The 71,702-nt window shown below is 41.4% G+C and overlaps 4 protein-coding genes across 10 annotated transcripts; all 4 read right to left on the bottom strand.

Annotated features, from left to right (window-relative positions):
- Positions 1–28,927: 28,927 nt before the first annotated feature.
- LOC133403517 (ependymin-like) lies at positions 28,928–31,392 on the bottom strand. The gene is made up of 6 exons (XM_061678414.1): positions 31,317–31,392; positions 30,684–30,718; positions 30,434–30,568; positions 29,830–30,013; positions 29,412–29,499; positions 28,928–29,078 (listed from the first exon to the last, which is right to left on the bottom strand). The coding sequence occupies exons 1-6, from the start codon at positions 31,390–31,392 to the stop codon at positions 28,928–28,930; spliced, it is 669 nt and encodes a 222-aa protein (XP_061534398.1).
- Positions 31,393–32,506: 1,114 nt separating this feature from the next.
- pnpla6 (patatin-like phospholipase domain containing 6) lies at positions 32,507–58,643 on the bottom strand. 7 transcript variants are annotated; one of them, XM_061679282.1, is made up of 36 exons: positions 58,556–58,643; positions 55,760–55,845; positions 54,320–54,370; positions 54,033–54,120; positions 53,842–53,924; positions 53,670–53,761; positions 53,459–53,599; positions 53,220–53,379; positions 52,889–52,969; positions 52,500–52,628; positions 52,232–52,312; positions 51,954–52,089; positions 51,723–51,785; positions 50,390–50,490; positions 50,015–50,194; positions 49,327–49,404; positions 48,979–49,184; positions 48,617–48,748; positions 48,370–48,493; positions 47,274–47,387; positions 47,123–47,198; positions 46,844–46,993; positions 46,693–46,756; positions 46,353–46,521; positions 44,602–44,784; positions 44,373–44,491; positions 44,136–44,292; positions 43,401–43,517; positions 43,241–43,310; positions 37,128–37,244; positions 35,354–35,502; positions 35,062–35,214; positions 34,691–34,807; positions 34,358–34,445; positions 33,965–34,101; positions 32,507–33,886 (listed from the first exon to the last, which is right to left on the bottom strand). In XM_061679282.1, the coding sequence occupies exons 2-36, from the start codon at positions 55,805–55,807 to the stop codon at positions 33,818–33,820; spliced, it is 4,023 nt and encodes a 1,340-aa protein (XP_061535266.1). In that variant the 5' UTR covers positions 55,808–55,845; positions 58,556–58,643; the 3' UTR covers positions 32,507–33,817. The 7 variants fall into 7 exon arrangements, with proteins under 7 accessions (XP_061535266.1, XP_061535265.1, XP_061535264.1 ...); XM_061679281.1 differs by having other exon boundaries at positions 55,760–55,848; positions 58,556–58,636; XM_061679280.1 differs by lacking the exons at positions 37,128–37,244; positions 58,556–58,643 and adding exons at positions 41,260–41,376; positions 58,420–58,530.
- Positions 58,644–61,238: 2,595 nt separating this feature from the next.
- On the bottom strand, positions 61,239–64,517 carry atp5pd (ATP synthase peripheral stalk subunit d). Its single transcript, XM_061679540.1, has 6 exons — positions 64,484–64,517; positions 63,526–63,656; positions 61,883–61,979; positions 61,707–61,778; positions 61,516–61,578; positions 61,239–61,424 (listed from the first exon to the last, which is right to left on the bottom strand). Exons 2-6 carry the CDS (start codon positions 63,645–63,647, stop codon positions 61,293–61,295), a joined length of 486 nt encoding a protein of 161 aa, XP_061535524.1. The 5' UTR covers positions 63,648–63,656; positions 64,484–64,517; the 3' UTR covers positions 61,239–61,292.
- A 1,619-nt stretch (positions 64,518–66,136) lies between these two features.
- On the bottom strand, positions 66,137–68,038 carry LOC133404185 (homeobox protein MSX-2-like). Its single transcript, XM_061679859.1, has 2 exons — positions 67,697–68,038; positions 66,137–67,100 (listed from the first exon to the last, which is right to left on the bottom strand). The coding sequence occupies exons 1-2, from the start codon at positions 67,974–67,976 to the stop codon at positions 66,682–66,684; spliced, it is 699 nt and encodes a 232-aa protein (XP_061535843.1). The 5' UTR covers positions 67,977–68,038; the 3' UTR covers positions 66,137–66,681.
- Between the last annotated feature and the right edge of the window lie 3,664 nt (positions 68,039–71,702).

The raw sequence follows: 71,702 nt of genomic DNA, 5'->3' as shown, positions 1-71,702 counted from the left end.
TCTTACTTGTAAAAAAAAAAAAAATAATAATAATAATAATAATAATTCACCACAAGCCTCTGATGTCATTACTGCAGTCTGGATTATTCATGGTTGATTATTGCCAGGGGTCCGTGTGTCTCACTGGTAATGTTGTGCCACTAAATGGATGCAATCACTCAAAGCACAGAAGTTGCTTGTCATGCAGAAGAAGAATTCTGGATACAGCCGCTCTGTGACGCCGCTGCCTTTTCCCCTGATGCTGTGGAAGTAGTTTTATGCACATTTAAAGAGTTTTACATCGTGAAGCCGCATGTTGTTGATAGTGGTCAATAAAATCAAGAAAATGTCCATAGGTTTGTCTACAGATGGCAAATAAAATAGTGGTGATTAGTATAAGCAGAACTGAACCGTTTCATTAAAAAAATATAATAAAACACCCTTTAAACACTCTTAATGAGGAGAAATAAATCTTGTGTCACTGATATATCTCACACCTCATTCTGTAACTCGCTGCACTATTTGCATATCTGTTGTTGATCAATGCTGGCCACTCATGCCAGAGTAGCATCTGCCCCACTTGCACACTGACTGAGGAGTAACTGCAACATTTGCACAATCGACATTGTCCCAGATTATCGCACTACTGGTCACTTTAAACTGCATACATTTCTTGAAGTCTCGGCGCCCTTTGCACAATGGTCATTGCACCGGACTATTGCAATATTAGTCATTCGAACTGCTCTAAGTGCTAAAGACAGCAGCGTGTCGGCAGGAAATGCTCCCAGTCAGTCTAGCGGAGCGCTGATCACACAACAACATTTATAGATTTTGGAACTCGGCGCACACATAAGGCGCGCCGCATTATAAGGCGCCCGGTCCATTTTGGAGAAAATCTACGACTTTTAAGTGCGCCTTATGGTTGTGAAAATACGGTACATCTCTGAGTAGCAGATGAGGAGGTACGCTATTGCACTGTGTAACAGTCGCATGATTTGTACACACGCATTTACACACAAAAACATTTTTAGCAAATTGTGTCAACGATTATGATTCTTGCTAAAAATTGTACCAAAACTTTCAAATTGTCATATGTACTGTAAAAAATGTTGAGCTGTCGCAAAAGCATTTTCTGTTACGAAACCCAATTTTACAATAACTTGAAAAATAGCTGAACAAACTATTATTCTTGACTTCTGCTTTCAAAACAAGCTATCCGTCAACTTGTTGTGTATGTATAGGTAATATGGTGAGCCAATTAAACATTTAAAAATGAACGCCCCCGCATGTAAATGTATGTGTACAAGAATGAAAACAGAATAAAATGGTAATGTATTGTATTCATTCATTTTTGTTGATGGGATGGGTATGAGGGAATTTTTTAAAATACTTATTTAAATGGCTTTTATACGTGGACATAAAAAAGAATAGATGCAATATTTGTCACAATGGAAAGACAATTTCACAAACACAAAAGCTAATCACCATAATGTCTTGCTTTACAGGGGAGAGTTGACAGACTGAGTTTAGAGTAATCACATAGGGTGATCAAGAAATTTCTGCGACGTGACCCCGACTCCATGTTTTGACGTCTGCCACGAGACATCTTGGGAAGCTCCTCCGACTCTTCAACTCCCCTGTTTAACGGATTGATGTCTGCCATAACTGCAGACACATGACAAACCTCATGGACACCATCGTGAACGAGGAAATGTTACACACAGCCAGATGGATGTGGAATGACATCCGGACAGCTGATGACTTTCGTGACCCTGGAGAGAACAACAGACAATTCCGCCAAGGCCGCCTATCGCCAATATGTCATGTGGAAAATCCCCAAGCACATTAGATAGGATTCAGACAAAGCAGACAACGAGGAACCACATTTCATAATTTCAAAGCATTGCTCCAGTAGAAATGTGCATGTTATATTACTTTATAAATATTTGTAGCTACATTTGCACTTTATTTTTTAAATTGACTTCTAGGAATGTCTGCACATTTACCTCCACCATTTTAAAATTGTTCATTTGTTATAAATAAAGAACTGAAAGTAAATGGAAGTCAAAGTTCCCCATTTTGTATCTACTTCCAGTTCATAAACATCAGTGCCCTGTATAACGCTTGTTCATGGATTCAATATTTAAAACAAGAAATATAAAACGAATTCAAAGTATTTAAACACCTTTGTATTATTGTTATATTAAGGTTCTTATTTATCTATTTGCAAGATATGTGCGTGGTTCAATTATGATACGTCATTCTAAGAGGTTTGTCTGGTATTCCAGCCTTGGCTCGTGTCACTCTAATCTTGATCAAGATTTGAAATTGAGAGTTGCAGAGGCAGCATGGGTTGTACTGTACCTTTTGCTGACAATGGTATTCTACATTTGTGAGATATACGGTAAGGATTCCAGCTCTGCAGTGGACCTAAAAAAAACAATGGAGACAAAGTGGTAAGTAGTGTGGTCATACCGATCAACAACAGTTATTCAAATAACGTAGAAGAAGAACCGCGCTTTTATCAACAAAATCATCTTCAAGGATGACAATGCACCACCTCGCTCCCCCGCCCCAAGAGAACAAGCAGAAACTCTCCAAAAAGTCACAAGTTTAATGGATGTTTTCAATGGATGTTGAAAAGCTGTTGCTCTGTGCTCAGAATTCCAATGTTGTTTCAATCAATACTAAACAATGTGCACAATAATGTAGAATCAACATCAGAGTTTAACGTTGACGTTAATTTCAATAACTATCTGGGGTGCTACACAGGAACGTGTACTGTATGTAAAACACTCATGCTATCGGTTTGAAGGTTTTTGGGGAATGCACAATCAATTAAAAATAAAAAGTAGGTGATTGACTTCACCGTCGAGCAGAAATGAAGCCAGGCCGCTCCTGGGTCCATCAAGTTCCTCAGGGAGTGTGAGTTGACGCCACCTCTCCAAAAGAAGTTCCAATGTGCGTCCTAGTTTTGTTTCTTTCTCTATCAGATTCCCTCTGTTTAGCCTTTCTGGTTTCTTCGCTCTGATTCTGTTTCTTTGTATTAGAAGACCCAGTTGTTGGCAAACGAGGAACAGCCGCTGAAAGCCTCCGCGTCCGCCATTTTCCCCAGAGCTTCCTTCTGGCGAAATGCGGGTCCACGAAAAAATTATTGACAGACACCCGGGCCACGCCTCCAGTCTGTACAATGTCTGATTGGACAATTCTCTCCGTCACAGACGTTATTTAAACTAATAATGAAAATTAAATAAGCCGTATTAGACGAGGCCGGAGAAGGATGAGTTTTCAAAAGATCATTTAAATAAAATATTGACTGTCATGACATGCAGAGATATCACACATATGATAAAAAAGTGTCCCCCCCTAACTACTTTCATCACCTTTAAGTATAAAATAAATCAACCACTAATATAATTAAAACATAACACAGTGTCTTTTGTTCACAATTGACAAATGTATGGGAGCTAACCAGTCGGCGCTCTCTCGGGACTCAAAACATATCTAAATTAAAAAGCTTACCAACATTCCGACAACAAAAAAAGAAAAAAACACATCTTCGTTGCTTTAACAAAAGTCAGCAGTGTTACATTATCACATCTTGCATGATTTTAGCTTGTGGAAAAGTTCTTGCTATCATTTTTGAGCAGTAACTTTAGCGCCAATGCAGCAAAGTTTGCGCAAACTATACATCGTTTTCTTGCTCTCATGCCAACACGCCCTGAGAGGTGTACCGGCTGGTCCGCAAGCCTTCTTGACCACTAAAACGTGTGTTTTAGGTGTGTGACAGAGGGTAGTGACGACGCAGGGGGCAGTTTGCATTGAAGGCCCAGCCGTCCGCTTTCTATAGCACTTGTCTTCATCGGAGTTGTGGGTGACGTGGCGTCTATCCCAGCCATCGTGCTGCCACACCATATGCCATTTAACCTTCAAGGCGAAGTCGACCCAACATTTTTTATACATTGTATGTGCTGGTACTAGTCAAAACACTGTACTCTGATTAATATTATGTTTCGGGAGTAAGAATTCAACAGAAAAATTAATCAATCTAAGGGGGCCGCAGATCTGCAGGGACAACAAAGCGCCACTAGAGGGTTACCGACTGCCACAGCGCTCAATTGAACTCTCTCAGCAGTGTCCCGTGATTTAAAGTGTGGATTTTGAAGCCTGTTTTTAAAAAAATGGATCGGTAGGAACTGCAACTCTGTCAAGCTGTAAGCATCAAAGTTAAGTGTGCAGATTGATTTTTGTTTATAAAACTACATTTGAAAAGTCGGCACCAGCTGTGGGTCAGTGGCAGCCCAGCAAGGAGCTAGCCGCTAGCCACTAGCCGTGAACGCCAGGGAGCTAGCGCCGTATATATAATTATATAAGGTATAATATAAGGTACTCTAGGATACCAACTCGAACGACGCAAGAACAGCCGAATTGCGAGTCAACCAAGATTCCGCCCGACACCGACTATGTGTTGCTTGTCGTTGCTGAATATTTAATAACTGTATGGTTTTCTTTGTAAATAAAGTAGGCAGGAAATGGCTGACACACGTCATATTCTCGCAACTTGGCACTATGGCGAGTGTGAAAAGACGTAAACATGTCGGCCTCCGTAACGAGTAAATCTATTTTGTAGAATAAATACTAAGTGGCTTTAAGCATTAAGTAAACAGCAGCAGATAAAGAAGATGTGCACATTTAAAATATCACAACGTTTTGACACCTTTGATTTAATTCCCCTTTAATATGATAGTTTACTGTCAAACAATCCAGTAGTACGACCTTTTAGTATGCCAACTTTTCACTTAACGTTGTCAAAGGGCTAAGGGCATCAGAATACTACTACGACTACAGTATTTTGACTGATAATAATATGTGATGCACTGTCTCCATTAGGGTACCATCAGTAGGGTACCGACAGTATAAGATGACACCCCACACACTGCTGTCTGTTGATTGGTGTATTGAGTATTTCCCCCCAAAAAATGTCTTCCGTACAAGCAAATCAACCGAGTTGACCAATGCTCAGGTCGTTGGGTGCGACTGGTGCGATTGAGACGCGGTCTGACTGTTCTGATCCAAGTTTGGATCAGTTCTTCTCGTCAGGCCTTCAAATGACAGTCCTCGCTCCGGCGTACTTTAAAGTCTAATCCTCATGCAAGTTCAAGACTGAACCTGTCGAACGGGACAGGGGTCAAGGGTTAATGAGCGTAAATGTGGCAGATGACGAAGCCTTCACGAATCTAATACTTGCATGCAGCACATCAGATGAGGCCTGCATGATATCATGTCCAACTGTTTTGTGGCGTTGTTAACCTTTGAAAGGCAAGGTCAAAACACAACCGTTTATAAGCTCTTTCTCAATGCCTTTTTAAGCCATGAGAAGCTCATGGTTTTTTTGTTTTTTGGGGTTCTTTTTATTTTTTGATCCAATTGATATTTCTTGATTCAAATTTGATCAACAAATATTCTGTGTTGGCTGGGCTTCTCACTGATTTAATATAGCCGCGGCAGTCTGTCAGGCGGCGGGAGCATTTCCATACCTTTTGGCTACAATTATGTGAGATGGTTTCCATAACAATGACACCCTTGTGAGGGAGCTTGAATACCAACTCTCCTCCACCTCCTGTCAACAAACCCATCTTGATCGCTTTCACGCCACATGAAGACTTATATTTTATGCATTCTTACAGGATTACAGGCACATTTGAAGAGAAGATTGATATTCGGCTTCCTGTTCTTTTGGATTTAATTATTTATTGCTCTTTTTCACAGGCTTATTTGAAATGAGCAGCAGAGTGTACGGTTTTCCCTTGAAATAACAGGAACAATAGAGACAATTAAACAGCATTTGCCTCATGAGATGTACAGTATTTCAGCAACACACTGTTCATGAAGAGGAGATAAAATCAATTACAATTTTTAATCAGGCTAATTGCCTAGTTGGCCATGATTAATTCATGGATTTAACTTCAAATTATACTTCGAAGGCGTTCTTTACTGTTTTAACACTGAATGCAAATTTAATAACAATAAAGTTATGTTTGCATTTACAAACGGAGTAACCAGAGGCATATTTTGCTGCAGATGGAATCTGGAAGGCACATTTTATGTGATGCTCCCTCCATGCAGACACTTAACTGGTCACATCTGGCAGACAGGATTTTACACAGCTAAGCTTGTAACTCACATATCAAGCATATACAGTAAAACGTACTTATCATGTTTATGAAGCAGCTGTTCGACCGCTCTTGTCTACCTTCGAACAAGGCACTCCCTCCATGCTCATGCTGGTCCAGTGATTTCAAATGACATAATGTAAGTCCAAATTGAATTTATTTAAAAACAAAATAAAAAAACAGTAGTATTGCAGTTTTTTTTTTTTTTTACACCATCTGTTAGGAAGTTTAAGGATGCTTCCAGCGTTTGTGGGAGCAGATGGATTGGTGTGCTTTGCCCGTTAATTCAGCGGCTCTTAGTGCTTCATATTCACATGTGCACACTGCTTTCATTAGGCTCATCAAAATAGAACGTGCCTTCATCTGTGTGAAGAAAATTGTGGCCTTTAAAGTTATCACCACATTTACTCCACGGCCCTGTGACTCATACATTTAGTGCTGGTGTGTGTGCGTGAGCTAAACACTTATTACTAAACATTAAATCGGCAACAAACAGTCAGACAAAATTTGAAGACCTAAAGTAGAAATTAAATGCAAGATACGAGTGACCCGACTTACACGCTTTTTGAGATATGAGCTGTCAGTCATTCAGCTGATTTTTTTTCGCTTTGACTTACAAGCACAAATTTGAGATACAACCAAAAGCTGTATGGTGGAAGTGAACTTTACTTCACACAACTTACTTCACAATAAGCAGCGTTTAGGAACTCGTGAACAATTCGTCAAAATAGAGGCTTCCAGCTGCCATACCCAGTTGAAGTTTACTGACAAACTAAACGTACGGTAAATATAGGAAATGGTGCAGCAATACATTACGAAATTCAATATAACAGTATTCAGAGTCATATATTCCTTATCCTCTGTGAGGAGCTGAGACGTCGGAACTGTTCAGACATCTGTCTGTCTTATATTGCCCCCAGGTGTGACAAAAACTGTTCAATTCTTTTCAGAATCAGAATCAGAATCATCTTTATTTGCCAAGTATGTCCAAAACACACAAGGAATTTGTCTCCGGTAGTTGGAGCCGCTCTAGTACAACAAACAGTCAATTTACAGAACACTTTGGGGACATAAAGACATTGACAAAAAACAATTGTGCAAAAAGATGCAGAGTCCTCTAGCACTTAGAGCAGTTCGAACGACTAATATTGCAATAGTCCGGTGCAATGACCATTGTGCAAAGGGCGCTGAGACTTCAAGGAGTGTATGCGGTTTAAAGTGACAAGTAGTGCGATCATCTGGGACAATGTCGGTTGTGCAAATGTTACAGATACTCCTCAACCAGTGTGCAAATGGAGCAGATGCTACTCTGGCATGAGTGGCCAGTATATGCAAATAGTGCAGCATGGCGAGACAACTACAGTGAGTGCACAAGTAATAAATAATTGGCCCCACAGAAATGTGACAACGCACTCAAGTCAAAAAATTGCCAGCTTGTTGTAATGGAATTATAGGTTAGGTGTTTAAGAAGTTGATCGCAAGAGGGAAGAAGCTGTTGGAATGTCTACTAGTTCTAGTTAGCGTTGATCGGTAGCGCCTACCTGAGGGAAGGAGCTGGAAGAGCTGGTGACCGGGGTGCAGACGGTCCGAGAGGATTTTTGCACGCCCTTGTCTTAGTTCTGGCAGCGTGCAAGTCCTCAATGGTGGGTAGGGGGTTACCGACAATCCTACATTCGCGAGGTGGATCGACGGGAACGCCAATCTGTGTCCTCTCTTGCGGAGTTTCACCTGAATTCCGGCTCGTTTTCCTCTGTGGCGCCGCTTCCGCATCCATGCGCCGAAAACCGCGGACGCCGCTCCGGTGAGTAACTCGGGGAAAAAACTGAGCGGATTTTCGAAAGTTGGTGACAGAAAGTCCGGAGTAGCCTCCTTGATGGTTAGCAGGTCTCCCCTTGTGTAAGTGAGTTGTGTAAGGTCTCCAAAGACGGACGAAAAACACAAAAACAAAGACAATACTAGAGAGCGCGTTACCGAGGCGGCCACACTGGTAGGCGCCATCTCTAAAGACTCTAAGTTGCTCTCTAAGTTGTTTTAATTATATTCAATTATGCCATTAAACTTGCCAACAAATTTGTGCAAACGCAGCCAACATCTTACTAAATCTTCTTTTTGCCACTGTTTTCTGCTCCTGCATCCACGATTCTTTTTGTCACGCGTCTGTTTTCTTGAACACTTGTGACGTTCTTCACCTTTTGATGACATACTCCATACTCCACTCGCATCGGACACATATCCGATTTATATCCACATATGTAAGAGGACTTGATCGGATATGAAAAAAATCAGAATTACACGGTTCCCATTGACATGAGAAAAAAAATCATATACTACGTCACATAGGGAAAAATAAAGAAAATAAAAATAAAGATAGAATTGACCACTTGTAGTCAGAAAGGGATAAAGCCAGAGGCAGCCTGCAAGATGAGAAAATGACCCCCAAAATATCAGTTTTTAACAATAAGGTTGTGGAGCAGGGGGGGGGGAGTGTGACACATCTTTACTGTGCCACCAGCTGTAATTTCTGTCATTTGCTGAAAGTGTCAAGAGAGTGAGAGGGCCACAGGGAAAATTAATAGCTTGAGCCTGTGTGAGAGAAGAAAGGAACGTGTTGAGAAAAGTGTCTACTTGTATGTCAGAGAAGCTGCAGGGTGGAAGAAAAAGCCTGATTACAAAGTGGAAAAGAGCAGACATACGCACTCACACACACGCACACGCGCACGCACCCGCGCGCACGCACACACACACACACACACACACACACACACACACACACACACTGGAATGTACTGGAAGAGAAATGCAGACTAATAGCACATCAACCAGCCACCATCCTTGCTGGCAAGCTTCCATGGGAACTGTGTTAAAGCTTCTCAACAGCTGAGTGCTGTTAAGCAAAGTAAACACAATAAGATAAATGGTGCAATGAAGCACACGCAGCCAGTCACAGTGTGGCTGTGACATTGGCCACTGTGTGAATGAAGAGCTTATCGAAGTTTGTCGAGATGGACACTGTGTCACTGAACCACGCCTGCACTGTGTTCACGATACGTGGGTCGTACTCCTGCTCCGTTAGGATCACACAGTACATTACAAACAGAGAACACGTTCAAGTATCCACACAGACTGGCAGCTTTATGAGCTGTACGAGAACAATGTAGCCATCCATTTTTCAACGTTGCGGGTAATTGATTTTGACTTCCAGCCGACTTGGGGCAAGAGGCGCAGGGCACCTCGGACTGGTCGCCAGGCACAACCATTCACACTCACATTCACATCAGAGGGCAATTTAGAGTCTTCACTCAATGCATGTGGAGTTCTACACCACAATAATAAACATTTGAATGCTATTAATTTATACATCCTCAATTTAAAAAAAAAAAAATACAGTTCTTGCATGAGCTCGTGTTAATCAAAACGGATTAATATGATTTGTGTGGCATTTCCTTTTAAAAACTGTATTACCTTAAACTTCGAATGCCTCATAAGTTGTATAATTACAACCAGGAACTACTTAAAATGTCTTTAAAGGATTTGGAAGGGGTAAAAAATAAAATAAAAATAGTCTCTAAAGAATGGGTTTACACCTACAGGTATTGTGGGTGAGTCTGGAACATATCCCCGTGATAAGCAGGGATTCACTGTACAACAAGTGACTCCCTACCAAAAGCACACAGTCCAGCACGCCCCACTCACTGCTGCCACCGAAGCACATCGACTGAATCAAGCAGCCACAACTCCTTGAATGTAATTGCCAAGATGTCCACCTCCAACACATTTATGAACCGAGATGATAGTGATAAAACTGCTGTGAGGAGTGAGCGTGCATGTTATATACCCAATATCTTTCCATTGTTTTGTCACTATCTACTGAAGCAACAAATCAGCGTTAACGATAATGTTGACAATTCATAATTGCATCTGTTTCTGTATTTTTACAGTATTCAAATGGAGCTTTAAAAAGCTTCTATTCCCTACAAATCAATGAATCAATGCTTTATAGTATATTTTAATGATCTGCAAGGGTCTGTTTACAGAAATAAAATCCATCAGCTGTGTTTCCTGAACCACATTGAAGGACAAGGAGGCTTCTCCATGGTTACGTACATCTGTGTAAGTGGGAAGCGTCACTGCACAGCGTAGCAAGGAAGGCCGGCTGGATTATTGGGATATCACCTAATGAGGCAGAACGGGGCTAATTCTATTTGAACTTTTCCTCTTGAGTCAACTTTACAGGCACGATTAGCTCGCTGACACGAGAGACGGGAACAGACGGGTTGTGAGAAAGTGACAATGGCAGGAAAAATCAATTTCCTCTCTGGGCAGTTCAAAACAAATGTTATGAAATTAATATCCTGTCTTTTACTGCACTTGACCCACGATTCCTCTGTGTATCATAAGGAAAACATATTGACCTTAAGTTTTAGCTACTTCATATATTTTGTTAGGTTGCGTGATTATAAAAAATTCAAGCTATTTGAACCAATAATAATAACATTAATTGTACACGTCCATCCATCCAATTTCCATTCAGCTAATTCTCACTAGGGTTGCGAGCGCGCTGGAGCCTATCCCAGCCAACTTTGAGTGAGAGGTGGTGTGCGCCCTTTTTTTTTTTTTAGCTCAAGCAGAAAGGAAGATCTGGATCCCTTTTATGCCGGAACGGTAGACTATTTATTCTGTCACAGTAGACTATTTAAGATGGCACTGCGGTTTCTTTGCATTCTGATGGCTATTTATTGAGAATTACAGTCGTTCAGTCGAAGAGAACAACGTTTTTAAAGGGGAGTGACAGAAAAAACAAAGGAGAGCGAATGAAAAGGTAACTAAATAATACCACCCGACGGCGGCCCGGCGGAAGGGACACCTCCTGGCCCAGAAACTGCCAACCCGAAGGAGACCGCGGGGACCCGACGCCACGCCGCCATACATCCTACAACCTCCCCACCCACAGGAAAGCCCCCCCATTAACCCGCTTGGCCCACAATGTAGCCAGTCCCCGTCCAGCTCGAAGGTGAGACGGTGGCCCCTGTTTCATATTGTCATATATATATCGATAACGACTGATAGGAAAAAAAATTGTGATGGGATTTTTTGTGAGGTTAGTACACAGTCATAGGCATAAATGCAATTTTACTCATAATTAGCATAATAATTTCTTTCAGTGTTGCTATTTTTGACCTAAAACCTATTCTTGAAAGAAAACCTACTGATTGGTTTAATAAATGCAATGTATTCCACAAAGGGTTTTCCTCTTTTTCATCATCCATCCATCCATCCATTTTCCATACCGCTTATCCTCACTAGAGTCGCGGGCGTGCTGGAGCCTATCCCAGCTGATTCTGGGCAAGAGGCGGGATACACCCTGAACTGGTCGCCAGCCAATCGCAGGGCACATATAAACAAACGAACCGTTCACACTCACATTCACCCCTACAGGCAATTTAGAGTTTTCAGTTACCTAGCATGCATGTTTTGGGGATCTGGGCGGAAACCAGAGTACCCGGGGAAAACCCAGGCAGGCACAGGGAGAACATGCCAACTCCACACAGGCGAGTTCGGATTTGAACCCCAGCCCTCAGCCCTCAGAACTGTGAGGCAGATGTGCTAACCAGACATCCACCGTGCTGCCCTGTTTCATCATATCAATCATAAATGGCCTGAGTGGCCTCGGGTCCATTCTGAGGAAGAGTTTTACTGTTTAGAAAATACAAGCTATGAATCAAGGCAGTGTTCTAAAAACCATCATATCCAAAGCGAGCTGCCTTTCCCGGCAAGGGCATCAATCTGAAAATTCATAATCTGCTTGCAAAAATGGCCAGTAATAAAGTTAAATGTGCAATTTTCTCTCTCCACAGTGGGCAAGATAACGTAGAAAACAGCAATCATGGAGTGAATTTGCATCACAATTTAGTCCGTGTCATCGAATAGAAAGTCAATTTTGCTGGAATAGTAGACAAGATACAGTGTCAATGCACCAACCAACACAGTGTGCTACTGCAGTAGGTCAAAGGTGAAAACCACTGAGCCACAATCACCCATTAGTTCATATGACATTTGCTGTCATATGTCCGTGGAGCAGAGGTGCTGTTTGTGAGAACTACGGTGCACCTCTCACTTTGATAGTATTTACATGCACAAGGCTGCTTTCAGAGGCAGCAAATGACACATAATTGTATTTACTGTCATTCTCTCACAATGCTGACCACATCCCATGTTTGACCCTGGCCTATCTGAACAAAATATTGCCTTCAATAGTTTCTCTCGTACATGTGACAGACACCTCAACGCTTGGTTACTCGAAACAGATAGCGGAGAGTGGAGGGAATTTTGAACCATTATTTTGGGTGCGTCATTGCTTTCAGACAGTCACATTACAGCTGAACGAGTGTTGTTGTCTTCTTGATGCATTATTTCCAACAAATAAGCCCTTATAGCAGCATGATTTCCATTGGTACTCAGAGAAAACTTGCTTTTGTGCAAGCCCAGGTAGAATTTTGTTTTTCATCACAGACCGCAGCACACGTCACTGACAGACTTTGCGTGTCTTTGAAAAAATCAAATTAGACTTTCAATCCAGCGGAGGGAGTTTGAATGCATTTATTTCACACACACTTGTGTAAAGAAAAAAAGAGCACAAAGACTTCTCGCACGATCAGTAACCTTCATGCTTTGAGTGGAAGTGACGCCGATGAAAAGTTCATTACATAAACCGAAACGATTTCAACTCCTAAATTTGCCGGTCAAGTCTTAAGTTCTTCTTTTGCAATGTCATGAAACAACAAGTCTATCAAATGGATTGACTCAAGTGGCTAAGCATTATTGCTCCATTTATCAACACCAATCAAACGTTTCAGGGAGCAATGAAGTTGGGGCTTTGACCTTGACAACCAGTGATTACAAGCCCTGAAGTTGGACATGTTTGCAGTACAGAAAACGGATTCTCCCAGGAGTTACATCATTGTTCCTTGAGGCTCTCGCTACTTGCTTGTCACTCTGGTGGTACGCACCAACATTTGGTATTTGGTACTCCTGTGGAACCATCTCCCTGCAGTCCGGAGGGTACACACCCTCTTTGTATTCAAGAGCAAACCTAAAACTCACCTCTGTGATAAAACCTATCGCCAGGAATGACCAAGGCTTCTGCTGGCTCATCTCTTTGTGATGCTGCCATAGGCCCGGACTGCAGGGGCATCTATTTCCCCTGAAGCACTACGCCTCCTTTCCTCTTCTTTCTCTCCATCCTTCTCACCTCATCACCATTCATATAGTATGCCAAGGCAAATGGTCGCCCCACTCAACCTGGGTTCTGTTCGAGGTTTCTTCCTTAGGCCTAGTGTGCACACATGAGGATTTTTCACATTTTAAAAGTTTGGGTTTTATTTTGGGACAGACGCGATACATTAAGACAAAAAAATAAGGCATTTAACAGTGTACCCGCCTCTCGCCTGAAGATAGCTGGGATAGGCTCCAGCGCGCCCGCGACCCTCGTGAGGAGAAGCGGTACGGGAAATGAATGAATGAATGGATGTCACAAAATGAGCGCATTGAGGTAAATGGTTATTCACTTTTAATTTAAATATATTTCAATTATTTTCTACTACAATTGATTTAATAGTCAAATCAAATACAGAAATGTGTTAGTTTCAAAACACAATTGCCCCATTCAGGAGAGTACACCTAACTAGCCAACACAATCCATTGCTGCGTGACATCACAATGTGTTACGGACAAGCACATTCACCTCAAAGATTTGAATTTCGATACCTTTAAAATGATGTCAAGAACATTACCGCAGGACAGTTATTGCAGTATATTATGTAATTGGATTTTAAAAAATCCTGCATACTGTTCAATTTCACAACATAATCATGACTCTATAATCGTAATCCAAAACATTTCGGCGGCTAAAATTTTGGTACATCGTTGATTCCAAATACAGATAAAGATATGAAAAACTACCATTGCAATTGCACGTTGAGGAACATTGACCTTAAGCTGTTTGACTATTTTCTCACACACTTGTTGACAAAGAGGTGAACCTCGCCCCATCTTTGCTTGTGAATGACTGAGCAATTCAGGGAAGCTCTTTTTATACCCAATCATGGCACCCACCTGTTCCCAATTAGCCTGTTCACCTGTGGGATGTTCCAAACGGGTGTTTGACTTTCTTTTTTGCCACCTGTCCCAGCTTTTTTGTGTTGCAGCCATGAAATTCTACGTTAATGATTATTTGCTAAAAACAATAAAGTTGATCAGTTTGAACATTAAATATCTTGTCTTTGTAGTGTATTCAATTAAATATAGGTTGAACATGATTTGCAAATCATTGCATTCTGTTTTTAGTTATTTTTAACACAACGTTCCAACTTCATTGGAATTGGGGTTGTAGAAAGAGAATAATGTTCCACCAGTGTCATGCAGCCTGCTGTCACACTGACAGTTAATAATGTAGACGTACTGTACTTGACCTTGGCAGACATCCAGCCTGAATAGGGTCATGTGTTTCTACCTTGAAACCACTTTGGCAGCAATGAGAGCAAATTGGCTGGTGAATGTCGCAATCCATCACCTGATCAACCTCAGTGGTATAAAAGTGTTTGACTGAGAAAAAAGCTCAGATCCTGAGACTCCTTCTTTATTTAGATTGTAGACATTTAGCTTTGAGATGCAATGGAGCTCATTATCTGTTCTTGTTTTCCCAAGGTGATCAGCGTAAGGCCATGGTGGCATCATTTCCAACGCCTTGACAGCAAACAATTCAAAAAGACTGTGGCGGCCCTGACAAGAAGGCACTTCCCAATAGGCCTAATTGTCAGCATCAGTCAATGTTAACCGCTTACTTCTTTCTCTGTCTTTCCTCATGTCAGCTAACACATGGTTGCTGACTAGATGGGCGGTCGCATCCTCGCTACTCTTTCAAAGAAAAACAGCACCATCTGTGCCTGGATGGAGAGTCAGCCTAAATGCTTTTCACTGAGCTGCCAAATTTCAGCATTAAGCATCTGTAACCAGCATGTTGGATACTTCTAAGAGTGGACTCCATCTGAGTCACAGTGGCAGTTCAGACTGAGTGCACACAGAGGGTTTAACTTTCTACGTGATACACATTGTCAAGCACTAGCCAATTACATTTAGTCAGGAAAACTACAATACTCTCTCTTACTGTCGAATGCAGTCCAAGACAGTAATTGGCATGAGCGAAGGGGGATAGATTTCACCTTATCACATATTTGTGTGACCACTTGTTGCTCGGCAAGGATATTTGTCGCGCAATCGTCTCTGTTTCGAAGACCACTTAAAAAAATGCTTTCTCGTTGGTAACTTAGATCGTCAGCCATCCCCCCATCCATTTTCTATACTGCTTGGCCTCACTAGGGTCACGGGTGAGCTATATCTCAGCTGACTTCGGGTGAGAGGCAAGGCACACTCCGGACTGGTTGCCAGTCAACCACAGGCGCGTATAGACAAGCATTCACACTCACGTTCACACTTAGGGACAATTTTGAGTCTTCAATAAACCGAACATGCATGCATTGTTTTTAGAATGTGGGAGGAAGCTGGAGTACCTGGAGAAAACCAGTGCAAGCGGGCAAAAAAGCGTCTGCACTGTGCGAGAACGAGAGAAGGTTTTAGTGGATATTTATTTATGGACCCTGGATACGCTGGAGAGACTACGTCCTTCGGCTGGCCTGGGAACGCCTCGGGATCCCCCCGGAAGAACTGGATGAAGTGGCTGGGGAGAAGGAAGTCTGGGTGTCCCTGCTAATGCCCCCGCGAACAGACCTCGGATAAGCGGTAGAAAATGGATGGATGGATAAAAATAATTAGAATATCTTGTCTTAGTTGTGTATTGAATTTAATTGAATTGGAAATCATTGTATTCTGTTTTCATTTACATTTTACACAAGTCCCCAATTTCATTGGAAGAGGTATTTTCAAAATATAGATCTGTGAAAACCAGCACACATTTCTCTTTTTCCATTCCGTTTACTGTTTCAGTACTGGTATGCCATGTAAACCTCAGCTACCCTTGAAATTAGATGAGAATACATTAAGTTCATTTTTCCTTCTACGTCGCAGGACCGGGAATGTGACTATTGCACACACGTACATCGCAATGACGATGCTCAAATGATAAACAATGGTGCCTCAAGATACGAGTGACCACATATGATTTTTCCAGATATTAGTCAAGTTTGGTCAAGTTTTTGCTTGAACTCGCGAGCCCAAACTTGAGAAATGAGTGCTGTATGGCAGCAGCAGGCTCCACTCACTTGACAACAATCAGCACTATGGCTGATATAATTAGTAACAAAAAAAATAGAGGCTTCAAGCTGTCCATTGCCACTAGTAGTTGGAGTTTACTTGAAAACTAACCATAAAATAAAAAGTAGGATTGTTTTATGTTGTAACGTTTTGGATTTGAAACAAACATATAGCCTCCATCACACATATGATGGAAAACACCACAGCCACCCACACAGGCTCACAATTAACATAACATGAGAATACAATCACGCCAGCTGTGTTTGTAAAACAATTTGAAGCTGTGGACTAGAGATCTCTTACGCCAGAGAAGTTACGTCTGCAGAAGACGTGAAACATTGATGTGGAGGATTCGCACAAAAGCACACCCGCTCGCGTAACATTATGAAAGAACTGAATGTCACGTGGAGCGCAAATGTTGTTACTGTGTGTTTGTACTCAATGCCGTACCGTTGAGTGCAAGTATTCTAATTCAAAGATGTAAAACTAACGTTTTTGGAAGAGGGCAGGGGTTGAGCAAGTGTGGGAAAAGAAAGAGAGACAGAGAGAGAGAGAGAGAGAGAGAGAGAGAGAGAGAGAGAGAGAGAGAGACAGAGACACACACCCGGCACATTTTAAGGCAAATGCATGCAAATTAATTTGGTCTTGATTACCCTTAATATAACCAGTTAATAATTTTACCTTCTCTTCTATTATGTTTTTATGACTATATTTAACAATATACTGCTACTTACTTTTAAAAAAAAAATTGTGGAACTGGAACATTGCATTTCCATTCATTTTTATCCGGAAATGTGTTTTGAGGTAAGAGCATGGTCACGAAATGAATGAAACTCCTATCTCGAGGCACCACTGTATCGTGTTGCTCTAATTGGGAGTGTCAATAAACCGCTTAAAGCAATCACAAGTTGACTCTTTTGGAAGAACTGTTTGCTATCTGCCAAACCACATACCACACGCTCAGGGAGCACCGAATAGTATCGTATGTGACAGGCTGGTAAGGTCGTATCAGGTGTCTCAGAACTGGAGCATTTTTAGGAGTATGAGTACAGACGTACAGTATTTGTGCATCCCTACCATTGATCCTTTCCACAGCCTCTCTTCTATTACCTGTTTTTAGTGCAGACATTTTGCACTGTATTATATAAAATGTAATAAAACATAACAAAAGGTCATGTGAATTGTGAAGACATTTTGTGTTTGTCCCAATAGAAAAACAGCTACATTGGTGACTATGTCTTTACCCACACGTATGCATTGCAGCACCTTAACTCCATATGACTCGAGGCATATCTGAAGCTAGCTACTACAAGTTCGTAGGTACTCAAGGTAACCGCTGTGTAATATCTGCTCAGCACATTGGGAGCTCTGGCTTACTAGGTTGTAGAAATAACAGCTTAGATATCCTGGCAGCACCTGCTTTCGCTGATGGAAAAGCCTTCAATAGTGACTAGATTGAATCACAACTTAAACCCCTTGTTTCCCGTTCTCTGGGAAAATGCTATTTTAGTACAGGGTCTTGTTTCTTTTTCATGCAATAACATAACTTGTGGGGGGGGGGGGGGGGGGGGGCTGGGGAACAAGCAAATAAGTGAGAGAAATAAGTATAATAGAAATAGTTTATATGCAAAAATTCAAGTGCATATCAAGCATCTTCCTGAAATATTTGCAAATTGATATCTCCTTACTGGCTCATGTGCTGAATTACTCGCTGCTGTTTAGGAAACACATTTGTGATTCTGGTGCAACTGACGAGTGTTTTACATAAACACATGAAATAAAATTAACTAGCACTTGTGTCTTCTCAGCCGTGCAGCAGCTGGCGACGTGCTTGGCCCCCCTGAGTGCATATTTTGAAGAATATTGTAAAAGAGTCAAAGATGAAGCACTACCAAAAGTTGCGTGCCAACCCACCTGCAGTTTTGCATCAATGCCCATCTCTCAAGTTGTGGGTTACAGACGATGTGCTGTAATGTGGTTTCACTTTATTGGACTGTCTGAACAGCAAGCTCCATCAAAGCATGAGCAATCAGGGCACCAGGAGTCAACGAAGGGAAAAAGTACATTTGGAACTCCTTGGGAGACTGCTCGTGTTGCGGTCTACAACCAAACGTCAAGGTTATATTTCTGCATGGCCATGATTGTTCCTATATGTGACATGTAACCATGTCAACAAAGGCGCTTTAACCTTAATCATCTGGCTGTAATTTGAATCCAATCAATTGGAGCCCAAACAAGAACATTTCTCTGTCAAATTATTTTGTAACCCGTCTAGAACTTAAAGACATTTAATTTGTTTTTTGCTGAATGATGGCAGCCAGAAGATGGTTGGGAGTAAGCTCTCGCAGGGTAGCAAGTAGAGGTTGGTGGAGCAAAATAAATTTATATATGTATGTACAGCTGTGTATGTATGTATAGTGGGAACGGAAAGTATTCAGACCCCCTTCAAATGTGTACTCTTTGTTATATTGCAGCCATTTGCTAAAATTATTTAAGTTAATTTCTTTTCCTCATCAATGTACTTTTACACACAGCACCCCATATTCACAGAAAAAAAACTGAATTGTTAACATTTTTGCAGATTTATTCAAAAAGAAAAACCGAAATATCACACAGCCATAAGTATTCAGACCCTTTGCTGTGACACTCATATATTTAACTCGGGTGCTGTCCATTTCTTCTGATCATCCTTGAGATGGTTCTACACCTTCATTGGAGTCCAGCTGTGTTCGATTTTACTGATTGGATTTGATTAGGAAAGCCACACACCTGTCCATATAAGACCTTACAGCTCACAGCGGATTTCATAGCAAATGAGAACAATGAGGTCAAAGGAACCGCCTGAAGAGCTCAGACACAGAACTGTGGCAAGGCACAGATCTGGCCAAGGTTACAAAAAAAGATTCTGCTGCACTTAAGGTTCCGAAGAGCACAGCGGCCTCCATAATCCTTAAATGGAAGACGTTTGGGACGACCAGAACCCTTCCTAGAGCTGTCCGTCCGGCAAACCGAGCAATCGAGGGAGAAGAGCCTTGCTGGGAGTGGTAAAAAAAGAACCCAAACTTGCATATCTGTTGTTGACCAATACTGGCCACTCACGTGCTTGAAAAGTACCTGCACCATTTGCACAATTGACTTTGCACAACTAGTCACTTTAAAGTGCATACATTTCTTGAAGTCTCTGCGCCATTTGCACAATGGTCACTGTACCAGACTATTATTCTATTAGTCATTTCAAACTGCTCTCTAAATTTCTAAAAGGACCCAGCATCATTTGCAGAACTGTCAACAACAACAAGAAAAAAATGTATCGGCAATACCACCTTACTGGTATCCTTTCTTTGCTCAGTGACTGTGTTTTTATATGTCTCAAAAGTATTCACTGTCAATTAACTGTCTGTTGTCGTACCGGAGACAAATTTCTTGTGTGTTTTTGACATACTTGGCAAATAAAGATGATTCTGATTGTGATGGGTGAATAAATGAATGAATAAATAAATCAATAATATAAAGGAGCAACATTTCACAATATTGATTCACGGGTAGCTGAATGATTGGGCATCTTGGCAATTTGGAATGATAACCGATTATGATGAAGTCCAATGGAACAGTAGGAAATTATCATCCTAATATTTGTGTGGATCTGGAGTTCTGGACAAAGAAGCAGATCACTAACTGTTGGCAATAAAGTTAGATCCAGAAGTGGACAGTTTTGACACTTTTTGGCTTGATACATGGATTTGAAATAAAACAATAACTGTGATTGAAGTGTAGATATTCACCTTTAATTTGAAAGGTTTCATGAAAAATGAATCAGTGTTTTGCTTATTTTAAAGTCAAAATCATAAATTGGAGATACAGGATTTTTACCGCACATTCTTAACACATTCTTTTATTTCTAATAATGCCAACTAGGTCCATATTCTCCCAATAGCTTGAGAGGGAAAAGTTGCGCCACTGCTGACTGCAAAGATTCTTCCGTCCACTTAAACCTGTCATTTATGCAGTTTTATGCCAGATATGCATTATGGGTGCAACAACCATAAAATGTGGGCAGTCCCTGTCAAATCTGACCTTATATGTATGTGTGTGTATGTGGAGACACTGAACCAAAGCTATTTTATTCAGCTCATCAAATAGGTACTTTCAGTCAGTTATTATTTCAGCATTTTAGTCACGATATTTGTTGACGAAGAATATTGGCGCCAGCAATTGTGCTTCAAACATGGTGCCATGGCATTAAAAGACAAGCCTCTGGAGGTTTTTGAAAGCTCCAAATATCTTTTCATCTGCTTCTACTGTATGATGGTTGTCAAATATTATAGCATGCAGCATTATAAAGTGACTCACTCGGTCCGTGGTGCAAGGAAGGTTGGACAACACTAATCTATAGAACAGCAAAGCACACCCCCTTTTTTATTGATGGACCTCCAAACATGCATTCAGTCATAAGCACAGTTTTCTGATTAAATGACTTCTATTGGATTTGTTACCTGCAGAATAAAAAAAACAAAGTGTGTAATGTATTAGGCAGAGTGGTACACACACCCCGACTGACGACGACACATCCGCTATGTCGGGTATTTTCTAATTTAAAGTGTGCTACTTTTTATCATGGATATTAATGACATTCATGACATTGGCAGCCAATTTCTGTCGTCAATTCAATTTCATCGAATGGGTGGGCGGGCTTTATTTTGGGGGTGCCGCAGTGGGGGGCCCCCTGAAACACCATTGCATGGAAGGTTAATTGAAGACTCTATATTATCCTCAGGGGAAAATCTGAGTGTTAACGGTTGGCTAGATGTGCCATGCGATTGGCTGGCGACCAGTCCAGGGTCTATCCTGCCTCTCACCTGAAGTCAGCTGAGATAGGCTCCAGCTCACCAATGACACTAATGAAGAAAAGCAGTATAGAAAATGGTTGGCTGAATGTCGGGTGTATGTAATGGAAGGCTGTCTTATGTTTGAGCAGGACTCTTTACTGGACATTGAAGGAGGATGTGATCCCATTTCTTTGTACTTTACTTTTGTCATGTTATGAACAATGTATCAGAAGGGGGGGGGGGGGGGGGATTTATGAGATTATTACTACTTATGTGGTACCAACACACCTCAAGATACCATACATTACAACATGTACTGATCATTTTAACCTGCTTTTGCATTTTCCCACTAGACTATTGTTTTTCACCTGGTAAGTATGAATGCACTTTAACTCAAGACCACAGAATTCATTGACACATTTATCAGCAGTTGTTTTATAGTATTATTGTATATTATTTTGCTTTCACAACATTAGAGATGAGTCTTTTTGACTCTAATTATTGACAATATACCTTATATGATTTCTTTTTAAGCAAAATCAGATCTGATCATGATTCTGATACTGTTGCATGTTTATCAAACCTCCATGACTGTGACTGAGTGGTAGGAACTCAATGGGAAAGTCTGTAGTGGAACCTCAATATCCATCCATCCATTTCCTATACTACTTCTACTTACAAGGCTTTCAGGTGAGATGGCGCATATCCCAGCTAACTTCGGAGAGGCAGGGTACACCCTGCGCTGGTTGCCAGCCAATCGCAGTGAACTTTCCAAACATTTTTGAAATAACAATAATCACTTTCAGTTCTTTCATTGACGTCTCAGGTGAAATACTAAAGTCTTACCTGAGTATTGTGTTACGAGTTGCGACGTTTGAAGTTTCCAATTTGCTCCAGAGTTTAGGAAAGAACTGCAGCGGCATGCACGGGTGCAGTAATTATATGAAAATAATCAAACAAAATGGAATTGAATTGAAGGCTCTAAATTGCCCATGGGTGTGAATTTGAATGTTAATGGTTCCTCTCTCTATATGTACCCTGTGATTGGCTTGTGACCAGTCCAGTGTGTACACCACCTCTTGCCCAAAAGTCAGCTGGGATAGGTTGCAGCTCACCACGAGTTACAATTAGAGTTGGGAACCTCCAACTATATTATAGCTACTAATAGTGCGATAGGGTATAGGGGATGCTTAGGTAAGCAGGCTTTAGATTCTTGCGACGGTGAACCTTTGCCAGTGCAGTCTGAAGTATTTTAATGATGGTTGTACATAATGAAAATGTCAAAGACTTGATTAACAAGATATTTCACTGCAGACTGACTGACTTGTTTGTACATATGAGCGGAGAGGCAGCCGGTTGTGTCGCTCAGCCCAGCTAAGACCGAATTCTCCCACACGAACAAAAGCTTCCAAATACACTCACTCAATCCAAATACACACACACACACACACACACACTGGTTGCGCAGCATTGACATAATGAGAGAAGGCATCTCCATGACAGATGTCTGGCCAGATCCGCTGCTACCACCGTGTGAAGCCTCTGTCCGCTGAGTAAAGACACATAAATCAACAGAAAGTACATACACACGTGAACCCAGATCACACAGGCTAATGACTGTGCCTGCGAACCATCGTTTTTGTTGTCTGACAAGGGCCACCAATGGGAGGCAAATGAAGTCTCGGCTGTGCGCCGTGCATAATGAACGCAACTGGAGGGGATGTTGTGTTGTAAACTCGATTTGACAGGCAGTCATTATTAAATTCGATGTTATCAGTGCTCGCAAGATGACTTCCTAATTGTTGCCGTAACCTTTAAAACGTCTCATCAAGAGACTTTAGTTCGTATAATGTTGGCCACGTTGCTTCACAGGGGACCTTTATTAAGGGGATTAAGGCGAAAACGATGCACTCAGCAATAATGTGTTCAACTTTGAAATACCAGCTACTGTATTCTTACTGGCAGCATCGTGGATAAGTGGGTGGCACGTCTGCTTCATAGTCTTGAGGTTTGGGGTTTGGGGTTTGAATCTTGGCTCCGGCCTTCCTGTGTGGAGTTTCAATGTTCTACCCGAGCTTCGATAGATTTAAAGTGTTCCCCTGCTAAACATCGCATCTTAAAGGATCTATTCTTCATCAGTTATTTTCTTGTTTTTACAGTATACAGGCAAGACAAAATTTAGACTTGCATGCCTTCAGTGTAGAGACTCAGGAGAGAATTGGACCAATATTCTCCTTTTGAACATGCTAAGGATGACAATCTGTTCACCTTGCACAGATTCGTTACATTATGATGTCGTGTGTCAGTCTTTTTCAAAAGACAAGATGAGATTCATACAGTATTCTAAACAGACACCTTGTGTTGGAAATGAGGGTCTCGCAGGCTAATAAATCCTGGACTGAAGGTCCGTATATGACAAAAGTGTCAATGAGGGGTTTTGCTGGCGAGTGAATACAAATGTCTAGGACGAAAGTGATTTCTACGTTAAACGCCTCTTTTGGTCTAGCTGGGGCTGTGTCTCAAACAAAACACACAGCATCCAAACATTACTTGGACGCAAATGATGAATATTACTTATGAGGGCTAAAGGTTGTCAACTGGAACATCCATCCATTGTATATCACTGCTTATCCCGTTCAGAGGCAACTGGAGCCTATCCCTGCTGACTTGGGCGAAAGGCAGACTACACCCTGGAGCGGTCGCCAGTGAATCACAGGGAACGTATGGAGGCAGAGAACCATTCGCACAATCACTGAGTGAGTGAGTCAATTACGGGCGGAGCGGCCTTTATCAAATATGGCGGCCGTGCTGACGTAGCACAACAACAGGGTAACCCGCATAAGGCACCGTCCGTGTATGCGTTTATGCTAATACGTTGTCAATCGCAGTTTTTTAATTATATAGTTGCGGTCTCCATATTGTCCATCAATGTAATGTCTCATCAATTCAGTGCATAACTGACATGAAGATTACCAGTAGTTCATGTTTGTCCAGCTACCGATGAGCTAAATTCTAACGGCTGAAGTTAGATGTCATAGTTTTTGTGTCTGTTATCTGTGACTTGCGTGTTGCCACTCCGTTTTTCCCTATTATGATCAAATATCACTCTTGAATCCAAATGTAATCGTTTTGGGATCTCCCTCCATGATACGTCCGTCATGAGGTGACCTCTGCTCTCTGCGCCATAACGTAGTGGTGGGTTGCCAGGTTTGCGACGTGCATGACTCCAAAAAAAAAATAAAAATAAAAATCACTTCTCTTTCAAAAACAAAAAGGCACACTCTCTAGAAAAATTGCTTACCACGGCATCCTTAGCATTCGCCAATATTGCGTAATAGGCAAGCCAGCCCTGCTCCCAGGGGTGCACGTACAGTACGTGTTTTAACTGTGAGGGGAAAGGACGCAATTAGTTTCCCAAATGTTTGCAAAACCGGACTGGATGCCCTTTGTGACCGCCCCTCTACATCCTGCCATCAAAATGTCAAATGAACACTGCACAGATGTGGCAATGAATGGCATTCCACAGTTGAGACATTGAAGGCCGGCATCGGTCACGTGACAAGCACTTGGTGACCTCAGAGGTCACACGTTGGACCAAACACACTCCAATCTCGCCTCCATAAAGAGGTCAGCTGTCTATGAAAAACATCAGCTGGAAATGGCTGGAAGCGTGTTTTGGGTTAAATCGCAATTTGGAAATCATTGCATAGCCTTTCTTGAATGTGCGCGCGCGCATACACACACTCCCTCAACATCACAGCAGGACATCGTAAATCAGTGGAGGCTGCTCAAAAATTCCACACGGACCACTCGACCGTTCCAAGAACTCTTTTGACCCATCAGAAATTAAAAATAGTTCCCTGCAACAGCATGTGTTATGTCACTAATACTTTTCAGCATTTACAAACAGTGGCATTATCTAATCTTCTCAATTTGTCTCTTCTCTTGCAGTCCAACCAGAATACTGTATATCCTTGACTCAACAAAAAAAAAAACTCCATGAACTGAAGACTTCAGCCTAGTAGAGAATGTGTTAGCCATTTATTACATTGCCTGTGTTGTACCAATAGAGGGAACCTTTGCCGTCAAAGCCAAAACCTTTTTTTCCATCCAAAAAAAAGCATTACAATAATTCTCATTATACACTAGCTTGCCATAATAGAGAACAGTTTACTGGTCAATGCCATGTCAACCCTGGTTCCCCTACTTTAGTGGCATATAATATTGGTGGACCAGCCAGGACACTATCAAAAGACGTGTCGTGCTTGTACAATCTTTCCTACATAATAAAATAGTCAGACAATATCTATATGTAATAATGTATGTGACAGCTATTATTATTGCCTTAATGGTGCTGAAAAAAGATGACGCTTACTGCGTGGTATTACTGAAGATTCATTAATAAGATGAGACCCAATTTTGATTTTTCCCATAGATGTGCTTGATTAAATAATCAAAAGAAATAGCAATAGGAGTTCATGCAAGTTTTAAACCTCGTTTCCTTTGTTTGTTTTTTTGGGCACACCAGAATGTTCATGGGGCGATGTGGCCCACTGCATCTTTAATCATAAAAAGTCAAAATAAAAACGAGCACGGCATAATGTCCTGACTAACTTTTCTATCAATATTTAGTGCAACTACTTTGTTATAAAAACAGAAGTGTTTAAACTGGATTTTCTAAGTGTGGTACGCGGGCTCACTCTAGTGGTGCACAAGAATCACTGAATTACCGTGGAAGTTCAAACCACGCTCCTCAGAACTGTGAGGCAGATGTGCTAACCAGTTTTCCACCGTGCCACCCCTTATTTAACTTCTGTGTTTTTATTTTCCTATATTTAAGCACAGTGTTAATGTTCAAACTGACTCAATATAATGTTAGAGTGACTTACAATAATATTAAATATACCTTTTAGGAATAAAACCTCTGCTTCGTTTTTGATGAACACTTCGCCCTACTACGCTACCGTGCTTCAATATTGGTCACCGTGGTTTTACTCACTTGGTGGTACCTGGTTTAAAATGTTTGAGGACCACTTAACTAGACAGTTCTTCCCCCTTTGTAACACCTGCCCGGTCAATAGATGTAATACAATATTAGTAAGCAGGAGTTTTATCCTCACGTTTCCATTTTTTGAAAAATTTTCCGGAGTTTTAAACTTTAAATGAGTCAATTTGACCCATGCCGAATCATTAAATGGATGTCAAATGTTAAAAACCAACAACAACAGATGAACATTTGGTAAAAATATACAAAAGGCAACATCTGCCCATTTGCTCGTGGAGGTTTTGGAAAATGGAATTGCAAATAACCTCCTAATATATATAGATGTATATATATATATATATATATATATATATATATATATATATTTTTTTTTTTTTTTTTTTAGGCAGCGAGAGCACCAAATAAATGTCAGCATGCGACATTTGGCCATACACATCTGGAATAGCTGCCTCTAATCTTATTTCAACGTCTGCTTAAAGTCCCTCTCAGCTTTTGGATCCGTGTGAGAGTTGCTCCTAAATGAACTATTGAGAGGCGGACAATATCGTTTGTCCTCTTTTCAGCCAGTATGAGTGATGTTAATCTGCAGTAACCCAAGAAAAAAGAAAAAAAAAGACCAATGATAGGGTTGCTATTTGTATGGCTGCAATCTTCAGACCTCACTTGAACCTTGTGTCGCTATGGTAGAGCAGAATGTACAAAATGCATAATGTAGCACATCTCCTGAGTTATGCAAAGCCATTAAACCTCAGCTGTACATCTGATGAAACCCTTGTCATCACATGAGAGACTGTAAGGTAAGCAGAGGTGGAAACTAGGTAGATTTTTCACATAGCTGTACTTTGAGTATTTATTTTTCTGGCAACTTTTTACTTTTACCCCAACATTTGAAAACATGTCTGTATTTTTTACTTTGTCAAAATAGGCTCGTTACTTTTTTTCAACCTACGCGGATGACGACACGACGTAAAAAAGATAAATAGAGAAAAGTAAGGTCACCTGCGGTGGAGATCTTGGGGTCTTATTGGTCCGAAAAAAAAAACAGGAAAAACAGCGACATGGAGGACCATTAACCAGGAGGAATTAACGATGATGATGTAACAAATTCAGAGAAGCAAGATACTCCCAATCCATGGCCGTATTTAAGAGAATTGTTTGATGCAGCATTGTGTTTGCAGCAAACATATATTTTGGAATTATAACCAAAATGTTGAACATTTGCTTCGAGAGGGAGTTTGCCGTTTTTAGCCTCACTTCACTAATCCGCCCACGACCCCCTCATAAATGTACTTGTTGGGCAGAAATGCTTCAGTATTTCTAAGGTTCTTAGAATTGCATAGTGGGCCTGAGCAAATGCTCTTATGGTGCCGTAAATTGTCCATGGGCCATAGGTTGCCCACCCCTGAAATAAGGGATTCAAATAAAGGCAAGTCTACTTGTGCAAACAGTCTCTGATTGTAGGAAGTCGTGGTTTGGTAGTATTTATTTATTTATTTTAGTATTTATTTAATGTATTTATTTTCAGGAACAACAACAACAACAACAACAAATGTATCGTGGCTCCTGAAGGGAGAAAAAGGAATGCTGCTTCTCTCTGCTGGAGGCCAGCGAGTACTGCAGAAATATGGGAGGGTGTTTAACAGGCAAAGTTGGAGACAACTTTTTTTTTTTTTTAGAACGTTTTTAAGTGATACATTGGCTTTACTTAGAATAATTTTTATGTTGTACAAACTATGCGGCACGGTGGGCGACTGGTTAGCACATCTGCCTCACAGTTCTGAGGACACTGGTTGAAAGCCGGCCTCACCGATGTGGAGTTTGCATGTTCTCCCCGTGCAAACTCCGGTTTGCTCCCACATCCCAAAAACATGTATGCTAGGTTAATTGAAGACTCTACATTGCCCGTATGTGGGATTACGGGTGCGAATGGTTGCCCTGCGATTGGCTGGTGACCAGTTCAGCGTGTACTCCGCCGCTCGCCCAAAGTCAGCTGGGATAAGCTCCAGCACACCCGCGACCCTAGTGAGGATAAGCGGTAAGGAAGATAAATGAATGTATAAAATATATATTTTTTATTAACGAATGGCGTTTCAGTTTCTGGACTGGTGTCTCAAAAGATATATTTCAAGTTTTCCCCTTTAAAGTGGGCCAGATGATCAACCGGCACATCCACAAAGAGATCCTTCGCTTGCTTCATTCAGTGTGCAAACAGAGGCGAGAGCTTCGGCAGCACAACTGGCGGCTGCGTCACCGTGACATTGCACCTGCTAAGTTTCTGCCCGAGGATAACATTGCCGTGCTGGAGCTACCTCCAGACTTACCCGAAACTGACAGGACGTGATTTTCCACTCAATTCCAAGCGGGTCATCGGGGGGCCCATTTCGAGCACACGGACATCATCAAGATGGCCGCGACGATGGCGCTGTGACGAATCCCGGAAGAATCCTTCCCAGATTGCATGAAGGTATGGCACAGAAAGTTGGGAAAGTAAAGTGGCACTCTATGCATATAGTCAATGCCTTTCCCCCCTGCAAACCAAACAAGCATAGCGTATATGTACAATTGTCACGTTATGCTGACTTTGAAAAAAGACTTTATTTGCATTGAATGCATGCATGCATGCATTGGTTCTTCCTCTTTTGAATGAGAGGCTGGCTGATGAACACAACACCTGATGTCTACTTCCTGTTCTCGGTTTTCCTGGCCAGAGACTCTAAGGCGGCGAACATGGTGTCAGGTGCCTCGGAATCCTCCAGCTGAGACTTGGCACAGAAGAAAGGCGGGAATAAGTCCATGGGATTGGTGATGCCAAGTACCCAGTTGAAAGTGCTGGAAAAGAAAGAAAGATTCTTGTTGGAATTGTTCACATTTACATTTGGTCAGTTGTGGTTCCATGTGTCTTTCTATGTACGTGTATTTAAGTAATTCTGCATGTTTTACAGCCCTTAAAGTAATTCAAACACATTAATTATTGTTTCAGAAACAGTTTGTTCCGGCAGTCTAGCTATGTAATTGTTCCTGTTGTCTTTTCATATCGTGCGTATGTAAATGTCTGGTTTCAACTGTGGGCGTGAATGTGGATATAAATGGTTGTTTGTCGACATGTGCCCTGCGATTGGGGGGGGGGGGCACCCAGTCCAGGTTATCCACTGCAGTTCCCACCTGACAGTGGTCCATCCACTTGCTGGTGTGTAGCCAGTGAAGGCCATGGGGATGCAGCCAATCTCCGTGTAGACGCTCATATAGGTGCCTGAACTCATGAAGGTATGCAGTATGTAAATGGTTAAAGTCAAATAAGGAACACAAGCACAATTCTTTATTATTTACGCGTTTGCACACTATGTCTCGTCTGTAAACGAAGCTGTTATTGATCTTTTGCCGGTGAAAGTGACACTCTCGTGTAGCGCACCATTTTCACCCTCCGTTACTGGGCTTTAAACCTGCTAAAGTCTCCCCTGTAGATGGATTCATACACAAATAAATACATTCCAATTCTGAACTTTCCTCCATCAACAGACAGTTCCTTTTCCCCCGCATAAGCTGTGCACGTCACAGATCCGGCAGTGTTTTTTTTCCTCACCGTTGCCTGGCAGGTTTCCGTACCAGGTGTTGACCAGCACACCCATTCCCCAGGAGGAGGAGGAGCCTAGAACGACCTGACCCATCAATTGGGAGTCATCGGGCACTTGCATGGGAATGAAATCTGTACTTAGACGCCTCTTCTTGCAAGAAGGTTTGCGCCAGTCGATCTCATAATAGACTTTCTGAGGAAACATAGAAACATGTTGACTTTTAATAAATGATATATAGACTTCAATATGTTGCTTTGGGGCTGTTTTTCCCAGCTGGAACTGCGGCCTTTGTCAAGTTGAAGGGAATTCAGAAGAGTTCCAAATACAAGTCAGTGTTGAAACAACACCTTAAGGCTCCTGCAAGAACGCAACAAAATGTCAGGAAACGCCTACTAGAACAACTGACCTTTTGCATTAAATAAGGGCACTTTAAATCAGAATCATCTTCTTTTGAGGCATAAAAAAGGTCACCAGTAATGTGGTAATGCCGGTACAATTTTTTTATTTTGGGTGGCAGTTTTGTGCTAATAGGAAAAACCCAAGTCACTGTCAATCAAAGCATACCCCAAAATGTAGTTTTTGTAAGAAGATTTGCCATGCACACCAAAATACCTCATTGAAAAGCATCAGCTGGTCCACAGCGAAGGTTTCATTTCCAACCATGCCAAAGTTTCTAACCCGAATCTTCTGACCAAAAGCGTCATAGCTGATTATTCCCGTAGACACGAAGAGCCCATTGCTGCCCATCTGGAAGACAAAAGACATTTTTCTGGACACCAAAGGAAAAATATATCCCCAATATATCTATCTTTCTTGTTTAAGTGTGTGGGGGGGGCACACAACTTGCAACTGTCTGACTTACCACAGACACACCTCCACTCATCAGAGGGGGAGACTCTATGCAAAACGAAATATAGATACATACCATTAAACAAACTTTGGTTCATGTAAAATAAGCATACAAATAAACGGTTACACGGACTAGAAAACTATTATTGAGAATTATGTAATACATTCACCGGCCACAACATCATAGGCACATCAGCACAGTCAAATCGCCACTACAAAAGCTACGTCAAAAGTTCTGATAAACGTACCATTAATGACAGAGTCCATTAATAACATTTAAAGAGATTTCATTGCATTGTGAAGGTGTACCCAACATAATAGCCCTTGGTGTTTTTAGAGAGCATTTCGACTGACCGGCCATGCAATTGTAAAAATAAATACAACTTGAGAAATATTGAAAAAAAAAAATAAAGAAATAAAATCCTGAAACAAATAACCCACAAATGGTCAAAATAGCAAACCTTTTGTTTGGCCTCTGACAGGACAGAAGGCCCCCCACCTCTGATATTGCCAGTATACGTAATTCATGATAATACAGTGTGAATTTCTATACAGAGAAATGCACGATAACTGTACAGTAATTTCTATTCCAATTCCAATCCATTTGAATAGATGCATCGCGTTCCAGTGTCGACCACTGACTCACCACAGTGTTGGGGTTTCTGGGCACTGGCAGCTGCAAGCAGCAGGCCGAGGATGGACAAAGCACTGATGATGTTCATGTTCAGAGGCTGCAAACACCTTTGAGTCACAGAGCAACGGGTGTCTCCAAATATACCCGACCACATCTGGTCAGGTCCCATCATGAGTTTCCGCCCATGCGGACTCTTTTAGCGCTTGAGAAAAGGAAAATGTTAACTCAAAATGTAATGTTAAACAGACACGTCATGTATCACAGGAGTCTCAACCCGCATGCTCAGTCGCCATTATGGAGACGCCTCTTCATTAAATATTATACTCACATACTCAGGCCTATTATTCTCTACACTAATTCACATTTGATCAATGTTTTTCTCCAAAAATGAAAAACAGACCACAAATGAAATGCATTGAAAACAGCACTTCAGAGGTCGTGAGTGAGTCAACACAGGTGGAAGAACTCCCACACTGTGGTGACCTCCACCTGCTCTTTTCTCATCTGATGTTGTTACCTCTGAGAAAATGAAGTTCTCTCTGAGAAAAGTTACATTTTCACCACTCGTTTTACAAAGGCCACAGTTACTCGTAAACCAGACTAATAGTGTTCCTGAATAATGGGAATGAAAATAAATATAATTTTAATCTCTCAATATTATGAACAATACAGGGACAAACAATGTCGCTCTTATCTTTCCTGCCGTATATAAAGACTAAAGAAGTTCATTGAAAACTCATCTGCCTCTTAATGTTTTTTCCCCCCCAAAGAGTGCTTTGGTATGTTATCATGACTATGCAGAAAGACCTGATTGTCAACAAATTCATTGGAGGACCAATGCATTGAGCCAAGGCCAGATACTGTAAAAAAAAAAGGTTCAGATCCAGGAATGTGTTTGTTAGCGTTGCTAGATTGGGGATTTTTTTTTTCGTCAACTGCTTCTATTCCACAGACGAAAAACACATTCATGACAAAAATCAGGCATGCGCAAGAAGTGGAGTTTTTACCTATGAAGGATTACGATTTGGTGCTTGTCCAAATGAGCGTCCTTTATCTATGGCAGAGGTGTGTATGTTTACAAGAGACTCCACCAAAAGATGAGCTCTTGTGCATTACACAAACATGGATCTCGGCAGACAAGTTCAAAACATCCACATTCAAAAATGGTGAAGCTCAAACACACAGTAAAGGGTAAACCGCAATATGGCATTATGCATGTTTATTTTACAATGTGCATATTAAATCACTCTTAATCTTTAGCTTCTCGCGTTTTCTGCTTTGGGATCGCAACGTGAATAATGAATCGAAACAAAGCATCTGATGAGGAAGGAATATTGTCACTATTTCAGTTACCATTCAAAGCAAATTAAAACCCACATCACCATTTAAGGAAATTCACAAAAATACATCAATTAAAATCAGTAGTTAATAACGTTAAATCAGTTTAAAAAAAAATAAAAATAAAACAAGACCTGTCAAATAAACTGTACAATTGTTTGACATCACGTTTCTTTGGATGTCGGTTTAGCAACTAAGTATTAGAAATGTACACCTCGCATAAACGCATGACTATCAACACAAGGTAGTCCATATCATTTCAGTTATATGAGGTGATAATCAGTTTTAATCAGGGTGCTTTTGATTTACTAGTACAGTAGGACCATAAGCTGCAGGGAGTTGCTGTACCTTCAAAATGAAACCGGACTTTGTGACAAAAGGGGCACAGGCATGGAACATCTGGATTTTGGCATCCAAACCACTCGGATCACTGAAAGCAGCTCAATGAATCCAAAGTTCCATCACACATTCATTCGCTCTCCTCTTCCCTTAAAACTACCAAAAGCGAGCTGCCAGTGTGCGTTAGTCTTAAATAAATTGAATTTTTAAAAAACGAGATGGACCAGTGAGTGTCCATCTCGTTTTTTTTTAACTTCCTTGTAGACACATTTCGAAACAATCTAAAATCCCTTTCCCATCTTTGACTTTCAATATCCATTTCATCCATCGTCTTCCTAATACTTACAACCTTTCCTGATGTGACTTGGAATGTCAAGTTGTCAACATTTCATCCCTCCTGCAGTTTCCTTTTCTTCCAGTGTCATGGTACTATTACAACACTCAAGCATCACAGACACACACAGTGTATAGAAATACTCTGGAGGCATGCATTGAAGTGTCTTTCTGGCCATTCCTTAGCCAAACACTGCAGTTGTGTGCAAGGTCCTCCTGTGTGGGGTTGGTTATTGGAGTCCTTCTGGGGTTTGAGGAAGCAGACTACGTGAAGTGAGAGGGCCCCCTTAAAAGCCATCTTTGAAAAATCCACTTAACTCCTCGTGGGGCAGAAAGAAGAAGCCACTTCCGGTTAAGTCAGAGGTGCTGCGACAGCTTAGGGGATGACTTCAAGATTTATAAAAAACATTTCCAGAAAAATCTGGAGTGGAGCACATTGTTTGAGTTTGTTGTTCTTTTGGCCCTTGATGAGCCACTTCAAAATCTTCCGCTGCAGCTTGTTGTCAGCAGTCAGAGACTTCTGAGGTGTCACTTGTAAGTTTCCTACGTTGCCTCACAGATTTCTCCTCATCCTGCACAGCAAACAATGTTGTTTCTATGTCAAGTACAGAGGCTGAGTTTTCTTTAGCCATTATTACAGTTACACTCACAGTCTGGAAGATTCCATTTGGTCCCCACTCTCCAGGGGACAGGTCCTCTAGGTCTTCTTCCTCCTCCTGCCCTTCCTCCTCTCTCACAGTGTCCATCCCATCCTCCTCATATTCTGTCAGACAGTCCGACTCTTCCGCTGAAGGAAAAGATTTAGAAGAGATATTACCGTGATAAATTATCAAGTGGCTGAACCCACCAACATCCATCCAATGTCAGGGGCATACTCTGCTACTGTATTCCAATAAAAAAAATTGGGTCTAAGTTGTAAGCCCTTATATATTATACCAGTTAAAAGTAATGACATCTTGAAGATGAACAGCGCAAAGCATTGTCTGAAATATAGAGGAAAAACACAAAACAGTAAAAATGGAATTCAAAAATGAATACTTCACCCTCAGCAGAAACGTAGTTTTGGACTGGCTCTATCCGGGATACAATCTCTGCAAGATCTGTGAAGTCCGCTCCTTGATATGTGCAAGACTGGGACACATATTTTTGCATCATTTATTCATGCTGATAATTGAAGCGGTCATTAAAAAAAATAAAAATACCTATGCAGTATGTTACTTGTATTATAAAATATTCGCCTATCATGACGGTTACAAGGGTTCTGAGGCAGCATCCTTTTCGCAGTATTGTTTGTTTTAGGCTTGCCCACTTGCTGGACTCTCTGAGCATTTACACAATCAGGTAGAGTTTCTTATAAAGGTGCTAGTGGCTCTCACGTCAACTCTTTTGCTGTCGTTGTAGTCGGCCGATCGATGGTCCCTCAGCATGTTTTCAATGATGTCACCTCGGGCCCAGCCAGTGAACACCAGCTTACCGTGCTGGAAGCCCACATCCTGAAACAGCACAATATAGCATCAGGAGATGTTTGCACTGAAAGGAAACAGACATGCTTTTGTTAAAAGGACTAATAGCTCTTAGTATGATGTATCTATGGGAGATGGTTTCGATTGGATAGACAGAGACAACAAAGTAGCCATAAGCAAAACGCTGAAACCACTGCCATGTATATTTATAGGAGGATGTCAAAACAGTTTTCCAGGACGTGCTAACATGTACTGAAAGAGGAAAATCCCATTAAGAAACTCACATAAATCTCATCAAACTTGCCAAAGTCCATGGTCTTGAAACGATCAATGGGCGGTCGAATGTACTCGCAATAAGCACTCTTCTTGACCACCTCTAATTGCCGCACACAAGACACATAGGCCAGTCGAGACTGGATCTCTGCCATATCTGGCACCTAGATAAGGTCGTAAAGATTAGAAATACAATACAATCACTGTATAAGCGACACAAATGTAGTTCATCACCACAGCAACACAATGAATGGAAGTTATGCATTCATCGCGGTCATCACAGTGCTGCCAACCCGGACGCACCTTGACTTTTTCAGCCCAGGGATTGATTCGTTTCCACAGCAACCACCAGCCAGACAGACAGTCGCCATAGTTACAGAGGTCTGTCTCATCCTGGCTGCCCACGTCGATGGCAATGACTGTTTTGGCGCCCATGTTCCTCGCAATATCCGCTGTGATGTCCACAAGGCAAACACCAGAATCGAGCCGCAGATAAAAAGATAAAGATTCTTTCAATACAAGCTGTATTCTAAAGTCCCAAATTAAATAAACTAACACCACCAAAAGGATTTGCAGCAGGGAATTTAAGGCCAATTAATGATTAACTGATATGGACATTTTGGAAAATGAATACACAGATGAGAGTAGAGGGATGGAAATGTTTCCCATGAAGTGTCTCGTATTTCAAAACTGGGCTTCAACATTGTGGTGGTGCTGAGTCCATTTAAAGACAAACAAAAAGTGCAACGCTCGGATCCAGTGTCAAGAAGGGCCATAAATAGTGTTATTGATCAAACTTCTCCGGGAGAGGGCAGACCGGTAGTTTATCAATAACAGGCTGCTGATTTGACAAGACTGCAAGTCTGTTGGATCAATTTGTAGAGCCACAGAGTGCCATATTTCACAAGCCATCGCGACCACAATCAGTGGAAGATGAGACATTTCAAACAGTGACGTTTCCAGTGTGGAGCTTTGCGAAATGTGGCTGCTCCGTTTTATCAGGATGACACATTAATATCAAGAAAGCATTTTCATCCGCATCACATACTGGACTTCAGAAACTCAACACATCTTACACGTGTAGCTGAAATGTACATCTTTGAACACGGATTTGCAGACCAACACGCTCAATTCATCTTTCCTCTGGTTGAAATGAGGCAAAGGCTAATTTTGGAACAGGGCAAGAGAAACAAAATAAGTTGAGCGGAGTAATAATTTCCAAACATGAACCTGTGGTTGATAAGGACCAATGTCACACAGTTTTTCATTCCAAAATGAATTGCAAAATAGAGTTGACATTTTGAACTGTGGAGAATGCACATTTCAACTGAAGGCATAAGGTCCTGATGTCATCGTGAACTAGTGTCAGCTCATCAAAAAAAGGAGACAAAAAATAAGTTTGTTCATGTTTGAAATGACAAAAGATGGATTTTGCACACGTATCTAGATGTAGGAATGTAAAACTAGATGAACGATACCAACTTGAAACCTCCCCGATCTCCCATGTTGAAGTTTCTGACATCAAGTCCAATGTAATGCAGCACCACTACACTTCTTATTCCAATCGGTTTGTATTATCGTGCAGCGCCCAAGAGCAGACTTACCCTCCTCATCAAATGGGGCTGACAAAGACTGTTTGTGAGTGGGTTTTTTTTTTAATTAGTTTTTGAATTGAGCTCTGGAAGGGGGCGTTCACCGTCAAACCAGCCAGTTGAATAAACCATGGCGTGTTTAAGAGGAGCAAAACATAACTAGCAGAAAGAGAATTAAAACTTTGTACCCAGTAATGGAAACTGTCATGATGATGTCTTTCTAAAATGTATTTGAAATATACTTTACAATTGGACCCATTGGAAAGTTGGTTTGGCTACCAATTTGCTGACGTGAACGTACCCTTATACTCTGATCTTAGCGGTCATTAATGTTGCCCGGCATTCAATAAACAATGTCATACTCACCCATCCTGTGCAAATTATTTACAGCACTTCATCAAACAAGTTTCTCTCAGTCCACTTTAAACCATCCTTCTGGGCCAGGGTGTTGGTGGATATTGACAGAGTGTACCACCTTTACTTGCCTGGCAGGTTGTTGATGTAGCCACCATCCATAAGCAAGTTCCCATCTTTGGGGTCGCAGAGAGGCGGCAGGTACCCGGATAGGGTCATGCTCGCCCGCACATAGCGCCACAGAGAGCCTGGCACACCGGGGACGGAAGTAGGGAGGAGGAAGGGGGGAATAACATCTCAATTTTTGCGAAGAGATTCATGTTAGTGTTGATGCAGACCACAATCCCAACACCAGCCAGAGATCATTCACAGATGGGGAGACGATCCCTGCAGAGTTTGGGACTGTCGTTCTGCCCGCCTTTACACTCTGCTGTACACCAAAGCAAACCTCATTACCGTGCACAAAGATCCATTGTGACTTGTGCGCCAGGTAAAAGGCAAATGGCAGCAATCACAGAGCACCAAGGCTGTACACAAATCTCCAAACTGTGTCGCAGCAATAGCACATTTACTTTTAAATTATGGAAGCAGCAATATCTATAAAATAAATCTGTTGGTCTAAACGTGCTGCTGCAAAGAAGTCAAAGAAGTAGCTATTTTGTGACAAGTTTGAAGATTGTGCTACGGAGCAACCAGCCTGCCCAATTCTGCAGTACTGTTTAGTGCCAGCAGGGGGCAGCAGGAGAGCGCTGCATGGGTTGGAAGGAGAAGCAGCACAGCAGAGATGCGCCAGGATGTAACTGTGCATAAGGTATTTGTGAATAATTGAGAAGAGATTTTAGAGGCTTCAAAACCATCTTTGCAGAGTTCTCTTTTTCTGTCTTAATGAATGGTCATTTTCAATTTATACACAGGTAACAAATGGGCAACAGCAGGATCCAGAACACTTCAGCCCAAATACTTGAAGAAACAAACAAAAACAAAAAAATTAAAAAGATAATGCAAGAGACCTTGCACATTTATGAGAATAAAGTGGAACCTCGATAGAACGTACTAATAGGGGTGGGGGACGTCCGATGTAGCCGATTGTCCGTTACATTGAAGCATGTTTTTTTTTAGGCCATATGCACAGGTATTACAGTACAAAATTATTGTTTTGTATGGTTTTTTTCATGGCCTAAAGTGCCCAGGACAGTACAAAGTTATGATAAATAAAGCTAAAAAAAAAATAAATAAATAAAATAAAATAAACGCTTGACAATGTTTGAAAGTTTCACGTTTTATCCAAACTTACCACGGCGGTATGCTTGGTTACAGTGACACTGTTGACGTAAAGTACTCATCAAAGTCAAGTCGCTTTCATGAGCCCTGAGGAGTTAGTGTGCTTCCTAGTTCTAAATCTGTTGCCAAAGTTGAACGGCTTGGCAAACAAAAAAATTGTTACTGTACCAAAAATAGCCTGTTCCAGACTCCAAAGACGTTTTGTACTCCTCGGAGTTTATGCCGCAGTCATGCCGCTTTCTCTCTGCTCTATGCATAATAGACAGTAGATCTACTAACCATCGTCACATGGCCGCCACATCAATGCCCCACATTCAACATGGCCACCACGTAGGGTTTGGAATTCGATTTAGTAATATAGAATATCTGTGACCCAGAAATACATCAGTCCTATTCTCTGCTTGCTTTGCGCCAACAGCGTCAGTATACAACAGCGGCCAATTCTGGAACTAACAGACTTTGTAAACGGCATTTTAAGTGATAAATTGAAGCTACTGTTTTTTTGGACACATTGTTCCGTTTTATGCAATAGCCATTATATCGGGGTCCAATTTATCGAGGTTCCACTGTGTTTTTATTGGATAAACGTGCCCAGAACTGACATGCACATAAAAGCAAGCAAAGCCAGGTGAGGAGACAGGTTTGCTGAAGGTGTGACTCAACATGTGGAATCAAGTAAAGATGAACTGAGAGACGAATTGAAATGAAACAGTGGCTGTTTCTTAAACAAAAAAAAAAAAAAAGACCTCCTCATGGGGAAAGAAGACGGACACATTTCAGCCCAACGACAGGTGCAGTTATCCAAGCCAAAACAATGTTGTGATGTAGACATGGTGCAGGGCTATACTTCCTCCAGAGTGTCCCAAAGTAGTAGACACTATAATACAAAACTGTTGGCTTTCACTTAACCCAAACATGTGACACTGTACTAGTTGATGACTATGCCTAAATATCAATCCAAATATCCAAAATAAAAGGGGCATTGTACGATGGACATAACCTTTTAACCTTGGCATTGTACGATGGACATAACCTTTTCTACAGCGCTTCTTTTCACTAGGGTCACAGGTGGACTGGAGCCCATCCCAGCTGATTTTGGACGAGAGGCGGGGTACACTTCGGATCGGTCGCCAGCCAATCACACTGCAAATACAGTATAGACAAACAATTATTTACACTCACAATCACTGGACAATTTGGAGTCTTTAATTAATCTAAGATACGCGTTTTTGGAATGTGGGAGGAAGCCGGAGTAGTAGTCAAAAACACACGCAAGCACGGGAGAACATGCAAACTCTACACAGGAAGGCCATGATCCTAACACGAACCTCAGACGTGCAAGGGAGACAGGCTAACCACTAGTCCACTGGGCACCCCAGCTTTTGAACATCAGAACTTCCCTTTATTCTATTTTAATAAACATGCTGGGTTTTTCATAGTGCAGGACAGTGAACCTCATATCAGAGAAAATAATACAGCCATTACAGAACATGGGCAGGGTTGGCACAGGGTCATGAAAGCTCTTAGCCAATGTGGCTAAACAGTATAAACATCTCGTTAGCCACAAAATCATGTGTGTTTATTTGGCTAAACCTTTAGTCAGTCCTCGTCACTGGGAAGCCGATAAGCTTCAACGATGTGGGCCCAATTAAAACTACTTAGTCTTCAATCGGGAGTAGGGCTAAACAATATGGGAAAACACTTCTTGCAAGGGTTTGTTTCTTTTAAACAAATATTGCCATTGTGATTGAGCATCCGATGTTTCGGGAGGAAGTTAGTTATCTTCAGCATTATTCCCGAAACACAAGAAATAAAGTATTCTTTAGTATGACCAACACAAGATATAAGATGTATTGGATTATAGGGGGGAAAAAAAAACTAACTATTTCCTGTAGGCCAGGCCTAAATGTTAGGATGAATTGATAAAGAACAAGTCTTTATTTTACTATTGAATTGTAAAAAGAAAACCTTTCAGCCACAGTAGAATACTGACTTATTATCAACACTTTAAACCTATGTCGTGGTAATATGCGTGCTTCAATTCAGTGCCAAACACCATTGGGCCTTGTCGCCCCCAATGTTTTGCTCCCCGCAGCCAAGAAAGCCTTTGAGCCTGACTACTTAGCCAGCAGCGGCTGGATGAGAAGTGGGACTAAGAAGTGGGCTAAACCATTAATACCGTTCACACACGGCAAAATGAGCACGCTCACTTTAACAGGAAGGGTTTTTGAGTTTTGACGCAGGCAATTTCGATTCGCCAGCATGGGCAATATTCGCTTCGTCACATTCTATTTTGAATTAGCCATTGGAGAGGTGGCGAACGGGCAGGGCGAACCCATTATGGGTGTTCAGGCACTGTGGATTTTCCTGATTACCCAATATCATGTCTGCTCTCTCGAGAAGTAAAATTCAATCCAAATATAGTTTTCCCTCAACATAGCCAAAGTGACTTTAACAACTTGAAGATTATATGTTTTATCCTGAAGCTACTTCGAAGCCCCTGAAGTCTCTGGCGCCCCCCAGAGGAGCTACGCTGCACACTTTGAAAACCGCTGGGCCAGATAACATGTACATGAAAGCATCCACATTATCGATCCAAATTCAGAGATGAATAAGAAATTTCAAAGCACACACACAGGAGGCCAAAAGCAGCAATACGATCATGCCACTCTGATAGATGGATGCACACACAATCAAGAGAATTTTTTTTCAAAGACAATTATAAATGTGAGAGCCAATTGAAGAGGATGAGTTGTCCTATTGGCCATAACGTATTGCAAGATGAAACTAAGGTGGGCACAATCGAAAAGACACATTGTCTTTCCTTCCAAACCATGGGCTCCCCAAGTCTAGCTGGTCAGGGTGGGGTTAGTTAGGAACAGGAACGGGCAGGGAGAGCGAGACGATAGCCGAGCCACTGTTTGTCGACTTTGATGTTGACGGAGGAGGTTTTGGTGTGCGGGCGTTTTTTTAAGATCTGACCTGGGACATTGTTTACATAGCAACCGTCCACAAGCAAGTGGCCATCCTTGGGGTCGCAGAGGGGAGGTAAATACGGGGTGTAGGAGGCGCTGGCTCTAACATACCGCCAGACGCAACCTGTCAGGAAATTGAGATGGAGGAGGAAGACATCAAATGTGGGTTGGAATCAAAGTAGCAGTTGGAAAAGAGAATGAGAGAGTGTGAAAGGACAATACAGGAAGCTGGCATGGGCATGAATGAATGGCAAAGTGTTGATCAACCCTATTTACTTAAGGCGACATAAAACAGTAAATGTTTTAACTCTAATTGAGCACACAATAACACTGTTACGCTGTGACTTAGTGACTTTTAAAAAAGTAAAACCCAAACAGGGCCTATAGTCAGTCCAATATGTGTAACTGGATGCCAAGTTGATTTTAAGTGTTTATATTGAATAAAATTAGCATTGTTAGCTGACAAGCAAAGAGAGAGAAAGATGAGTGCAGTAGTGTGTGAGAATGGAATCAGGAAAGAGTAAGGTAAGAAGAGTAAAGGAAGAGGAAGTCCAACATGCCATTAAGTATCATTGGGCCTTGCACTTCAATCTCCAAACTAACATGTAAAGAAAATTAACTGGACACGGCTGTATTTGTTTTGAGTTTCAACACATCTACATCCCATTGTAGAATTTCAGTGGATGAAAGCTAAATATCAAATGTCGATTATGACACTAAGAGAACCTCCACCCCCAAAAAAAAATAAATAAATCAAAACTACTACTAGAAGTACTGTAATTCCACTACCCCAATGTTAGGGACAGACATTATAACTACAGAAAGCACTAAATGAAGTAGAATGAGTGAATGAAACATGCTGGGATGCCATTTTAATGGGAAAAGGTTGGGACGGGGTGTTCTGGAACCTACATGCTGACATGGACATGGGAGAACTATAAAGTATTGACGGGACTGAGCAGGTTATTTTTTTCCTGTTCCGAAAACTCGATAAGCAACTCCGTGAGGTCTCTATCTACTGACTTTGAAAAACAATGACAAGATAGCCACTTCAATAATTTAGTTGATTAAATAAATTAAGCAATTTTAAAATAATAACCAAGGAGGTGAAATAGAAATGAAAGAAACTGGTCAAATAAAACAGGAACAGTGAGACAAAGAGAGAAAGGATTTGCCTCAGTTGTTAATACACATGCCACGATGCAAACGGTATTATAATATTATCCAGCATATTGTCCTGAAGCACTCTGGCCTGTAAACCCCTCACTTCCAGCATGTTTCAAGGTAAAAATAACGTTAGAAAAATACTTTTTAATACTCGTCCAAGAATATACTGTAATTAAAAATTACAGCACGGTGATAATTTATAGTATACTGGATTTGTGGGGTGAAAAGGGCAGGGAACTCTAGTACTTTTGTCACTGTTAGTGATGATGCATATTAGCAAATATAAATGTACAAGCAGAGAAACGCATCCAAACAACGTTTTTTTTTTTCCCTGTCTGTCGAAGTTTTTTTTTGTAAATCATTGGTTGTGGCACCCCTCAAACAGCATTGTGGGAATTCCCGCATTATCTGTGTGCATTTGATTCAATTTACATTTTTGTTTGGGGCGTGGCACAGTTACATATAAAACTGAAAGCATGCCAGAGTCACACTTTTTACAGATTTTTCATAGCAAGGATATTGTAACTTCAGCAGTTGATTGTATAACACAGTTACAATGAATACAGTAGGTCTATGTTACTGTACCTCTGACTGACTTATTATTCACTATGTAGCAAAGTGCCGTACTTATGAAAGTATTTTTCAGAGCAGGATTTTTGCACTAGAGGAAAAATTCAGTATGCTTTTTGTTTTAAAAAAAAAAAAAAAAAAAAAAAAAAAAAAAAAAAGGCATCTGTTGCCCCAAATTGCCTCAAGTTTGAAGCCAAAATACAAAGGAAGGAGGAGCCGGTGTCCTTCTCATTAAAACAGCTGTCACTTACCATCTTGGTGAACACGCATGGCGGACGCTGTGATATCTGTAGTGACGTTGAAATATGGCAGCCACAAGTCCTGAAGACACAAACGGTATCATAAGCATAAAATCCATTATTTTTTTGCTCTAATCTTAAATGTACTAAAATCCTGTTCACTGCAAATCACCTCAGCTTGCTTGTCCTGAAAAACTTTGTAGATGCTGGTGTTGAATGCAGAGCCGGAGAACATGGAGGTGATGGGATAGGTCAGGTCCAGGACTGTTTTGAATACCGAGTTCATGGCCTATTAAAATAGCAAAAGACATACCACTTAAAAACGTGTATAGTTTTTGACAACTATCACAAGATTGGGATATTAACTACATGCTGTGAATAAGCATAGACCACCCAAAATGCAAGTACATTTATCTGCCTTCTGCCCTTTTTTGTCCAAAACATTTCACGAAAACCAAAACAAACAGCATGTTTGTTGAACCAATAACATTGCATGCATCCTCAAAGAGGGCAATCCATTTTCAACACTTTAGATTAGTCAATAATTTGAATAAATAAATAAAACGCACGTGGGGACTGACCAATAGTATCGATTTATGAAAAAATACGAAATTGACCAATTTTGAACATGGGAGGTTTTGGCCTGATGCCAGCACTTTGAAAAAATATCGACATGTAACAAAATGGATCACAAAAATCAAAAAGGCAGTTCTACATTTTGTGGCCCATGTTTACAGCTGAAGTATTTATATAAACAGAGCTAAAGTGAACATGGTTAAACTAAAACTATGAGATGCATTCTTACAGGACACAGATTACAATTAATAAGAAACGACTATAAATCCAATCGTACATAACCCCAGCAGGGTACAGTTTCTGAATAACATTATAAATGCGGGTACTGCACCTTTGACCACTCTCTGGCTCTCTGCTTGGTTCTGACAGCACTTCTCTCCTCAGCGTACAGCGCTCCAATGAATGATCCGATAGATGTTCCGCCAACAATGTCAATGGGAATCCCCGCTTCCTCCATAGCTTTAATTAAACCCACGTGAGAACAACCTCTGCAGAGGACAAACACAGGGACGTCAAGATGTTGCAAACGTACAGGTAACACTATGCACATTACAACTCACTGGCTCACCTTGCTCCACCTCCTCCCAGCACAAGGGCTATACTGTTACCAGTCAGCTCTCGGGCTAGCCGAGAAAAATCACTGTGTCTATCTGCTGTTTTCTCAAAAACCTTTTCGTAAACGTCTCTCTGCAAAACGCAGAATATGTGTGTGAAAACTTTGCAGTAGCACCAGCTTCAGAAATAAAAAAATAGAATATGTGACATATACTGTAAGGTGTCTAGTTGGTATTCTGTACCAGTTTGCTGGGGCTGCGTCTGGAAAAGACCCTGCGAGGGCACTTAAGGTGAAGATGCCCTGAGCACCAGCTACGCATGTTAAGCCACTCGACTGTCCTGGAAGGACCTGGACTATCCTCTCTGTGAAGAAGGATGAGCTGTTTCAATGCACGGACTGCTGTGTTCTCCAGCATCTGCTCCAACTGGGGGCAAATAGAAGAAGTTGAACAGGACATTTGTGCTTGGACTATCACATGAACGATTGATTGCCTCGTTACAAATTCCCCCAAATTTTAATATCATGGAAAAGTTGATTTATTTCCATAATTCCATTCAAAAAGTTAAACTTTCATCGATTATATATTCAGGGCCCACAATTTAAACAATTGCAAGTATTTATTTGTTTATTTTTACAAAATGTGGGCTTCCAGCTCATAAAACCCACAAAACCAGTAATTCAGACAATTTTAATACTGTGAAGAAATCACCATTTGCTTCTCTGTTTTTGTAGAAAAAAAAGAAAGAAATTAGGGTCACATTAATTCAATCAAAATATGACCTCTTGATAATATCCCATCGATTCTCAATGGGGTTTAGATCCGGAGAGTTGGCTGGCCAGTCAAGCACTGTGATGGGATGGGCATCAAACCAGGTTTTGGTGCTTCTGGCGGTATGGGCAGGGGCCAGGTCCTGCTGGAAGATGAAATCTGTATCTGCATACAGATCCTCAGCAGAAGGAATCATGAAGTCCTCTCAAACATTCTGGTAGTCTGTTGCGGTGACCTTGGATTTAAGAAAGCAGAGTTTACCAACACCTGCACTGGACATTGTACCGCAAATCATGACGGACTGTAGATATTTCACACTGGACCTCAATCAGCTTGGGTTCTGTTCTTCACCAGTCTTCCTCCAAACCCTTGGAACTTGATTCCCAAATGAAAGGCACGCTTTACTTTCTTTGGAAAAGAGGACCTTGGACCACTGGCCAACAGTCCAGTCCTTCTTCTCCTTGACCCAGTTGAGACACTTCCTACGTTGGCTCAGGCTCAAAAATGGCTTGACCCGAGGAACCTGACAGTTGTAGCCCATCTCCCGGATGCGCCTGAATGTGGTGGTTTATGAAGCTGTGACTCCCGCCTCATTCCACTCTTTCTGGATCTCTGCTAGATTCTTGAATCTTCTCTGTTTGATAATCCACTGAAGCCAACGGTCATCTCTTTTGCTGGTGCATCTTCTCCTGACACATTTTGTCCTTCCATTGCTATGCTTGGACACAGCACTCTGTCAACACCCAGCCTCCTTAGTTATGAACATTTGTGGCTTACCCATCCTATGGAAGGTATCAATGATGGTCTTCTGGCCAGTTGTCAAGTCTGCAGTCTTCCACATATTGAACCCAACAGAGACAATTGAACCACACTGAAGCAATTTAATGACACCTGCGGAAACCTGTGCAGGTTTTTTGAGTTCAGTAGATGATTAGTGTGTGACACTCAGTTTAAAACCTTTATGGCCTGCAAAATTTGGGCTGATTTCTTCACAGTATTCTAATTTTTTGAATTCCTGATTTTGTGGGTTTTATGAGCGGGAAGCCCAAATTATGTAAAAATAAACAAATAAATATTTGAAATTGTTTAAATTGTGGGCCCTGAATCTATAAAAGTTTAACTTTTTGAATGGAATTATGGAAATAAACAAAATTTTCCATGATATTCACATTTTTTGGAAAGGGTCTGTCTGTATAGTATTCTGGCCTTCCTCTGACACAAACCTCTCCTAGGGTCGGTTCCTGGTCTCCCAGGCCAACAATAAGGATGCAATCTGCCTGGCGAATGCAGCGCTGAGTCCATGGGGTCATGCTGTTGTCTGTCTGGTACAAGACAATTCGATTGATGTCTTCCTGCTGGGCCAACCAGCCGGAGAGGCGGTACTCATAGATGCTGGTGGATAGGAATAGAGGGTATCACTAGCTACTGTAACCACAAAGGCAACAGCAGAGGGAATAGTTCCAGTAAGAATCAATGAAACTTATTTAATTATATACTTACAATAATAATGATATCAAGATGAACATAATTTCAAAGATAAGATGTGACTGAGAAGATGCTGACCTGTCTAAAGCAGATGCTCCAAGTCGCTCTCTAATTATGTCACTGGTCAATAGCAAAGTTGGCCCTTGATGGTCAAAAAGTAACATAATAAACCATAAAAATTTAAATCATTCGGCAGGAATTTGATCACACTGAAATCATGAAGGCCTACCAATGGCACTGAGGGCATGGCTAAGCTCCAAGTTGAACGCATTGATTGGCACTTCATCACATACTGGTAACACAGCCACAGTAGAGAGGTTGCTGGCAGGGTTGGTTACATCAGCACTGGTAGTCGTACTTGGCAGACGCAGGGTTGAGCCTGCAAATGAGCCAAGCGAGAAATGTGATTCTATAGTGTTATTTACTGTGAAAGCGTCAAATTGACATCCAATCACTACAATGTGCATCATCACTGTATTGTTTATGATCCTCATCTTCACCACTTTACCTGAGAATGGTCCTCGACCCTGCTGAAGGTTCCCCAGAATTTTCTGGCCCAATAAGTGGATCAACCTCGTCACCACCTGAAAACAAACAGTGACCTTCAGAACCAGTTGAGTAAAACACTCAACACAACTACAAGCCAACTCCATTTATACCTGAGGATATCTTCTTTTGATGTTGTTGAGTGTTCCCTCAGGCAGCTTGACCAGTTCAGTGTCTCTTACAGCATGCACAGTGGTGGCTCTGGGCTGTCTGGTCAACGCCTCCACCTTAACCATATGGACATTGAAGTATAAGGCGAATTTTTTGGCATAATAGCAATATGGCAATATCATTATATTGCTATGGCTTCAAGCTCTCATCAGAAGTTTCTTCGTGTCATCAGCTGTTATATTTAAAAGGTTACTGGCAATGTGTGTCAGAATTTACTCGAGCATTTTTGATAGTGCAAGCAAGATTTCCTCATGTGAAATGACAAATGCAATGAAAAAAGTAAAACAAAAACAAAAATTCAACAGTTGTGAAAACTGTCCTCCATAAAGTTTAACTTTAACTTAACTAACTTTAACTAATGAATGTAAACAAGTATACAGTACGATAGTTGTGGAACTGGCATACAGTCCAACTGATCAGAATTACATTGGGGGGAAAAAGTCTACACACCCCTGTTCAAATGCCAGGTATTTATGTTAAAAATAAATAAATAAAAGAGACCAAGATAAATCATTTAAAAGCTTTTTTCACTTTTAATGTGACCTATAACCTGTAAAACTCAATTGAAAAACAAAATGAAATATTTTAAGTGGTAAAATAAAAAATAAAAAAACACAAAATAGCTTTTTGGTGTAAATATGCACAGCCTCAAACTAATACTTTTATGCAGCACCTTTGACTTTTTTACCCACAGCACTCAGTCTTTTTGTGTAGGAGTCAAAGAGTGTGGCACATCTTTCTATGGCAATATCTGTCCACTCAGTTTTGCAAAAACACTCCAAATCTGTCAGATTGTGAGGGCATTTCCTATTCACAGCCCTCTTCAGCTCAACCCACACTCTCAGTTGTTGATTTTTACTTTCCCTCACTAAAGGATTTCAGTTACAGGTCACAATGGTGGAAAAATACTTTAAAATTATTTATCCTGCTCTCATTTTGAAATTAACAAAAACCTGGCATTTGAACAGTTGTGTGTAGACTTTTTATATCCACTGTATAGCAACCAAAAATTCACTCTAAGGAAAACTGAAGTCTCACCACTCCAATGAGCTCTCCTCTTCCATATTCCCCCACTAGTTCTTTCTTGCCATTTGCCTTACGGATGACTGAACGCAGACGTCCATTCAGAACAATATATGTGCAGTCTGACTTATCATCTTGTCTGTATGTTTGTAGACACAAAGCACATACTGTATGATATGATATGTTCTCTTAATTATGGTTATATGATTGAATAAACCATGACGGTAATGCGTGTAAACCAGTAAAAGATGGACTAGAGTACCTGTAGAGGGCTCTACCTGCTTCCACAGCCATCCAGTCAATAGCAAAGTCCATCTGTCTGACAAATGGTGACATCCGGATGGCCACAGTGTGTGCTGCACTCAACACCACACTGGGCTGCTCCCTCATAATCCTGTGAAACAAAGCCACATAAAATAAGGTTGTTATAGAAAGTGAAAGCTTTAAATTATGGCTCAGTTCAAGGTTTTAATTATGCTTTACAGAATTATTATGTATTGTTGCAGTAATTACTGTGCATTAGTGCTTCCTTGTTAGGATTCGGACAAGCACTACACTTTCAAGAGACCAATTAAATACACTTGTTTACTTCCTTTCAAATTAGGCCTGCTCAAAAATACTCACTCATAGAAATCAGATTTTGATATCTTGAGGTAAGTACAGTCTCGAATGGCCTTAATGGTGAAAATGAGAGGCTCGCCAGTAAGCACAGCGAGCTGTCCCACCATCTCCCCTGGGTGGGTCACAAACAGGCAGACGGCTTCTTGCTTATTTATCATCCGCTGATAGACATGCAGGCAACCAGACAGAACAAAGTGGAGACTCACGTCCTTGGAAAATGAAGGGAAGACGAAGGGAAAAAGAAAGCAAGCATCATATGATTTAATTTTGTGTGCTTGTCATTATTTTTTTCCTTTTTTTTCCCCCAATATTGCTTTTTAAACTACAGACAGACTACATTATGATACTTACCTGGTCTCCCTGTCTGGCCAAGACAGCTCCAGCTTTAGCTTGATGTAAGGTAACTTTTCCATTTAACAGAGAGGGGTCCTGGCACCAAAAGGACAATGTCAAAAAGTAAATGGAAAAATAAACATAAACATGGAACACTGTCAGATGTATTAGAAAGTAAAGCATTAGCTACTCACTTTGATACATAATTGTTGCCTCAAATTGATAAATCAAAAATGGAATGGGTTTCCATTGAACCTGTTTGTCATCAAACTTGTGTGTGTGTGTGTGTTTGTGTGTGTGTGTGTCCTTTTCACCACATAGAAATGTCCAGTACAATTCCTCTACAGGGGGCCTCCTGACTGACCTGCTTTTAGCATTATAATCTGTAAGCAGATGCTGCTGGCGGATTAATGCCAATGTGCTCATTCATGCAGCAAGTGACTTGTTATTTATCAATCCATAAGATAACAGTTAGATCGGTCAGTATATCAGATGGAATTTACAAAATCACATTGCAAGACAATGGTTTCTTTCCCCATTTCCAATAATAGTTTGTTTTGACTGTGGATATGAAAAATTGACAACCCCCTGAAAAATGCCCAGTTTTACACAAGCTTGATTTTAAATGAATTAGCTTGACCTCGGGAATGTATTTGTTATTACCATCGCAGGTGTTCAAGGAAATAACTACTTAACAGATATATACCTCAATCCTCATGAGCTTAAGGACCTCTTTCTGAGCTTCCTCAAACAATGCTGAACTTGATCGACAGGTTATAGTTGTGAAACTATTGTCCACTCCTGTCTCTTCCTCTGGATACAGGTAGATCCCTGAAGGAACCTCATCCACAGTCACCTTCCTCTCCCGGTGGTCCTGGGAAACAGACTGTCAATAATGCACACAATGTTTGATTAGCCTCAATTGATAATTTTCTGATTACAGTGAGGGAACATTGATTTTGTGACACTGATTTTGTTTTTCAATCAGTTACACAGTAACTGCAGTCTAATTTTATGATTCAGTATAATTTATACCAACAATTTATCACTGGATAAACAGTATACAGTACTTGACACTGACCCGAGCAAAGTTGGGTGGGGTGTTGCCATCCTCTGCAGACACAGAGATCCGTCCCCTTTCATATGCCATGTCAAAGTCTGATCTCAGACCTTTCTGTATACCTACATAGACAGAAGTACATATTAAACATTTCATTCCACTGTGAAGAGCTGTAGTTGTCCAAGCAGGATTTGGCTGCAGGCTAACAAATAAGTTATAAATAGACAATACAGCCTGTTTGCTATGCTTTATACATCTTCTACAAAACATTGCACAAGAATATTATATGGCAATATTTATCCAGCAATTACCATACCGTGTAGAGTGAGATTTTTCCTCAAAAATATCTTCAAAAGTTAATAGTGCGTATTATACATTGATATAGTAAAATTTAGAAAATTATTTCACAGTGAAATGAGATATAAGTAGATGTGTTTCAGAACAGCCCTAAATTACTTTTAAAGCTGCAATGTTAAAACTAAACACCAGAGTCCGCCACTACTACATTATTAAAGAACAAATAAATCTCAGTATTAATAATATTACTGATCAAAATTGATTAGAAAAACAAATTAAGAGGGGGTCACCACAAACATTTATTGCATATAAATATATCAATGGATAGAAAGTCATGGTTGCGCATTATACATAGGAAGAAGGGTTTTCCCAATTTTTAGAGTCAATTTAGGGCGGTGCGCATAATACTTGTGTGTATTATACACGAGAAGTTACGGAACTTCAAGTTATGTCCAAGCAGTATACAAGAGAATATGCCAGATCGGGTTCTTCTCATCCTTACTGCTCTGTTTTAATTGCTTTTGTTGATCTAATTTATTTTCATGTGTGTGTTAACCTAAGCTAACTTGCTAGTGACCCAGCAATGTGGTTTGCGATTATAACTTTGAGCACCATAATGCTGCTGCCGCTTGACCACCTCTCATGACATTGAGAGGTTCTCCCAGCCGGCTGCCGCGACTTTCTGAATCTCCCTACGGACATCGATCGCCTGTGACATATGGCTGAGGTCCGGAGACGTGATACGAAAAGCATGATCGAGATGGGAAAAGAGGAAATAGAGCAGGACGACAGGCGAAAAACATCTTCCATGTTCGCGATGAAAAAAAAAAGGTAGAGAAACGCTGGTAGAGATGCTGGATGGATGGATATGGTATCGTGGTTGATACATTTCTTGCTAAATACCAATCCCATATCTCATGAATACAGTATAAATAAATGAATCAAATAGCATTATGTAATACATAATTTACTTTAAAAACTATTTATACAAACCTTTCCTCTCAGGCACATTGTGTCTGAAGAATTTCACAGAAAGTGACAAAGAAAAACACCTCACCAGCAATATCCACAGGCATGGAGATGGTCCTACTAAGAGTAGCTCCATCCTTTGCTTGATCTCCTATTACACACACCAACAAATGGCAATTGAATAGACCATCAAAACTAAATGTTTAAAAAAAACACCCACACTTAAGCCATATATAGCAAATTGATTTTCTCAATATCGCATATTGGTATTTCATGGTCTTGAAACACAATTCAAAGCCTTCAAGTCTCATTTCCTTACCAACCAAATCACCTTTTATGGCAGCTTCGCGTTGCTCCTCAGGCACTGTCAGGCTGCCAAAGCGCTTGCCGTGGCGGATGGGACTGGTGCGGGTCGGGTGAGGAGACGGAGGGGGCTGACGTGAGGGATGCAATTCCTGTCATAGTGAGTATGTGAGTTGAATGATGCAAGACAGAGAAAAAGAAACAGACATAAATTAGAACCTGAGTAATACATACTGTACATAATAACAATACATTAACGTGTACAGTGCTGGTGAATGTGTGTTATGAACTCACATGGCTGAAGAGCTCATTTGTTAGGCCCAAGTAGTTGTGCAGGGCTAAAACTGTTACTCTCTGGAGACGAACCATGATAATCTGAAAGATAGAAGATTGACAGATAAATTCATCCAAACCACATCTGGTGTTTGAAGTCATACATATAAAGAACTCCAATTGGATCCATAAAAAAACAAACCGTAAAAACATGGTCACGATGGTCAGCTAATTAAAAATTACTGTGAAAGGAATTAAAACATGAATCCACAAAGAATAAACTTCTCACCTGTACTACCCGCACCAGGCTCTCAGGGTACTTCTCAAATATAGACAGGAAGGCCTCTACTGGTAAACGAAGAACAGTGGAAACCTCAGCAGCCCGTGCCGACACTGTTCTGTAAGGTTTCTGGTGGCCCTGGAGAGATACAAAACAGTATGTATTTCATGTGTTCTTAAAAAGAGGTTGAATATAATTCATTTTAAATCAACAGATAATAGGATTAATGTATGTAATTAAAAGATAAATATGACAGTATGACGGAATTGACTTGTGAATTCTGTCATTTTGGAAGGAATTTAAAGCAGGAGGAAGCTAATCTGCTACTTGTGCAATTTTTACGGATGACTGAGTCTGTATTTCTGCCCAGGCATGTCAGAAACGCGGTAGTAACAAACCGTGATGACATCCAGAATGCTAAGGAGGCTGTGGACACTGTCTCCAGGGAAAACCTCCTTCACCACACTTTCTTTGCCATCCTGGGAGAAAAGAGTAAACAAAAGAGAGCAGAACAGCACATTGAATAGCCAAAGTCTTTTAAAGTCTGAGCTCAAAGCTAAGCAAACAACTGCAATAACCCTCGAGCTTTCTGTGTCAAATTCTTCCAATCGCATTTTTCTTATTCCATTCCTGTGACATTGAAGTGACAATCTACCCAGACAGAAGTGTGCCAAAAAGTACTTGGTAGCCTTTACAGCAATAGATACAACAACTGTAAAATTTCCCTACCGTTCCAGTAAGGCACAATTCTAGTTTTCCATCTTGAACCACGTAGATGCTGCTGTCTGGCTGGCCCGGCCTGAAGACATACTCCCCTTGTTGGAATTGTACAAACACCATATGCTTGCAGAGCTCTAGAAAGAGCGGCTTCTCAAAGTGGCCCAGCACACTGCAATCAAAAGACAGTGTAAGAGTTCACTTTAGGAGTCATCTTATGCAAATCAGCTGTGTGATTGTTTTCAACCTACCGGACATTTTTAAGCATATAAAGCACCTCAGAAGGAAGGTGAGAGTTGGCCACGTCAAACTCAGTAAGATCTGCCTCCAGTACGGAGGGAGGAGGCTCCTTGGCCTGCAATGTAGGCACTTCCTTCTTAAAGCGCAGGATCCTGTAAATGGAGACCATTTGGGGTGAGATGTCAGAAGAACAATGTTGTGATTTATGGGACTTTTTGGTACTTTTTGGCAATGTTGAGCATCTTCTGCTTCTTTTTCAGGCGCGGTCGAGAGGAGGAGGATGTACCCACCAGGGAGGAGGTAGACTGGGAGACCTTTCAAGAAATCACACCAATGTGAGCGGGATCGAGAAGCAGAATTCCTGATACGTTGAACTCTTGAGAGCAAATCTTACTTTACGCATGATCTTTCGCCCATAGAACATGACTTTGTCCCTCTTACGAAAGCGATACTTGGGAGCCTCCTGTGCTTCTAGCTCTGTCAACAACAACAAACCATCTTATAAATACAGAAATAAACAAGCTGTAACTTTGTGTAATGATTGCATAAACTCAGGTAAAAAAAGCATCACAAGCAACCACTGACTTCGAAGGTGGATCCGCCGCAGGATGAAGAAGATGAGGATGGCGATGAGGATTATGGCGACGCCAGCACCAATTACGATCCCCATCATCTGAAGGAAAAAAAAAAAAAAAAAAAAAAAGAAAAACACCCGAGTTAGCTGTATTATGCATAATGACATACTCCCGTGAATAACATTAACTGAATGACAACAACAACAACATTGCATGATTGTATGTCATCAATGTACTGCTTAAAAACACAACAAAAAAAACAAAAAAAGGCAAATAAAACCTCTTCACAACACTTACCATGCTGGTCTGGAGTTCCTCCTCCACAAATGTCTTGTCATTAAACTTGTCCTAATTATAAACAGTGATGTGACATGTTATGTTAATCAAGTGACTGTATCACCTCATAGAACTTCCCTAGTAACCTAACAGCCAGATTTCTGCTTCAAATCCAGCAACATTTTATTGTAGCGCTGTGAAGAGCAAGAAATTGTCTCTAAATTGAAAAGGGAATATAGGCTCACTAAAATAGATCTTGGAAATAGATTGAGCTTGTCTATTGGTGCAACATCAGCAAAACATCCATCAACCCAATTTCTATAGTGCTTGTTCTCATTAGGATCATGGGTGAACTGGAGCCTATCCCAGCTGACTTTGGGTGAGAGGCACGGTACAAACTGGACTGGTCTCCAGTCAAACTCAGGGCGCATAAAGACAAACATTCACAGTCATATCTTTGGCCGATTTAGAATTTTCAATTAACCTCCCATTTTTTTGGCATGTGGGAGGAAACTGGAGAGCCTGGAGAACACCCACACAATCACAGGGAGAACATACAAATACCACGTAGTAGGGCCTGAGCCGAGTTCGAAGCCCAAACCTCAGAAACGTGATGCAGCAACCTAATCACAAGGCCATCAATCAGCTAAACATTCAAAATAATCACATTAACAGAAGAGCATTTAAAGGTGCCTAGCCTACATATCCCCTCCTTAAGCTGTCACCTTATCGTGGTGGTGGGGTTTGGGTGCCCCAATGATCCTTGGAGCTAAGTTGTCTGGGGCTATATGCACCTGGCAGGGTCACCCATGGCAAACAGGTCTAATATGCAAGTGATGTAGACGTTTCGGTTTATAGCTCCCATATTTTACCAAACCAACTTTTCTAGTATTTGGGATGTTATATTGGTTCTATGGTGCCCCAGTAAACATGTGAAATATGAATTTGAATTCTCCACGCATTCCTGAGTTCGTTTTTCTGCAGAGAGGCCTGAAATCAGGTCATTCGAATTTCTCAAGCTTATCTACGTCACTCGCGAAGATCTCCGCCTACCTCTCTGCCCCCGAGCCAGCGCTGTCAACATAACAAACGTGTGATCTCACAAGTAGTGAGGGTTGGGTCTTCTATACAGAGGCAACCAACCAGAGGAATTGAGGGGGTCTTAGCCAAATATGGCCAAAGTGGATACAAAACTGGGTTAAACAGAAGTAGCTGTCAGAGTGGCCTTTTCTGCACACTCTTATGACAAAACTGTGGTGTTTTGTTTTTTTAAATAAAATTGACACTTTCCTACTGAGTCCATGTTAGAGAGTCACTCAATGTAGGTCTAAATAGCCAAAATATGGGACCTTTAAAAGTGACGTACTTCTGCATCATCTTTGATAAAACAAGTAAAAGAAATAATCTGTACAATTCCAACGGCCTGCCCATTTTTCCAGAGCTGCTGTATGACAAACCAACCTCTGAGCCATCTGTTTGGACCTCTTGTTCCGAGGTGCTCTGTCCCATTGTAACCCTGTTTCTTCATAGAGGTGATCCATAAAAGGCTGCTGGAACAAAATCAAGAGAAACATTATTGTTACAATATAGTTATAGTACAGTGGTGCTGTTCAGTACAGTGATAACTCAAAATGCAAACACACTGAGGCTCTAACAGCACATCATTTTCTCTCAAAACAAATTTAAAAAATAATATAAAAAGAAAATAAGAATCCAGTCTCCCCTCTAGTGGAGTTTGCATGTTCTTCCCATCCCTGCGTGGGTTTTGTCTGGGTACTCTGGTTTCCTCCCACATTCCAAAAACATGCATGGTAGGTTAACTGAAGACTCTAAATTGCCTGAAGGTGTGAATGTGAGTGTGAATAGTTGTTTGTCTAGGTGTGCCCTGCTATTGGCTGGCGACCATTTCATGGTGTACCCCGCCTCTCGCAAAGAGTCAGCTGGGATAAGATTCAGCACGCCCGCAACCCTAGTGAGGATAAGCGGGACGGAAAACGGATGGATAGTCTACTCTACTGGACTTTTTTTTTTTTCTTTGTTTGGTTTGAAATCAAGTTGTGCGAACAAATGGATGTACAGGAGATTTTCCTGAGAGCACCCAATAACCTCTGCCAGTGCTTTATAAAGCAATTATTATAACATTATTATTACTTCATCCAGCCTGCAACATACCAGCCCGAGTTAGCTGACACAGGCATATGTGGTGTAGGTGAGAGTCCATGGGACAATAGCCATGTGTCTGTGGAGAAATACGCAGAGCCATGCAATTGGTAGAGTCATTGCGAACTGCCTGTTTTGACACAAACATCTCGTCTGACGGTCAACAGTCCTGTCTTATTGTTGAAAGTCAGCCTAGGGTTAGTGTGTCTGCCATGATTACATTAAAAGATTTGTAATGATCTGACTCATGGCATGTTTCACTTCAAAACTGGCATCTTAAAATGTAATTTCTATTTTGTACGGATGTGAACTAACTTTTATAAGTTTCAGGGGGACACTAAATGCTAAAATGGTTAGAACCTGTCTGCCTCCAGTACTTGCATGTACTCAACATGAAGCAGCACCACGGGCTGGCTGGCATCAGCGGCATGATGGGTCTGACACACTTCCTGTGCAATCTTCATCATCAGCGGCTGGTTGAATGTCACTAAACTGCTGTACAGAGATCGTTACTGAAAGGCTGGCAGGAGCATCGTGTTGCATGAAGTATGACGCAGTGACAAAAGAACCCTCCACACAGGATGCTGCTGCAATAGAGCGAGAGAGGAAGCTTCATCCGTCGGCCGTTATCCTCCCTCAAACAAGAAGCTTCAGCTTTAAAAGGTGGCAGAGCTCTTGTATTTAGTATACCTTCTATAGGTGTGCCCATTTGTACTACAAATGGGAATTCTGCAGCAAAATACAACTGACCTTGCACTTAATGCAAATATCAATAGTTTAGGGAAAATTGCCCATCCATGCTCCAAAGTGCACGTTCTATTGTGCCGATTGCTTGTTCAAACATGATGTTTTCTTTTGGGTTTGAATTTGAGGGTGTGTGACTCTGCACCAAAACTGTTTTCACCCAGGTAAGCATCAATCCGGGCATCAACCATTAACCTCTGCCTTCACATGTATGTGTGTGTTGTAGACATGAGCTTGTTGCCCAACAGAGAATGAGGCAAGCGCGGGCCTCTTGCCTTCAAGCTGTGCCTCCCTCCACCGAGCTCAACATCTATTGTTCTCGATGAACAAAGCTGGTGTTGACAACACTGTACAGAGAAGATGCAAACACAAACATGCCTGTGTAACGGGATGCACATTTGTAAAGTAGGGTTAGCAGATTAGATAGTGTTTGAGATTGGGTCTTAGATGAGACACACCACAACCCCAGGGAAAACTTGTAAGAACAGGACATAATATTGAGTTCACGCAAAGGCATGTCACAGCTAAGTGAGCTTGTGGTACGAAAATATGGGCGTGTGTACAGCACTAGCTATGTGAACATGTCAGGTGTTAGCTCATGTTTCTCCCCTAGTAGCCAAAATAGTTTTGTATAATTTGCACCACCTGAGGTGTTTGCCTTACTGACCTCTGATAAATTCAGTGACTGATCCTGTTTGAAGCACTGAGGGTATTGTCCAAAACAACATATACAATCCATGGAACACACCTGCACGCGAACCAACATTGCTGTTATATTTAGCCTCTTTAAATTAGCAACGTTGGCTCGTTGCTACCCCTCCCTGAAAACCACTTAAGTGACTGTAGGATGTGTGTGAATGTGGAAAGTACAGTGCAGAGAGAGAGTGAGTGAGTGAGAGAGAGATCGTAGGATTTAAATGCTCGTGTTTCTCGTGGTATTGGTATGTGTGGAAAACCGAGACCCTGACAAACACCTTCGCAACATTCTGAGCAGAGGGCACTTGGCTGCTTGTCCCACTGGCAACGTCATCCCTGATAGCTAACGCAAAAACAACATAAGCTAGCGGTCGCGGTCCGCGGTTGTGACAGCCACGCACTAATCACTCCAAAATTACACGTTACCAAGTACAGCGATGCACTTGCGTCGCGTAATTGTTGCCATTCCTTCTGACAGATATTAGGTACTCCGAATAAACGGCAACACCACCGTTACTCACACTGGGAAGGCTGAGATGTACTTTGCACCACTCGCTTCTCCTAAAGGGTCGACTCTCGATCAGTAGAACGACTCCGATTATGTATACACATTTCAATTCAAAAGCATTGCTAACAGGTTAGGAAGGGAGCATTTACCTGGACTGAGGGACTCCAGATTTTACATCAATGACGGTCAAATAACCAACTAGTACTCGCGTTAGATCAACTCTCCTTTATGTTTCCGCAAGCCGCTAAACCAATCAAAAACAAAGGCTGGAACAATGAGCCAATCACAGCGCGTGAATGGGCAAGGGGCTGAACGTCGACCTATCCCTATGTAAATATAGCCTCGTTGTCCAATGAGTATAGAGGTACACATTCTGTCGGTACGAAATTGGATGGCAGGCCTGACAGACATCGTTATCCTACCGCACGAGGACGAGCGTCCAACGATGGCAAAGCACTGTATTTAAAGGTCACATATTTTGGCTATTTAGACCACCATAAAGTGACTCTCGAACATGGACGTAGTATAAAAGTGTCAATTTCATTAAAATCAAAACAAACAAACAAAAAACACCTTGGGCTTTGTCATAGAAAAGGCGCCTCTAACAACTACTTGTGTTTGACCCAGTTTTGTATCCGCTTTGTCCATATTTTGGTAAGACCACTCCCTTTCCTCTGATTGGTTGCCACCGTGTAGAAGCCCCACTTGTGAGAAGAGTGTTTATGTTGACAGCGCTGGCTCTGAGCAGAGAGGTACGTAGAAACGTTCAAGAAATTCAAATAACCTGATTTTAGGCCTTGCGGCAGAAAAGCCTCTGGAACTCAGGAATGCATGGACGATTTTAATTAATATTTCACATTTACTGAGGCACCGTACAGCCAATATTACATTCCAACTACTAGAAAAAGTTGGTTTGGTTAAATATGGCACCTTTAAGATATTTATTTCTAGTCATTACAACAAGCAAGTTTATTTGCGACACTGTAGTCCCATATCCAATCCCCTCCAAAAGTATTGGAATGGCAATGTCAATTCCTTTGTTTTTTTGTTGGATACTGAAGACATTTGGGTTTCAGATCAAAAGATGAAAAAAAATTCTGAACAAAAGTTCAGAATTCCAGCTTTTATTTCATGGTATTTACATCAAGATGTGTTAAACAACTCGGGACAGAGCACCTTTTGTTTGAAGCCACACACTTTTCAAGTAAGTAAAAGTATTGGAACATTTGACTGATAGGTGTTTCTAGTTGCTTAAGTGTTGTCTTTTAGATTGATTGCTTAAACATTAGATAGTTCTTGTTTTTTGGCTTTGGGTTTTACCTCTGAAAACTGCATTTACTGTTAAGCAAACATGAAGACCAGAGAGCTGTCTGTGGGAGAAAAGCAAACCATTTTGAAGCTGAGAGAAGAGAGAAAATCAATCAGAGCTATTGCACAAACATTGGGCAGGGCCAATACACCCATTTTGAATGTCCTGAAAAAGAAAGAAACTACTCAGGTACTGAGCAACAGACATCGAACGGGTCGGCCAAGGGTATCAACAGCAGTTGATGACAGAAACATTTGAGTGCTGTGAAGAAACACCCAAAGACAACAGACAGTGACATCACCTCCAACCTCCACAGGGCAGAGGTGAAGGTATCACAATCCACTGTTTGCAGAAGACTTTGCGAGAAGAAATATACAGGCCATACCACAAGATGCAAACCACTCATCAGCAAAATGAATCAGAAAGCCAGATTGGCTTTTGCAAAGAAGTACAGAGATGTTGGAACAATGTTTTCTAGACTGATGAGACCAAGATTAACCTCTACAAAAGTGATGGAAAGGCCAAAGTATGGAGAAAGAAATTATGTGCGTATTATCCAAAACAAACAAGCTCATCTGTGAAGCATGGTGGCGGTAATGTCATGGCTTGGGCTTGCATGGCTGCTTCTGGAACGGGTCACTAGTCTTTATTGATGATGTAACTCATGATGGTAGCAGCAGAATGAATTTTGAAGTCTACAAAACCATTTTGTCTGGCAATTTACGGGAAAATGTATCCAAATTAATCGTAAAAAGCTTCATCATACAACACGACAATGGCCCAAAACACACTGGCAACACTACAAAGGACTTAATCGGGGGGGGGGGGAAGCAGGTCCAAGTCAATCACCGGACTTTAACCCAATAGAGCCTGCATTTTACTCCCTGAAGAGGCGACTGAAGGGAGAAACCCCCAAAACAAACAAGAACCGAAAGACACTGCAGTAAAGGGCTGGAAGAGCATTCTGGTGAAGTCAATCAGTCGCAGATTTTGATGCAGTTACTGCAAGTAAGGGTTATGCCACCAAATATTATTGATTTTAATTTGTCTGTTCCAATACTTTCGCTCAATTGAGAAGTGGGTGGCTTCGAACAAAAGGTGCGCTAAGTTAACACATCGAGATGTAAATACCATGAAATAAAAGCTGCAATGCTGAACCTTTGTCTCATATCCATCTTTTGATCAGTCTTCAGTATACAACAAAAACAAAGGAATAGACCTTGCCGTTCCATTACTTTTAGAGGGGACTTTAAAAATAATCAAAACAATTATTCATTCAATTGGAAGATGTCCACTCATGAGCTCAATCAAACTGGAATAAGTCAGTAAAGAAAAATTAAATGTTGTAAATTGTGCATTTTTGTTTCGATACAAAAACTGGAAAGTATGATAAGGATTAAGCATGTCAAAAACTCTTTACCCTGTATGCATACAAACTGTATTGTGTGGTGGCTTCACATTGAGGAAGGGAGATTCTGCAACATTTAGTATTCCACAGTGCACATATACGCATCAACACTCAATTTGAAACATTTAAAATATGTATTTTTATTGTGAGTGGCAAGTCAATGAAGTAGTTACAGTTCAGCAATGGGCTTGTTGGGCCAGTATGGATATTTGACAGTGTCCAACTTTGTCTCAGGGAAGGTGTTGTTGAGATCTTCAATGGTCATCTGGTCGAAGGGGATCATATTCTTAAACTTATCCAACTGTGAGCGAACAGGAAAGTGAGAGCGAGCGAGAGAGAGAACATGAACAATTTCTTCACGATACCCGTGGTATTTTAGCAGCTATTCTCACCTCCGCCTCATACTGAGCGATGCGAGCTTTTGACGCTTCCACGTAAGCTGTGGCATCTTTGTCCTGGTCATATTAATGTTGGGAAATAATGAGATAACATAGGCATGTAATAGAAGACTCAATTCCTTTAAGAGGGATCTCTTTTACACAATGTTTGGTGATGGCATTTTTGATTTGATGTTAACACTTACAGCTTCTGCCTCCTGCGCGTTGATGGCACTTGTCTGCGTATCAACAGGCTGAGGGATCTGCAGCGCTTTAAACTATGAACAAGACAATGATGCAACCAGGAACACAAATTCTAGTTCATTTAAACGATTCTGAAAAGCTCAAAGTTGTCTTCTAGATGCCGGCTTGCTCAATTTACCTTCTTCTCAAACTCATCAACCATCCCAGCTTTGGCCACAGCACTCTTGTAATAGCTCCAGTCAATGGCCACGGGAGACTCTGGCAGGGAAGCTAGTCTAGTCAGGGAAACGAATAAAAACACAGGAATGAGCATTGCTGTTGTTGAGTTAGAAAGGCACATGCAAACAAAATGGAACTTTTCACAAATGTGGCAATTGAGCTGAATTTACTATCAATGTTTTCAGAATATCACAAGTTCATGATAATGCATTGCACTTAGAGTATAAAGCGCTTTTCTAGGCACTCAAAGACGCTTTACAATTTCATGCATTATTCATTTACTCCTCGGTCATAACTTGGTGGTGGTAAGCTACTTGTGTAGCCACAGCTGCCCTGGGACAGTCTGATGGAAGCGTGGCTGCCATTCTGCGCCTACTGCACCAAACATCCAACCACATTTATTCAAGCTATCAGCACACCTCACTGGACCTCATTTCAACTTGCCAAGATTATCTGCTTGTTGTGCTTGTCTTTTTGACTTTGTGACCCTTTTTCTGAGGGTGATAAGAAAAGAACTTGAGCGAAGCAAGCACACTCATCCATTTATTTTTGTCCTGCAAGCAGCGTTACCAGGCGTTTTAGTGTGTTATACTTCATTTCATACTTGCGCAACAGTGAATGTTTAAAAAAAACGAGGCACATGATCTTTTATTGCCTCTTTTGAATAGTCAAATATTGTGTCTATAGAGTGTTTTACTGTTTGTAAGACATTATTAAAATGATTAACATTTTCCTGCATGATATAACAATATAATAATAATAATCAGTTGGGGTGGCAGTAGCTCATCTGTAAAGACTTGGGCTTTGGAACCTGAGGGCTAGGTCGAAGTACCCCGCAGACAGACAGAAAGGAAAAAAAAAAAAAAAAGCAAATACATGTTGGCGAGACACTAGTCTATTTCCTAACTACTGTCAAGGTGCCCTTGAGCAAAGTATTAAGGCTCAGCACTGTTTGTGCGCCCTTTCACTCTGGACATCTCTCCTTGCATGCCCGCATGCATGTGATGTGCTTCTGTGTCGTATGTAACACAAACCCTAAAGAAGAGGACGTTGAATTCACTTTTGAGAGATTAGAATAAGAATAATAAATACAATAAAATGGACCAAAATCACATAAATCAGTGATTCTAAAATTGTGGTGCTAGTACCACAGCACTTGGGCTCACTCTAGTGGTACGCAGAACAAAAACACTGCCCAAGTACACCTCAGCTATTTTTAACTTCCATCCATCCATTTTCTGAGCCGCTTCTCCTCAGTAGGGTCGCGGGCGTGCTGGAGCCTATCCCAGCTGTCATCGGGCAGGAGGCGGGGTACACCCTGAACTGGTTGCCAGCCAATCGCAGGGCACATACAAACAAACAACCATTCGCACGCACTTTTTTTGGTGTTTTGGCTTTCAGTTTTCGGCCGTGGGCTACTGACCACAACTCCTTAAAAGTAAAATAAACTTTACAACTACACAATACAGGCACCCAAAAAGAAATGTCTTGCAATTCTTATGACTCTTTGATGTTTGATCGGTTTCGGCAAGAGTTGCAAAGGTTGGAGAGTAGCAAACCAGACTTGGCGATAAAGAGCAAATGCGATGAAATTTAACTGACTTAGCAGAGATGGCATCACTGCGGGTCTTGAGGGCATTAAACATGCCCTTCTGGTTGGGTGGAACACGCTCAGCAAATGCCACCCAGTCGAGGGCCTTCAGGGCTACACGGCGGGCTGCCATCTTGACAATCTGAAAGACACATAATGGACCACATCTAAGGGAGTCAGTTAAAACGTGCACATGTTGCTAGATAACAGAAGATCAATCAAGCATTTTAATGTCCACAAATGTATTCAGAAATATTCAGTTAACTCTTAGCACTAAAGAAATTCCTCAACACGACTTCAGTTAACACAGTAAATCAAACAAACGTAGAATTCAATTTTCTTTTGTAATCATGACAAATTGTACATCAGCCTTAAAATGAGTGGATCGCAGGCACCGCATTCTCGTCAAAACGTGAAACCCATGTGAGATTGTGCCACCACTGAGATGATGTGGACATCAAACTGCTCATTTCAGAGTTGACAATCGGTGTTTTCCGAAATGTGTTTAACCAAAGCACATATTTTCGTCATCTCTCACGGCTCACTGGTTGGGAATAAATCATGTCTGTTGCTCATAACGCCACTTTAATGAGTAATCAATAATAATGTATTGAGTGTATTCCTAATAATTCGTGACAGACGCATGTCAGCTGGACAGTCAAATGTAGAATCTATCGAAATACTAAAAGGTGTTAAAAGTCAACTAAACAGGAGAAATTGTTGTACTTGGCATTAAAACGAAATTGGCTGCAAAAACGACTCCGCAGCAGCGAGGATCGCTAGCTTGCTAGCCAAGGTCAGAGAAGACCTTTTCTCACGTCAAGGTTTACGCCAAACATGGACTGACAACAAGGTCACGCTTGCAACGAACGCACATGCAACGGAAACACTCGCAGAAAGCCTCGCTATTTCAAACAAATGTAGCTTTATGTGACGTCGTAGAATAGGAGCCGACGACGGCGTACTCACCTCGCTTCTCCCAACTCTGTGACAGACAGCAGGACGCAGGAGCGGAAGTGCCGCTCGTTTGAGCCGAACGGGTCTGCACTGGGCCAATCGCCATCGCCCCCTGGTGGTCAAACGGAAAAACTGCAGCTTCGCGTTCTGGACGCGTGATGAGCGTGGAGAACAGAACAAGTACCGCACAGGATTGGGCTGAACCTGTGCTCATTGCTTCAAATGGCAACGGGCCACAATGGAGCTTTCAAGCGGATAGGGCGGACAGGTCATTCGTAGATAAGGTTAAAAAAAAAACACAAAAAAAAAACTCAGACATGAGATAAAAAATGTGTTAACTTGCTGATTTTAATAATACTGCACAATCATAATTCTTTCGTGTTTTAAATTCAATATTCATTTATTTACAATTCACTAAGCCATTATTTATTTAAATATATATTTTCAAATGTAAATGCGAACATTTTTATGTTCGTGTTTTATGTCATAATATACAACAAACAAATTAGTATGTTATTATTTGTTAAAATAAATACAAACATGTTAAATATACATGTACTATTTTATCTAAAATGATTTATTATACTACATTATTTGATGCTTATCAATTCATACATTAATTGATTGTTATTAATCAATACACTTAGATTAAAACTAGTGCATACATACTAAGTAACCAAACACAGGGTATAATGGCTAAATTAATTTAAGAAATGAAAGTTTACTAGAAATGAAAGAGGTATTCGTGATGATTTTTTCATTGCATTATCTATGAATTCATTTAATTAAAACTAATTAACCAATCATTTAATAAAATAGAACGTGTTAAAAGTATATATAACCTTGTTTGTTCTAATTATATTCATATTTATATTATCTTTTTTTTTTTTTTTTTTTTTTACAATAAACCAGTTATTTCATTAGATACATGGAAAAAAAAATCCATCCACCCATCCAATGTCTGAACCGCTTAGGGTCGCGGGTGTGCTGGCGCCTATCTCAGCTCTTCGGGCAAGAGGCGGGGTTGTACACCCTGAACTGGTCGCCAGCCAATCGCAGGGCGCATCATTTTTAGTAACCATTTTCAGGGAAAACCTCGACATTATTGCAACAGCTATTACAGCACCGTTGATATTGTCAATGCTCCGTGGGTCGAGTTTAAAAAAAAAAAAAAAAAAAAAACAGAGTGAGCTGCACTGTGCACTTGAAATCATTTTCTTTTGAAGTCTGCTTGTTTGTTTTGATTTTAAACATCAATTTGTGCAAATTGTCCTCAAAAGAATATCGCGCCCCGTGATCACAGTACTGTCTTCATGAACGATAGTTGAATTTCAGAACATGAGGCATTTAGATTTTACAAATGGCTTTGAAAATACAAAAGTTGTTTCCTCTGTTTGTATATTTTAAAGCAGGATTATTCACCAATGTCACGAATGTTCCAAATTTCCAATTTAAACTTCCCAGTTGGACACAGACAAATGTCCACATTCATTTGGGCTAACTTAGAAGAAGACGAAATGCAGGCTTGTGTCACGTATACAACGGTCGGCATGCATTCAATTTCTACTAAATAAATGTTTTTCCTTGACTTTAAAATGGAATTTGAAGAAGGGCATAGGCCAGCCCCGTTGCAACAACCACTCAAATACAAAACAGATTCCGATTTTGCATGTTTATTTACATGTTCCATATATGAGAAGTGTACACAGTACAGATAGAAAAGATTCAATAAATACAAACGTCCCGCTGTTGCTCGAGTGAGAGTGCGGGACCTTTTATTTACATTTACAGCAAAATAGCATCAAATTCTATAGTAATCCTCAGAAAGGCCACGCTGTGAGAGTAAACACTATTCGATACACACATGATATACATCGGCTCTCTGTTGACAACCCTGTGATAAGTAAAATAAACAGTTGAATAAGATGGTGACAGTTGAGGCACCCACTTTAAGTACTTTTTACTGCTCTGTTAGAAATACTGTCAGTCAACTAAACGCACTTTTCCCACAAATGCACACACTTTTGTACAACATGTCCAACAATACAGTTGTCAGTTTTGGAGGTACCGGTAAGAAGAACATTTGTCGAAATGTCAATTCATAAAAAATAAAAATAAAATAAAATAAAAAAGTCGGAAAATACTTATTGTGCCTTTGAGTGATTTTGCAACCGCGTGTCCTGAAAACATGTATTTCCCACACGGCAATACTAAGACAAATAGTACATCCCGTACGTGACAGGTCCGCCAAAGAGTCCCGGCACCGGCAGACCGGTCCTGGGGAAGGGGTTGGAGATGGGCCCCCACGTTGCCGAGCCCTGCACGTGCGCGCTGAGGGGGAAAGGCAGCGCGAAGGCCGACAGGACGGGCTTGGAGGCCAACTTCAGCTTCTCCAGCTCGGCTTCCTGCAGCCTCTTGGCTTTGGCCCTGCGGTTCTGGAACCAGATCTTCACCTGGGTCTCGGTCAGGTTGAGCGAGCTGGAGAACTCGGCTCTCTCGGCTATGGAGAGGTACTGCTTCTGGCGGAACTTGCGCTCCAGGGCGAGCAGCTGAGAGGTAGTGAAGGGCGTCCGAGGTTTACGGTTGTTTTTGTGCTTCCGCAGAGTGCACGCAGATGGGCTGGAGCTACCTGGGAAGGACACGAAAGGAAACACAGATCAGAATCAGAATCAGAATCAGAATCATCTTTATTTGCCAAGTATGTCCAAAAAACACACGAGGAATTTGGCAATATATGTTATTATGGCGGAGGGGGAGAAAAAAAAAAACAAAGAAGAAAAATAAGGGCTTGATGCATTTGACCTATTGCAAAATCGTGTTGAAGAATATGTGCTTTTCGCGATGTTAAGTATGTTTTTAAGTGTTTTGCTACTCTGGAAAAAAAGAGAGACCACTAGCCGAAAGATCAAATAAATCAAAGCAAAATAGGAGGACGTTGGGGTTAATGCTGCTTGCTGTGCTGGGATCGTTTACAGAAGAGAAAAAAACATCAACAACCCTTTTTTCTTTTTGTGGGGGGTGCATAAATGTATCATTTTGCCGTGATCTCTTATTTCATTTTGTATCTTTCCCCCAACAGAGCTTTATACGAAGAGATGACCAGCAGCCGCGTTTTCCTGATGCAAAACAGACCAAACTGTATTAAAAGTCAGTTCGCAGGAGTCTTTCTGATCGCCAGTACAGCGAGTGCATAGAAGCTGCCATTCAGTGGGCTTCCGTCCTTACGAGGCTTGGAAGAGAAGGTGTTCGCCTGGAACCAAGTGCCGCGGTCGCTGTCGGCCGCCTGCGGGGTGTCCTCCGTCGAGCCGCTGCGAACGGCCGGCGAGCCCTCTGCGGCGTAAAAAGTCCCCGGAGAGAAGCAAGTCCGACAGGTGCTCGTCTTGGAAATCAAAGCCTCCACGCTGAACGGGAGGCGGCTCCGCTCCTTCTGCGCGCTCACGTCCGTCTCCTCCTCGGGTTGCAGAACTTCGGCGTCCCGGCACGGCGAGCCCCGCGCGGCGTTCATCGTAAAGGCGAGGCGATGGGGGCCACGCACCTCCCGGTGGATCGCGATGGAGTCGACGATGCCTTCACGGACCGATGCGCGTCTCCCGAGTCGGAGACGCGCACTTAACTTTCACGCAGAGGAAGAGGTGTGTTTCCACTCCTCGCCCGCGCCAATCAGATGGCTAATTTGGGGTCAGAGCGCGCTTTTGATTGGCTCGCAGCCTTCTAAGGAAACATCAAGAGGCTTTTGAAAGGAACGAGTCGCTCATCATACAGACCCCATGCTGCGAGAGGCCATTCATGGCCCCTCGCAAAGTAGCTTAGACCAATTTTAGTGTCATTAACCAGTGGGGAGGACTCTCTTGACCGTTTATATCCATTAGCGCTCACCCAACTGGCACTCTCACATCTGAATCAAAGTCGTCAGATAGGAAGGCACTGCAGCCCGCGACCGTGGAGAACTGCGCTGTGCTCACTATACTAACCACATGATGGATAACACATTTCAAAAAAGAAACCATAAATACATTTTTAAAAAGGCTAAATGTCTCACATGATCGGGACAATCCGTGACCTTTTTTTCGAGAGCGAATTGCCGTTTTAAAAGCATTAGCTACGTCTAAATAAAGAGTCAAAGAGTCATCCTTTTATAAGAGGAAATCTAATGAAACGAGTGCACGGAGAGCGACCCTGATTGGGTCAAACACTTGCAGTATCACAGCAATTAAAGGCCTGTCACGATCCTTTCTGGCTTCACAATGGCCTCGGCTGAGGAGCAACAGGCCTTCTTTTTTTTCTTCTTCCTCCAGCTCCAACAATTTAATAAGCCAGACAAGTTGCGTTTTGCAGGCGCCGTGCAGGCTCGGCCGGATCTCAGAGGAAGATACCTCGGGGAGAAAGGCCTCTACCGTTCAACTCCACCAAACCAGTTGTCCCCCGAATATTTCATCGGCACTGCATGAGCGGAGCTCGCTTCTCATCCAGCCTGGAAGTGCGACTGATCTTGTTTGTTGAAATCTCACAGCAACATTGTTTGGACTTTAGGACTTGGGTCTCAAAACACATTTCATCGTTCAATAATATAAGAAGCATCGGCGTCATCCATTATGTCGCATATACATTCTTTGAAGCTTGTTGTGGTCGTAGTTGACGGAGGCGAGTTTAAACTCTGCATTTGATGGTCAAAATGAGCAATTTATCATTATTGAGTATTATTATACTGTATTTTAGAAGATTTGTGAAAGTCAACCTGTCATATAATGCATATAAAGAAGAAAATAAAAACTGGCAAAGGAATAATTTGAGATTTTATTGTATTTATTTATTTTTTTAAAATAATTGTTTATACTGAGGCGGCATGGTGAACATTAGCCCATATGCCTCACAGTTCTGGACCCGGTTGGAGTTTGCATTTTCGCCCCGTGCCTGCGTGGGTTTTCTCCGGGCACTCCGGTTTCCTGCCACATCCCAAAAATCATGCGTGGTAGGTTGATTAAAGACTCTAAATTGACCATAGGTGGGAACGTGTGTGCGAATGGTTGTTTGTTTATATATGTTTATATGTGCCCCCCCGACTGGCTGGCGACCTCTCGCCCAGAGCGGTACAGAAAATGGATGGGTGGATGTACACAATTGTTCCCATTTTGCCACTATCATACAAAGTAGCTTCTTGAAATGTCTTAAATAAATAAAGCAATAGCCCCTCAACTGAAAATGTGAGCGGCACAGCTTTTGATTGGTAACTCAACATGAGTGAATCCTCATGCTGATTGCCTTTCCTTTATTTCTATTTGACAAAGTCAGACCTCTGTCTCCACACACTGGGGCCTCTTGTTACCCACATGGTTTGGGTTTACGTCTCATGCAGGCCCCCCTTCTATCTGGTGCATGCAGGTATACCCAGTGATCTAAGCGCACAACAAGTTCTCTTCCCTCCTCCCCTGGATCTCTTGTGTCTTGTGCCCCAAAAATACATTTGTGCAAGAGCGTGCAGAAGAGTAAGCCATGTCAGAAGATGTTAGTGAGTTTGAAAGCAGATTTAGGCTTCAAGGTCAGTGCAAGCATGAAAGGAAGCATGTTTCCTTCAGCGGGAGTCGCAAATGAAAAACCGTTCGGATGCTTACATAGCACTCACTAATGTAAAGAGAGTCAAATTATACTGTGGTGATATAAATATGTTTTCAGCTCAGGGTTCAATATTGAATACTTTAATTTCTCGTGTATAATGTGGATTTCCCCCCCAAAAAATGATCAAAAGTCAATAGTGCGCATTATACATAGGTATAGGGGCAAATGGGGAAAGCAAACTTTCACATTTTATAAATGTATGCCGCCATCTAGTGGTTATGAAAAAGCTGTACACTTTCATTCCAAAATGCCACCGCCACATAGTGGTTATAAAAAAAGTGTAGCCTACACTTTCATTCCAATATGACAGGGGGTACGTATGACTGCATAATATGTACAGTTGTGCTCATAAGTTTACATATCCTGGCAGAATTTGTGAAATGTTTTTCTTTTTTTTTTTTTTAACATGACTGATGACTGAAAAACAACCATTATTAATTTCTTTATGGTTATGTTTTGTTTAATGAAAAGGCTTTTCTGAAATGCTTGACCATTTAATTTGAATCCCATTAAAATAAAATCAAATGTATTTCGCCTGGTCCTTCATGTTTTCTTTAAAGAATTGTACCCGTCTTACAAATTCTGCCTGGGTAATCAAACATATGAGCACAACTGTGTGCTTTCTTATTTATTAAATAAAAGTAGGGCTGTGAATTTCAAAATAAGAGCAAGTAAATAAAAAAAAAGGATTACGTGTTCAAATAAAGCGCTTAACTTCAGAATAATTATTTGAAAAAAACGATCCATCCATCCATCCATTTTCTGAGCCGCTTCTCCTCACTAGGCTCACGAGCGTGCTGGAGCCTATCCCAGCTGTCATCGGGCAGGAGGTGGGGTACATCCTGAACTGGTTGCCAGCCAATCACAGGGCACACAGAAACAAACAACCATCTGCACTCATATTCACACCTACGGGCAATTTAGAGTCTCCAATTAATGCATGTTTTTGGGATGTGGGAGGAAACCGTAGTGCCCGGAGAAAACCCACACAGGCACGGGGAGAACATGCAAACTCCACACAGGCGGGGCCGGGGATTGAACCCAGATCCTCAGAACTGTGAGGCTGACGCTTTAACCGGTCGTCCACCGTGCTGCCTGAAAAAAAACTAACAAAATACAAATAATACGTTATGTTTTGATCATATGGGTAGAAGTAAAATCATGCATTGTAAAAATGCATTATACACGGAGAGAAGGGTTTTCCAGAATTTTGAGGTCAACTTTGGGGGTGCATATTATACATGGGTGCGCATTATACACGAGAAATTACTTTATGTGAAACATCCATCCATCCATTTTCTGAGCCGCTTCTCCTCACTAGGGTCGCAGGCGTGCTGGAGCCTATCCCAGCTATCATTGGGCAGGAGGCGGAGTTATGCCCTGAACTGGTTGCCAGCCAATCGCAGGGCACATACAAACAAACACCCATTCGCACTCACATTCACACCTACGGGAAATTTAGAGTCTCCAATTAATGCATGTTTTTGGGATGAGGGAGGAAACCGGAGTGCCCGGAGAAAACCCACGCAGGCACGTGGAGAACATGCAAACTCCACACAGGCGGGGCCGGGGGTGAACCCGGGTCCTCAGAACTGTGAAGCTGACGCTCTAACCAGTC

The sequence above is a fragment of the Phycodurus eques genome, chromosome 6 (assembly GCF_024500275.1).
Source record: "Phycodurus eques isolate BA_2022a chromosome 6, UOR_Pequ_1.1, whole genome shotgun sequence".
NCBI lineage: Eukaryota > Metazoa > Chordata > Actinopteri > Syngnathiformes > Syngnathidae > Phycodurus > Phycodurus eques.
This window is presented reverse-complemented; position numbering and strand designations above follow the sequence as displayed.

Coding starts and splice junctions, on each gene's coding strand:
- LOC133403517 (XM_061678414.1), bottom strand. CDS start 31,392: ATGAACATCATCAGTGCTTTGTCCATCCTCGGCCTGCTGCTTGCAGCT. Junction 30,569..30,683: donor TGAGTGGAGGTGTGTCTGTG/GTAAGTCAGACA, acceptor TTTGTCTTCCAG/ATGGGCAGCAATGGGCTCTT. Junction 29,500..29,829: donor CGGAAACCTGCCAGGCAACG/GTGAGGAAAAAA, acceptor TCATGAGTTCAG/GCACCTATATGAGCGTCTAC.
- pnpla6 (XM_061679282.1), bottom strand. CDS start 55,807: ATGGGACAGAGCACCTCGGAACAAGAGGTCCAAACAGATGGCTCAGAG. Junction 52,090..52,231: donor CAAATGAGCTCTTCAGCCAT/GTGAGTTCATAA, acceptor TCACTATGACAG/GAATTGCATCCCTCACGTCA. Junction 47,388..48,369: donor GAGGAGAGCTCATTGGAGTG/GTGAGACTTCAG, acceptor CATATGGTTAAG/GTGGAGGCGTTGACCAGACA.
- atp5pd (XM_061679540.1), bottom strand. CDS start 63,647: ATGGCAGCCCGCCGTGTAGCCCTGAAGGCCCTCGACTGGGTGGCATTT. Junction 61,579..61,706: donor ACGCGCAGGAGGCAGAAGCT/GTAAGTGTTAAC, acceptor TAATATGACCAG/GACAAAGATGCCACAGCTTA. Junction 61,425..61,515: donor TCGCTCAGTATGAGGCGGAG/GTGAGAATAGCT, acceptor GTTCGCTCACAG/TTGGATAAGTTTAAGAATAT.
- LOC133404185 (XM_061679859.1), bottom strand. CDS start 67,976: ATGAACGCCGCGCGGGGCTCGCCGTGCCGGGACGCCGAAGTTCTGCAA. Junction 67,101..67,696: donor CACCTTCTCTTCCAAGCCTC/GTAAGGACGGAA, acceptor TGTCCTTCCCAG/GTAGCTCCAGCCCATCTGCG.